At 35.3% G+C, this 72089-nt stretch overlaps 6 protein-coding genes and 1 long non-coding RNA gene across 8 annotated transcripts; all 7 read right to left on the bottom strand.

Annotated features, from left to right (window-relative positions):
- Positions 1-33418: 33418 nt before the first annotated feature.
- On the bottom strand, positions 33419-34271 carry LOC116112388. The gene is made up of 2 exons (XR_004125240.1): positions 33888-34271; positions 33419-33644 (listed from the first exon to the last, which is right to left on the bottom strand). It is a non-coding gene; the product is annotated as an uncharacterized LOC116112388 (long non-coding RNA).
- An 8758-nt stretch (positions 34272-43029) lies between these two features.
- Positions 43030-44415, bottom strand: LOC116112347 (aspartyl protease AED1-like). The gene is made up of 3 exons (XM_031398494.1): positions 44345-44415; positions 43703-43779; positions 43030-43544 (listed from the first exon to the last, which is right to left on the bottom strand). Exons 1-3 carry the CDS (start codon positions 44413-44415, stop codon positions 43030-43032), a joined length of 663 nt encoding a protein of 220 aa, XP_031254354.1.
- Positions 44286-47739, bottom strand: LOC116112374 (vicilin-like seed storage protein At2g18540). The gene is made up of 8 exons (XM_031398512.1): positions 47204-47739; positions 46890-46935; positions 46462-46511; positions 46324-46365; positions 45817-45930; positions 45025-45103; positions 44852-44923; positions 44286-44760 (listed from the first exon to the last, which is right to left on the bottom strand). The coding sequence occupies exons 1-8, from the start codon at positions 47692-47694 to the stop codon at positions 44713-44715; spliced, it is 942 nt and encodes a 313-aa protein (XP_031254372.1). The 5' UTR covers positions 47695-47739; the 3' UTR covers positions 44286-44712.
- A 417-nt stretch (positions 47740-48156) lies between these two features.
- Positions 48157-50741, bottom strand: LOC116112378 (pentatricopeptide repeat-containing protein At4g21705, mitochondrial-like). 2 transcript variants are annotated; one of them, XM_031398521.1, is made up of 2 exons: positions 50406-50741; positions 48157-49536 (listed from the first exon to the last, which is right to left on the bottom strand). In XM_031398521.1, the coding sequence occupies exons 1-2, from the start codon at positions 50652-50654 to the stop codon at positions 48316-48318; spliced, it is 1470 nt and encodes a 489-aa protein (XP_031254381.1). In that variant the 5' UTR covers positions 50655-50741; the 3' UTR covers positions 48157-48315. The 2 variants fall into 2 exon arrangements, with proteins under 2 accessions (XP_031254381.1, XP_031254382.1); XM_031398522.1 differs by lacking the exon at positions 50406-50741 and adding an exon at positions 49899-50080.
- A 538-nt stretch (positions 50742-51279) lies between these two features.
- On the bottom strand, positions 51280-52919 carry LOC116112354 (expansin-A12-like). Its single transcript, XM_031398498.1, has 3 exons — positions 52517-52919; positions 51901-52210; positions 51280-51679 (listed from the first exon to the last, which is right to left on the bottom strand). Exons 1-3 carry the CDS (start codon positions 52662-52664, stop codon positions 51364-51366), a joined length of 774 nt encoding a protein of 257 aa, XP_031254358.1. The 5' UTR covers positions 52665-52919; the 3' UTR covers positions 51280-51363.
- Positions 52920-55584: 2665 nt separating this feature from the next.
- On the bottom strand, positions 55585-57121 carry LOC116112346 (F-box/FBD/LRR-repeat protein At4g26340-like). The gene is made up of 2 exons (XM_031398493.1): positions 56185-57121; positions 55585-56082 (listed from the first exon to the last, which is right to left on the bottom strand). The coding sequence occupies exons 1-2, from the start codon at positions 56959-56961 to the stop codon at positions 55585-55587; spliced, it is 1275 nt and encodes a 424-aa protein (XP_031254353.1). The 5' UTR covers positions 56962-57121.
- A 149-nt stretch (positions 57122-57270) lies between these two features.
- On the bottom strand, positions 57271-59858 carry LOC116112363 (E3 ubiquitin-protein ligase RMA3-like). Its single transcript, XM_031398503.1, has 2 exons — positions 59594-59858; positions 57271-58251 (listed from the first exon to the last, which is right to left on the bottom strand). The coding sequence occupies exon 2, from the start codon at positions 58244-58246 to the stop codon at positions 57458-57460; it is 789 nt and encodes a 262-aa protein (XP_031254363.1). The 5' UTR covers positions 58247-58251; positions 59594-59858; the 3' UTR covers positions 57271-57457.
- Positions 59859-72089: the final 12231 nt, after the last annotated feature.

The raw sequence follows: 72089 nt of genomic DNA, 5'->3' as shown, positions 1-72089 counted from the left end.
CTCTTGAAATTTATGCAGAGCTAGTCCTTAGTTCTAAGGGTGTAAATCCACACTTTTCTGCTAAAGTCATCTACAATGGACATGAAGTAGCTACTGCCCCCCATGAGACCTCACTCTCTCAGGACCCCATAATCAGAGTGTATGTATTCTAAACAACCTTTGGCAGGTGTATACCTTTTGGGAAACTAACTCTATGTGGTTACCTAAAATGCAGTTCTCACAAATTCTAGGGTTGCAGCAGTGTCTTTTCCTAGCATGCCTGGTTACTTAGGATATCTAGCCCTTTGACTCATATGACCCATTCTAAGGTGCCATTTTTGTGTTACAGACATATGGGCTGACAGAAGAAGAACTTAGGCAATCAGAATAATATTCCACATAGGATGTACAACCCATTCCTCTTTTCTCCTTTCAGAATTAGATTTTGGTTCTATACACATTCAGCCACCGTTTTCAGCTCTGTAACAGCATCTTCTTCATCTAAGGTTCCTAAGGATATAAGGTTCCTTTTAAGATCTGGGATATAATAACATGAGTGAGTTTTATTAGTCTCCTACTACAGAGTCTAAGGGTTATACTGCCTTTACCTTTGACTCTACAGGCATTGTTGTTCCCATGAACACAGTCTCCTATCATATTCCTCAAAGTCATGAAACCAGTCCCTATTGGGACTCCTGTGAAAAGAACACCCAGAATCTAACACCCATTCTCTTGTATTGTCAGTAACAGAGACAGTAAGGACCTCGTTTCTTAGCTAAGTGTTGGATGAGGCTAGGTTACTCTCTGTGTTTCCCTGTTTTTGTTTCTTAAGCCATTCAAAACAATTCTTTTTCAGATGACCAGTTTTATTACAAGAAAAAACACTTTCTAGACTCTGTCTTATGCTTATTGTTCATTTACCCGTTTCTTGTTTTTGGATCCCTGGCTAGGTTGATTGCCTTTACTAGATTGAAAGGTATCTGGTTTTCCCTACACAAACAGGTTGCTTCCACTCGTTTTTGGACTTTTAACTCAGTTCTCTAGCTTAAGACCAGCCACAATCAGGTCAACACTAGGAACAGTACGGGTACTGTAGTGCATTCTTAACGATAGATAACCTCAGTAATGGAGTTTAATAGAATCATGGCTAGACTAGTCTCTCCTAGTTCTAGTCTGTGCCCTTTAAAATTAAGGTCATTTTTAGGAATTCATCTAGGTTTCCTCTATTGTCTTGCTACTATCCATTTATAAGAAAACAAGCACCCTTGAGAAAAGCTAAGTTAGGTGCAGATTGAAGTGCATACAAAGTTTCGAGTTACCATAACCCCAGAGGGGTTTCGATTCATCAACTTCTCAGTACGCTGTCTGAGAGGTTCATCACGATCAGATTATAGGCAGCTTCATCAATCTCCTCCTTTCCTTCAATTTCTCCTCAGACCATTTTTGGATCCTTCTCAGTGCCAGGGCGACTTTGTTATGTGAAGCAGAGCCTTCATTTTCTTCTTCCAACTCCCGAAATCGATCTTCCCATCGTATTGGGAGATCTCATACGTGTAGTGCTGATATTATAAGAAAATGTAATACAGTATAAGGAGTAAGTGGCGTTGTTACACCAGAAGGTTGCCAAATAACTGCCAGGCAGTTTTTCAGGCGGTCTGGTTTCCAGCCTTATACCCTTAAACTGGATAGACAATCGAAAAAGAACAGTGTAAACAGACTCACGTCAGACCTAGATTTCTCTCCTTCACCAGTGTTTGTGATCAATCTACCAAAGAACACCCAAGAATCCGTAAGAATCAACGTTCTAAGACTCTAGGAACCTTTAGATCCAGAAACCCCTAAATATGAGAAACCAATTTTTCAGCAAACCCTAATTTATCTGTCAAAATTGAAAAAGTTTCAAACAAGATTTCTCCCTATCACGATGGCTCTATAACACTGTTATGCAATCAACCTATAAAGAAAACCGAACCAAACAAGAAATCAAAGAGAAAACCACAATCAACAACACAGAAACTTTTACCGTGGTTCACTTGCCCGATTAGAGCAAGCTACATCTACGTTGAACTCTGGAAAGAGAGTTCGCTGCACTATGATTAAAGAACACCATATTTACAGTCTCAATTACAAGAGAAAAACACTCCAAGAAAACCCAGATCGAATAACACTTTCTGAACCCGTAATCTGCCCTAGGACTCCTCTAACCTGGAAATCCTATACCAAGAACACAGCAGTTCTTTCCCTTGATTGATTAACCCCAAATCACTCAAGAACCCACAGATTACACAGAAGAATCAGACCCAAAGAAAGAACCCTAGGTTTTTACAGAAAAACAAAGACTGCTCTCTCAAACTCGTTATTCGATCTACTGTTACAATATGAAACCCTAAACCTTTTATAGTGTTGACTTCAGGCAAGATCTCAGCCGTTGGCTCCCCTTCTGAATTTGCGGTCAGGATCACTCATGGGCTGTCTCAAAACGACGCCGTTCCATTTAACACAGTATGACGCCGTTTCAGCATTCACTTCACAACAATTTTCTTTTTCTTTTCTTTTCTTTTCTATTTTGTCCAAACTGTTCTATTACACATTTTTTTTTTTTTAATTACTGTGTATGTGATAGACTTTTATTTTACATTATCCTTATGCTCTTTCTAAGTCCATGGTAATAGAGAATTTGTTTTGTGTTTGTGGCAGAATTAACATTAATTTGTTTTCCTTTTTTGATTGCTTTTAAAAGGAAGCAGCTTCATAACATGATGTTGAGTACAGTGTAGGAGAGCCATATGAGGTTCTTTTTCTTGATAAGCATTATAACCATATAGAAGTCAATATCGAGCTCAGGAAATATCATAACTTAAAAAAATGAGCATTAGGTTATTGTGCTAGAATATGACTTTTCTTTTCTGCCTTGGTGGTGCCAAAATGGTCGGGTTGATGGCTGATAATGGTCATGAGTCATTTGTGATTCTCAAAATGACCTTTATCTGAGAATTATGATGTAAAATTAAGTTGATTTGAAGATTAAAAAACTGGTCTGAAACAGAGTACTGAAACCTGTTCTGATAGTTTGTGGATATGATACTTGGTCCACTTTTTTACATTTAATTTCCTGAAGTTCTGATTAAGGAATAACCAAAAGTAGTAGAGGTGCATACTGGAAAAAAACATTGCCTTTTATGCTGTAGGACATGTTTGAACCTTTTTCTGTTGGATGATTGGAGGAAATATTATGGTGGGATTTGTTTTGCTCCCGTCCTTAAGTACCTGATCTATGTAAAATAACAGATCTATTTGCTTCTGGCCTATGATCATATATCCAGCTAAGTGGAGACTTGAATTATCCAAAATTAATGAAGAAGAAACATTTGTTTCCTCGTTCACAGACTGTACCCCACTCCATCTTTCCATAAACACTAGTTAAACCTGTAGGTTAGTGTGAGAATTGTAAGAGACCTAAATCAACTAGGCTATTGATAAAGAAGAGACTTGGTGATGGAGAATCAGAAATAAGAAATAGAAGAGATAGAGAGAATAAGAAGGATAGATTATGGATAACAGCTTGAAAGAAGATAAATCCAGAAGAACAATCTAATAATCTATATGGAGAAACTAATAATCGTATTTATTCATCAACCATGCATGTCAATGTTAGACGCCTTTTTTCATAGGCGTAAGAAACCAAATCCCACTCACAACATTATGTAATAATTCTTATCCTAACAAAACATGGAAATTAAAGTTGAATTTAATTAAGACAACTCAATTCTAAAATATTGAGAAACAAGGAATAAAGAGCCTTTTGATCCTTCCCATATGTCCTATTTTACTTTATAAGATGATCGTGCTGCCTTGTTGGAGAAATCCTCTCATTGAAGTTTGGAAAAGATGCTCTGTTGCGTTATATACATACTTGGTTGATTAAGTGGTAATCTTATTCAAATTAGACGCATTTATCATTTCTACAGGTTTATTCCTATACTTTAATCAACAGCTTTGGAATGGCCACTTATTTTTCTTCAATTAATCTTTACTTGCTCTTATATACTTTTTTTTTTTCAGCTTATTAGAAGCTTGCTAGTAGTTGTCACCCGGATGTGAACAAGTAAGTTCCCTCCATTTCTCTAATCTGGCTTTTTTTTCTTTTTTTTTTCCTCGTTACAACACTAGTAGTCTCAGCTTTCTCAGTCTGTTTTGGTACTTGCATCGTCTTTATAAATTTTAGACCCATCTAATTAATGTTGCCCTTTTGTAGTTTTTTTAGTTGCTATGCAGAGAACCTGGTGCAGAACAGAAATTCAAGGAAATAAGCAATGCATATGAGGTAAAAAGTTCAATCATGTGGTTATTTTAGTTTGTTAACCGGGGTTAATGATCTGAAGTGTTTTGATTTTTCAAGTGATGAAGTTGTTCTTTACTGTGAAGGTATTGTCAGATGATGAAAAACGATCCCTGTATGAAGGTATGGGGAGGCTGGACTTAAAGGTGCTGGTATGGGCATGCGGGTAAGTTGAATTCTGCATACTCTGAATAAGACCATCTATTTCAAAATACATTATTTATTTGGATACTTGCACTGCCTGCTTCTGATTGTTGGAATTTCCTTGACTGAACCAGGATTTCAGCAGTCCTTTTGATTTGTTTGAGACACTATTCGAGGGCCTGGCTGCTATGGGTGGTATGGAGGGCAGAGCAGTTGATGGACAGGATGAATATTACAGCCTTGTCATAAATTTTAAGGAAACAGTTTTTGGAATTGAAAAAGAGATCGAGGCAACATGCCTCCAAAGTTGTGGGACTTGTGATGGTTCAGTGTGAAACCAGGGACAAAGCCATCTACCTGTGGTGGGCAAGGGCAAGTTGTCTCATCAGCAAGGACTCCTTTAGGTATCTTCCAGCAGGTAATGACCAGCTCTTCATGTAATGGGACTGGGGAAGTGTTTACTCCATGCGACACATGTTCTGGGGATGGACGTGTGAGGAGAACAAAACGGATCAGTCTGAAAAGTTCCAGCTGGTGTGGACACTGGTAACGTATGAGTGTAAAAATGGTAAAAATAATAAAATGAAAGACTTAAAAAGAAGATAACAGGAGATTCCAATTCCAAATATATCTTATTTCTTAATAATCTTCATAGGAAGGTTATGGCGGACGGATAACTTGAGGTGCGTTTGGTTTATTATTTTGGATAGGATTTTAGGGATAGTATTGGATAGTTAGATAGGGTTATGATTACGAGAATAGGATTTACAGAATATGTGTTTGGTAGAGTATTTTGACCTTGATATTTGTGTTGAATATTTGATTAATATAATTTTTTATAAATGATTTATTAATATAATATTTTGTTTAGTTTTGTTAAAATAATGTATTATTATATATAACTTATCTTGGTGGTTCACAGTAGATATTAGTGTGGGACAGATCTTGATGGTAGGTGGTTCACGGTGGCTTTTAGTGTGGGACAGATCTGGTGGTGGGTGGTTCACGGTGAATATTAGTGTCGGATAGATCTGCTGCTGTGGGTGGTTCACGGTGAATATTGTTTGGGTGGTGCAGGTGGAGAAGAAGTTGGATGTGCTTTGTTTGGTATTTGCGGGTGGAGCAGAAGTTGGATGTGTTATGTTTGGTATTTGCAGGTGGAGAAGAAGTTGGGTGGAAGAAGAAGAAGTTTGTAAACGTGGTGAAGCACAGATGCAGTGAAGAAGATGAGAAAATGAAAAAAAAAAAAAAAAAAAAAAAAAAAAGCTGCAAAAAGTCAAACGGTCAAATACATGATGCAGTGAAGAAGATGAGAAAGGTATTTGCAGGTGGAGAAGAAGTTGGGTGGAAGAAGAAGTGGTTTGTAAACGGGGTGAAGCATTGATGCAGTGAAAAAGATGAGAAAATGACAAAAAAAATGAGAAAGAGAAAAAAAAAGCTGCAAAAAGTCAAACGATCAAATACGTGATGCAGTGAGGAAGAGGAAAAAAAAAAAAAAAAAAAAAAAAAAAAAAAAGTGGAGCAAAAGCTGCAAAAATTCTTAAGGGTCAAATATATGTCAGAATCATTTTTTCAGGATTCTGTTGTGAGAATAATAAGCCAAACGTCTATTTACATAATCTGATTCAGAATATGAAAATAAATAATGAACCAAACACGGCCTTGGATTCTAATATTGAAAAGAGTGAGAATTAGAATGATTAAAAAACTATTCAGAGAAGAAGTCTTAATATGACAAGAGAGGTGTAATACTGCAACCATCTTTTCTTTTGAGAAAATATTATTTTGAAGAAGGACAATTCAAACAATTCCAAATATTTCATTTTTTTTTTTTGAAGTTAAAAATATTTTTAAAATTATAAAATCTGATTTAATTAAATAACTAAAAAGTATAAGAATATATTTGTTATGTTTTAATTATTTAATTATCTGATATTTTAATTTTTAAATTTTTTTAAATTTTTAAATAATTTTATAATATTACAATGTATTTGTTGATTTTTAAGTTTATAACAAATTTATATTTTAACTTTTTTGCTGATTTTCTGAAGTTCTTTTTAATTTTCATAATAATACGGAGTTTAATGTTTTTCCTTTCAATATTTGTTAAAGGGCATTTACATTTTTTTTTTTTAATATCATTTTCTGTTGAATTTAATGTCAATTAACATAATTTTGTCATTTTTCCGTGTTATAGAATTTGAGTCCTTTCTTTTAAGTACTAAAAAGGTGTAGGTAAATTGACCCTTGTTACTTTATGTAGTAGTATTATTTGGCATATGTCTTATTGTATTGGTCCAACGATTTGATTTAGGGAATATTCACTAGAGGAACTGATACTTTGTCAAATACAAATATATAATATGGGCTATGGCAGAGATGATGAGGAACCCTAGGGAGATGGAGAAGTCACAAGTTGAGCTCAGAGAAAAGCATAAGGGAAAGAAAAGAATCGGTTAGAAAGATATTCAGGATTTAAGTTACTTAAAGTAAGTAATAAACTTGATATCGATTTCAAGGGACGAACTTTGAATACATTCCAATATTTGGAGGTGGAAGGAGGATATGTACTGGCATTTCAATTGGTTTAGCAACCATCGAGTTGGTGATATTGTGGGAAGAAAAAATGACTTAGTTGCAACTCCGCATATCTCTTCAGATATGTTTGTAGATATATGATATATATTCAAAAATCAATTTAAATAAATGACTTAATAAAAATAATTTGTATGGCAATGAAAAATTTCTCAAGTTAATCTTTCATTACATAAAGAACGCTACAGTTGCATACCTAACTTATGTATATCAAAATTTCCCAATTGTTGGTATTTAAATTTTTATTTGATTAGATGAGCTAGTATTACTGGTTGAAGTGGCTAATCCCGGCTGGAAAGTGCAATGCTGTCAGCGTTCTATTGGTCTTGTGTCTTAGTATAAAAACGTTGTTTGTAACAAAAAAAAAAAAAAAAAAAAAAATTTAAGTGATGGTCCAAAACTAAAAAAATAGAAGAACCCCTAGAAACTCAAACAAATAATCAATCAAGAAGAAATCAGTAGACAAAGCTGAATCTTTATCAAAATGTCTTATCCTTTGCATTGAATCTCACAAGACCCGCTAAATTACTAATACGAGCTTTACTTTCTCGCTCACAAAATATTAATTGATCTTGGGAGCTGAAAAAATCAGCCAAAAAATTTATTATTTGTTCACTAAATCATTGCTTTCACATTGGAAACATTGGCGTGATTGTTTCAGTACACAACTTGCTTGTGAATGTCAGAATTATTTAAGTTCGGGGCCAAAGCTCTTGCTTGTAAATAGTTGCCTCTAAATTGAATGTCCCCTTTTAATTTTTCTTAGTTTACTTTGTGAAGACAATCTTTCATAAAATGACAAAGGAAAAAAAAAATAAACTTTTTTAAAGGAAAGAAAACAGTGGCCAACCACCAAGTGTGGAACACGTTCTGCCTACATTAATGTTTATGGTTGTCTAGAATAATCACTTTTAAAATTTCATTGATCATAATTGTTATTACATTGAATAAAGTTATTAAAATTTTAATATTTATTATTATGTTAAAAAATTTATTTAAATTTAAATGATTGTTAAATTCCAATATTCAACTAACTAAGGTTGTCATGACCAAAAATATGAAAGTTATTGATTTACTTTGTAAATTTTAGGTAAACTAAATAAACACAAATAGTTGGCATTTGAATTAACTCCATCAATTGATTAAGATCATCAAAATGTCTTTCATAGTTGAACAAACTTTTATTGGTATGAAATTTTGAACAGAATGGGGTTTAGGGTCCTATTTCCGAAATTAATGGGTGCTTAGTAATTATATGAAATGCATGGGGGTTAACAAAATTGTCCCTTTTTATTGAAAATTAGAGGAAGAAAAATTGTTGGACAATCAATTTATTCCATTATTTGATTGAAATTGTCATGACAAAAATTATAAAAGTTGATGTGTGATTAGTGTGAAAGTCTTTAGCTGAGCTTTCAAATCTATGGTAAACGAAAAGAACAAAAAAGGTTGGCGCCCATCAATTGATTGAGATTGTTAAGATCAAAATAATAATTGACTTGTGATTTTAAATATCAATTGATATATAAATAAATATAATGGATTAAAAGATTAAGAAAAAAAATTGATTTAAATCAATAAATACTACCATATCATCATCACTTATCCTTTTTATATAAAATTTTTAAAAGCCTAATAATTTCTATTAATAATTTGGCAAATCAATTAAGAAAAAAATAAACTACAATTATTAGTCATCCCATTTATTTCACTGCTTGATTGAGGTTGTCAACTTGTCTTGACTTAAAAAAGAAAAGTATACCCCTTAATAAAAAATAAAAAAACTAAAATTTTGTTCTTTTATATAATTTGATTAAAAATAAAAATAATTAATATTTTTGTTCAATATTGCTTAATAAATCATTGATTTGACCTTCTAAGTTCGAGGTAAACTAAACAAACAAAAACGATTGACCCATTAATTGATTGAGATTGTTATGACTATATTAAATAGTATTATTGGCCGTCAAATTTAGTCCATTAGTTGATTGAGATTATCATGACTAAAAACACAAAAGTTGACTACTAAAGTTAAAAAGTTGTCGGCCACTCAATTTATTCCATTGTTTGATTAAGATTCCATTCAATTTAAATCAAAAATAATAATTGTTAGTGGTGGAGCCAACACTAGCCTAGGGTGGGCCGTATGAAATTATATAATTCAAATATAATATATAATAAAAGAGGGTAGATTTAGATTTAATGAGATTTAAAATGATATTTTTATAATTTTAAAAATTTTAAACATTGTATTTAACAAAGAGGACTATTGAGAGAGAAAGTAAAGTGTTGATATAATCTGTACTACTATCACTCAAAATCATCCACCAATTTCACACACAACACACAAACAAAGAATGTAAAGAAATCAAGAACAAAGGACACACGAATTTTTACCGTGGTTCGCTTATCCTATATGGGATAAACTACATCCACGTTGAGCTCAAGAAACTCAGGAGCTCGATGCAGTAAAGATTAATACAACCTAATACAAACAGATTCTACACCCAAATCCACTCCAAAAACAACGTATCTCACTCTCACAACAACCTAAAATTTGTCTATGAGAACTCTAAATCAAAGCCTCAAGACTCAAGGGAAACACAACCCTTACAAGTGATTCAACCAACCACACAAAAATTCCAGCCAAGAAAAGGGACGATATAGAGCAGATTTTTCTTTACACAGAATAGACAAAACTGAAAAAAATAAAATCCCAGCAGCAGACTAAAACGCAGCAGCAATGTAAAGTCGTTTTTGCATTCTGTTTTGGGTAGAATAAGTCCTGGCCGTTAGATGCTTTTCTCTTCAATGGTCTGGATTCAGTCTCTTTTAAAACAAGGATAAAACGGCTGCGTTGCACTAAAGATACAACGGCACCGTTTTTTTTTGTGTGCTTCATTCTAACATTCTCCACCTTGAAGCTCCAAAAAACACAAACACACCAAACAACTTAGTCTAATTCTCTCTAGTGCAGCTACCTCCCAAGAATCCTTCTCAGCTCTGATATTTGCTGCTTATTTTATAAACAGCAGGTTCAAACAGTGTTTGAACTTTGTGACAGTTACTACCTTTGTGCCCATGTCAGCTGGGTTGTCCTTAGTTGATATCTTCTTCAAGTCTATGATTCCTTTAGCCACTAAATCCCTCACGAAATGATATCTAACATCCATGTGCTTTATCCTTTCATGGTAAACTGGATTTCTACTTAGGTGAAGTGCACTTTGACTGTTCGAAAACACTACTGTCTTCTCATCAATCAGCTCCACCTCCGATAGGATCCCCTTAAGCCATAATCCTTCTTTGAATACATCTGCTACAGCAATGTATTCTGCCTCAGTGGAGGAGAGGGCAACAATGGGTTGAACTGGGACTTCCAGCTTATGCAATTTCCTCCCAATGTGAAGTAGTATGAGGTAGTAGACTTCCTTGTGTCCCTGTCTCCTGCAAAATCAGAGTCTACATATCCCACAAGATCAAGTGAGTTTCCTCTTTTCTTATATTCCAGCCCAACATATATTGTACTATTAAATATTTCAGTAACCATTTCAATGCTAACCAGTGTTCTATACCTGGATTGGACATAAAACGACTAAGAAGTGAAATGGAATAAGATAGGTCAGGTCTGGTGCTAATCATGGCGTACATGATTGATCCTATCACATTGGCATAAGGAATTTTTTCCATCTTAATGAATTCAGATTCAGTCTTGGGACTTTGTGTCTTACTAAGTGTAAAATGACTAGCTAAAGGCATGGATACTGGCTTGGAATCTGCCATTCCAAATCTGGATACCAGTTTCAGTAAGTAGGAGGACTGCTGAAGTTTTAGTTCACAGTCCTCTCTTTTTCTGTCAATAACTATCCCTAGGATCTTTTTAGCACTACCTAAGTTCTTCATGTCAAACTCAGAATTCAGCCTAGACTTCAAGTCATTTATTCTGGTTTTTGATTTACTAATTAGTAACATGTCATCTACATAAAGTAGTAAATACACAGGCATACCAGAATTTAAATCATAGTAAAAACAACTGTCATACTCACTTCTTTTGAATCCTATACTAGTAATGAAGGTGTCAAACCTTTTATACCATTGTCTAGGGGCTTGTTTAAGCCCATACAAGGATTTGTGTAACAGGCAAACATGTTCAGGACAGTTTTTATCAATAAAACCCATAGGCTGTTTCATGAAGATTTTTTCATCTAGATTACCATGCAAGAAAGCAGTTTCAACATCTAACTGTTCTAGTTCTAGGTCTAGATGTGCAACTATAGATAACATGATCCTAATGGTTTTATATTTGACTACAGGGGAGAAGATTTCATTGAAATCAATCCCTTCCCTTTGGGTGTAGCCTTTTGCTACAAGCCTAGCTTTAAATCTAGGAGGATCAGTAGAAATCATACCTTCCTTTACCTTATACAGCCGTCTGTAGTCAATAAGCTTCTGTTTTTTAGGGCAGGGTACTAGGGACCAGGTCCTATTTACCTTCAAGGAGTGCATCTCCTCTTCCATGGCAGCTTGCCATCTCCTGCGTTTTAGTCTGCTGCTGGGATTTTATTTTTTTCAATTTTGTGTATTCTGTGTAAAGAAAAATCTGCTCTGTATCGTCTCTTTTCTTGGCTGGAATTTTTGTGTGGTTGGTTGAATCACTTGTAAGGGTTGTGTTTCCCTTGAGTCTTGAGGCTTTGATTTAGAGTTCTCATAGAAAAATTTCAGGTTGCTGTGAGAGTGAGATACGTTGTTTTTGGAGTGGACTTGGGTGTAGAATCTGTTTGTATCAGGTTGTATTAATCTTTAGTGCAGCGAGCTCCTGAGTTTCTTGAGCTCAACGTGGATGTAGTTTATCCTATATAGGATAAGCGAACCACGGTAAAATTCGTGTGTCCTTTGTTCTTGATTTCTTTACATTCTTTGTTTGTGTGTTGTGTGTGAAATTGGTGGATGATTTTGAGTGATAGTAGTACAGATTATCTCAACATAAAGGAATGAATAAAATTCTCACTCTTTATTTTAGGCTCTACGTTTTCACTCATGCAACCAAAGAAAATCCATGTGACCAGTATGTCTAAATCTTATAATCTACATATCCTAAGTTTGGGATAGGTAATTATAATTAGACTCATCAATTTTTTAAACATACTTATTAAAAGTTCTAAAATTATTTTATTTTTCTAATTCTCAGGTATCATTTAATTTCAAAATTGTGAAGTCAATTCTTATGTTTGTGGCTATAATACTGGAGGTGTTATAAAATAGAAACAAAGAAGATGAAACATAGACCCAATAAATATAAGAAATTATTCTTCTTCAACAATAAACACAGTTCATGTTTTAATCATGTAACAGTTCTCTCTCACATATGTGTGTTCTTCTTTTCATATGTCTATACAATAGGTGGAGCCAGAAATTTTTTTATGGGGTCAAAATGTAATATTCATTGAGTTGTAGGGCCAAAAAAGTTACATTTACTTGGGCTAAAGGGTTATATTCAAAAATTGAGGGTGTCCAGATGGTATATTTATTATTATCTTAAAGAGTTTATTAAAAAATTGTTTTTCTCTTATCTATCATGGCATCCATGCTCGTGTGAGGCCATAAAGATGGCCAGATTTGGTCGGTCATTTGGGCCCTGTCAACGGCTAGATTTGGATGGTCATATGGGTCACATCAACAACCAAATCTTCCTGCTCTAGTGATGGCCATGGCCACCACAGGTCCACGACAACTTCCATTTTTTCTTTTTTTGGTTTTTTGTTCTAATTTTAAATTGTTAAACCTTAGTTGTTTTGTTAAAGCAGCTTCCATTTATGAGTGAAAATATTACATGAAATTGGTTCTTAAAAAAAATTGTTTGTTGAAGATCCATGGTGATGTTGATATATTGTGGGTTTGCAAGTGGCTTTCTCAATGGTATATGGTGGATTTTGCATGTGGTGTGAAAAAAGTTTGTTTAATTGTAAATTCTACGGTGGATGATGAAAGAATATGTGTTGAGTTTACTAATTTACATGGCAGGTTTAGATGGAAGAAGAATGGGAGACGTTGAATTTAATAATTTTAATTTGATTTTAAGATTGTTGGGTAAAAGGGAATATTGTTAAAGTTTTTTTAGGTAAAAGTAAAATTTAATAAATTTTGTGAAACTTTGATAACATTTAAAAGGTTTGGGATAATAGTTAGATTCTTAGTTTTAGTTTAAAGAGTAAAAATGTCTTTCATAGTTGAACAAACTTTTATTGATATCCTATTTGTGAAATTAATGGGTGCTTATTAATTATATGAAATGCATGGGGGTTAGCAAAAATTTTCCTTTTTATTGAAAATTAGCGGAAGAAAAATTTTGGGACAATCAATTTATTCCATTATTTGATTGAAATTGTCATGACAAAAATTATAAAAGTTGATGTGTGAATAATGTGAAAGTCTTTAGCTGAGCTTTCAAATCTATGGTGAACGAAAAGAACAAAAAAGGTTGGCGCCCATCAATTGATTGAGATTGTTAAGACCAAAATAGTAATTGACTTGTGATTTTAAATATCAATTGATATATAAATAAATATACTGAATTAAAAGATTAAGAAAAAAATTGATTTAAATCAATAATTACTGTCATATCATCATCACTAATCCTTTTTCATATAAAATTTTTAAAAGCCTAATAATTTCTATTAATATTTTGGCAAATCAATTAAGAAAAAAATAAACTACAATTATTAGTCATCCGTGAGAATCAAATTAACAACTCTCTATCAAGCATAGTTATGCAATATCTATTAAATTTTTGAAGCGCTCTTTGCAATATGATAACGTATGAATTAAAATTAATTTTTCAATTTAAAATCTGATTGTTTCTCTTGGCACAGGATTAAAAATGTTGAGAAACTTGGAAGAATTGGATTTGAGTGATAATGGAATGAGAGGCTAACTAACATTACTAGGTAACAATAACTACAACCATCAAAATATAAAGTTACAATAATACAGAAGATCTTTCATTTTTTTTTTTTTTTTCCTGAAATCTTGTGTATTTCTATTTTCATTTTACCCCCCTTCTTTCTTAAAACTACGACAATGCCATCCTTGTTGCTCCCAACTTCTACAATCTGCATCACTGTATTCCACTTTTGTCCAAAACAAATTCATTTATTTTAAAAAGAAATTTATTAAATTGAAAGTAAGGATATGAGAATCTTATAGATTATCAGTATTGATATTTTTTATAATTAATCTAGGTGTATATAAAGTTTTCATTGGTCCACCTATAAGAACTGTTTCTTAATGTATATAATTACCATATAAACTTTAATTTAAACTTTTTGATATAAACGAGGTGGGACTTTTTGCACATATAAAAGTACTCGAAATATTCATTTTTCTTATTACAATATTTAGAAATAAATTTTATTGAATTTCAACGAAATTCTTTTTATTAATAGAACAACGAAGACATATGAAGTAAAAAATTAACTTTTGAAATGTAATAATATGGAATTGAAATGTGGATGGAACCCATTGTTAAATGTTCGGACAAAACAACCTTAAATTATTAGATAAAAACTTTAAATTATAAATAAAAATTAATTATCAAAAAATGGAATAACTAAAAAAATAATAAGTTAATAGTTCTCAAATGTATGCAAATGATAATTTTATATTTTTATTAAAATAGACAAACTAGCAGTTGTGTCATGTTCTCAAATGGATGGAATTGTTATAAAGTTGACGACGGATCAACCAAATATAGTTGTTTCCAGTGAGCCAACTAATCTTGATTAGTGTCATGCCTCTAATGTTTTATATATACTTTCTTTTCTTAAAATTTTCCATCAATTTTGCTTTTAATTAACTCTAAATCTCGTTTATTCTTTGGTACAGGTTTAGCAAATTTGACAAACCTAAAAGTATTAAATCTCCATGGGAATCAAATCAACAACTCTCTATCAAGCCTAGGTATGCAATATCTATTAAATTTTTGAAGCACTCTTTGCAATATGATAACGTATGAATTAAAATTAATTTTTCAATTTAAAATCTGATTGTTTCTCTTGCCGCAGGATTAAAAATGTTGAGAAATTTGGAAGAATTGGATTTGAGTCATAATGGAATGAGTGGCTCTCTAACATTGCTAGGTAACAATAACTACAACCATCAAAATATAAAGTTACAATCATCTTCTCAAATTGCTTCAATTTCATATTTAGATATTAATATTTTTCTTTTGTATTTTCTACCTAGTTTTCTATTTCTTCTTTCGTTTCTTGTTTTGTTCTTATTTGTACAGGTTTAGCAAATTTAACAAACTTGAAAAGCTTTGTTCTAAGTGATAATCAAATCAACACTTCTCTAGCAAGTTTAGGTATGCTATAAATATCACACTTGAAAAAAGTATAATTACAAGTACTATTGCATAAAATTAAAATTTAAATAAATGGCATAACAAACATATCAATTAATTTATTTAAAAGATTTTATATAACTAAATGAATTATCTAAATGCCAATACTTTGTCCTATCTAGAGATTTTATAATAAAAGAGAGTAGGATATATTACCAATTAAACAAATCTGTCGCCACCACCATACCTTCTTACAACGCCGCCACCTTCCGGGTGATAATCCCTAGCCACTTGACTACTCTGTTCACAGTTGTAACAAGCCCCTCCGCAGCCGCCCCTTCCTCTTTAGACTCCATACTCACCGTCGCTGCCATAGCCTCCACCACCATCCAATTCACACCAGGCCTGGAATAGCACCAAGCCAGGTGCGATTCCGGCAACCAATGCACCCTTAAACCATTACCACAGCAAACAAAAATGCCCAAACTAGACATTATATTAACCCAACACAAGCAACCAGTGGGCCCCAAACAACCATCAAATTCACCTTGAAAACTAATAAATCCATGAAAACATTAAACAAATTGCGAGAGAGGGAAAACAAGAATGAAGAGAAAGAAGAAAATAAATTAGAGAAGGTGGGCCTGCTAGAGATCGTAGTGGTTTCGAAAGACGATGAAGGTGGGGCACTTGGGTCTTTGGAGGTTGTTAGATTTTGGGGATGAGGGAAGGTGAACAGCAGGTATGAAAGAAAATTGGGGGTGGAGGATTTTGGGGCAGTGGGGTGTGGGAGAAAGATAAAAGGGGCTTGGCAGTTTATTCTTTTTTTTTTTTTTTCCTTAAATTATTAAAAACTGGTTATTTATTAATTTACACATTTTTCATTTGTTTAAAAAACTTAATTTTCTCTTTCATTTAATAAACTGATTTTTTAATAAATAAAATTATAATTGTTGTTCAAGGGTAGCAGATTTCTAATAGAAGTTTTAAGCCACTAATTTCCAAGTTGATGAAGGTTATTACCATCTATTTGTATTGTAGGTGTGCAAGTTATATTACCCTATAATAAAATTTGTGCCGAATTTTTTTTTTTTTTTTAAGATCATGAGTTGGAAAATGTACATTGGCCAAACTTTGGGTTGAGAAAATGTCATTCAGCCTTTTAAAATATTTGAAAAACTTAGAGAAGTTAGAAGTTAGATCAAGTGCATATATAAATTAATGCATACAAAGGAAAATTAAAAATGAGTGAGTTATCAATTATACATAACAAACATATCATTAGGTAGTTTAGTATTTGGCCCAAGGCCCATCAAATAAGTAGTAACAGTTATATTTTACTTTCACTCTTCTTCAGGCAGGTTTAAAATATTTGAAAAACTTAGAAGAGTTGAATATGACATATAATGGAATGAGTGGTTCTCTTAATTCGCTGGGTAACATTAATGACAACCGATATTTTCTACCTGCTTTTCAAATTTTGTTTCTTCTCTCATTTTTTGTTTTGCTTTTGTTTGTGCAGGTTTAGCAAATTTGACAAACTTGAAAAGCTTGGATCTAAGTGCTAATCAAACCAACACTTCTCTAGCAAGTTTAGATATGCTATAAATATCACATTAGAAGAAAAGTAAAATTACAAGTACTCTTGCATAAAATTAAAAATTAAATAGATGGCATTACAAACATATCAATTTATTTATTTAAAATATCTTATATAAGTAGTTTAGTAGTATGGTACTACTATATAAAGATTGAAATATTATCATTTGTATGATTACTTCACTGTCCCATTTTCTCATCCAACTCTCTCTTGATGCAGGTTTACAAAATCTAAAAAACTTGGAAAAATTGAATATGGCATTGAATCGAATGAGCGGTTCTCTTACTTCACTAGGTAACATTAATAACAACCAATATTTGTCAAAGTTTTAGATCAAAATATTTTAATAATCTTATTCACTGTCATAATACTTTAAAGCCTTTAATTTAAATATGTTAATGTTGAAAATTTTTATAATAACTTGACCTTTTAAGTCTAAAGTAGTTTCTGAAAAATTAAATCAAATTACTTGTAGTTTTAACTGTTGGACTCAATTTATCTTTAAGAATACATAATTATCTAATTTTTTCTATAATTTCCTATTTGATTTTTAAATTCTATTTCTCTTTTTCATTGGTGCAGGTTTAGTAAATTTGACCAATTTGAAAAGATTGGACTTAAGTAATAATCAAATCGCAAATGCTAGAGGTATGAAAAATCAAAAAATTGCAAAATTTTCTTTTAATGTTAAAATGAATAATAGCACCATTATAATTGAACCTTTATTCCAAATACCATTTGCATGATATGTGGATGAACAATAATACAAAAATGAATTAACTAAACGAACTTATAAAATAAATAAAGTGACAATTACTTAGCATGTCTATCAAATCAATATACATTGAAGAGTTCGTTTAGACCAATAGTATAGTATTACTAAGCTCACTAAACTATGTTCAATTGTATTTGCTAGTTGACTCAAATAAATTAATTGAATCATATCAACACTGTGAATCCAAAATGTTATCGAAGAGTATTTTTGTATTTTAATATCTAATTCTTTCTATTGGGATAAGATTACTAGATAATAATAATAATTTATATAGATATAAGACAAGGTATGTATAATTGTCTTGTGTACATGCTCTATTAAATAAACATATCAATTTATGTAGAAGAATTTATATACATGGTTTAATAGTATGGAACTACTCTACAAATTAAGATTGGAATATTATTATTTGCATGATTAATTGGTCAAATCACTTCATTGTATATGAGCAATTGGCTCAAGGCCCCCAATACAAAAAACAATGGGAATGTAATGTACAGTTTGATCTTTCTCTCGTCATCCAGTTATCTCTTGACGCAGGTTTAAAAAATTTGGAAAACTTGGAAGAGTTGTATATGGGAGAAAATGTAATGGGTGGCGACTCTCTTACTTTAGGTAAAATATTCGTTGTTTCAGCTGTTGGCCTCAATTATTTTTTGAGAACAATTCTATAATTTCCTATGTGATTTTCAAATTATATTTCTTCTTTTCATTGGTTCAGGTTCAGCAAATTTGACAAATTTGAAAATACTGGATCTACAACATAATCAAATCAACAACTCTTTGGCAAGCCTAGGTATGCAAAATCTGACATTTTGCCAAAAAAAAAATCTTTAATTTTATGTTAAAATAAATAATGGCATCCTTATAATTCAACTTTCATTCCAAGTACTCATTGCATAATACATGGATAAATGACAATAAAACAATCAATTAGGAAGACAATGTAAAATAAATAGCATGACAATTACTTAACTACATCTCATGTATATCAACTAGTTGGCTCAAGTAAATTAATTGAACCTTCGTCTGAAAGAGTAATTAGTGGGGTGATCTTTTTATTTTAAACTCAAGTAAACTATGGATAGAAGTCAACCAGATTTCAAATATAAGCATGGCTTATTGTTATAATTAATAATCTGATCTTTAAAAGAAAATTGAGAATAGTTCAATGATGAAGTTACTAATTAAAATTTAAGCTAAATATGTCATATAGAAAACTCACGCAGAATTCAGACCAAAAAGGGGAAAAGATAAAATAATAATAATAACAGAAATTAAACTAGTTATGAATATCTAAAATTAAAGAAGAAGCATGTAACTATCTGCTATGAATCAGAAAACAAATGCAAAATCAAGGATATAAAAATCATATAAATAATCTAAACATGCTATGGTCCAAGTATACACAATTCTCCATTAATTTCTCCAAATCCTTAACTAAATTAATGATATACAAAATTTCTTATTCCTCAAAACAACAAATATATAAATTAACAAAATCAAACTTCATAATAATATATATCGCACACCTATCTATGTATGAGTGTTTAACCTTTTATTCTTTTCTATTTGATCCCCATTTTAGGAATATGTGAATTGAAGAAATTGGCTGAATTGGGTCTCAGTTTCAATAGTTTCGATGGTCACCACTTAAAATGCCTAAGCAACTTGACTTATCTCAAGCTTCTTGATCTTTCATCCAATCAATTAAGTGGGAAGTACTTATCATCTATTATTGCTGACCTCACATCTCTTGAATATTTGTCGCTTTCCGATAACAATTTAGAAGGTTCCTTGACTTATGATATGTTTCAACCTACAAGTGAAAATCGGTTTCAAACATATCCATTGAAGGTACTCAACATAAAGAATTGCAACTTGGATGCCATACCTGGTTTTCTTTTATACCACTACAATCTACGATCTGTTGACCTCTCTGATAACAAATTGATTGGAACTTTTCCCACTTGGTTGTTACAAAATAACACCAAATTACAAGTTCTACGTTTGAGGAACAATAACTCATTCTCAGGAATCCTTCAAGTGCCCAACTCTAAGTGCAATTTACTTCATCTAGATATTGCTAACAACAATTTCTCAAGTCAGTTGCCCGAGAATATAGGTACAATTTTGCCTAAATTGTTATATATAGACATGTCAAAGAATTGTTTAGAAGGTAATATTCCTTCTTCAATGGGTGAAATGAAAAGACTTAGTTTTCTAGATTTGTCTGGCAATAATTTTTCAGGAGAGTTACCTAATCATTTTGTTAATGGTTGCTTCTCATTAGAATTGCTAAGACTATCGGATAACAAATTTCATGGGCAGATTTTTCCTGGACAGATGAACCTAACTCAATTGTTGTGGTTATACTTGGATAACAACAACTTTAGTGGGAAGATTGGAGATGGGCTCTTGAACGCAACTTCATTACTTGTCTTAGATATCTGTAACAACAAGGTATCTGGTCAAATTCCTCATTGGATTGGAAAATTTTCAAATCTTGCTTATCTTTTAATGTCAAAGAATCTTTTAGAAAGTACTGTTCCTGTTCAACTAAACAATCTCAAAAGCCTTAATATGCTAGACATCTCTGAAAATAGGTTGTTTGGATCCATAGCAAGTGACTTTAATCTTTCATCAGTGAGTTATCTTTACATGCAAGAGAATGCTTTTAGTGGATGAATTCCAAATTCATTGTTCGAAAGCTCTGAATTGATTACACTTGATTTGAGAGATAACAAATTTTCTGGGAATATTGATCCGCGTTGGTTTAATGATCGTTCAGCTCTTCATTTTCTTCTTTTGTCAAGCATGTTAGTAAACAGTCCCGTATACGCAGCGGAAACAAAAAATTATAATATAACAGGATCGTTTACATGAGCCAAGATCAAGGGTATGATTTTATAATTTATATTAAATAAAATCTGCAGAAATATTTAACATGAGTTAAGAGAAACAAACGCACGTTTGGAGGCTCCACCACGATTGTCTTTGAACGTTTTGCTATCGATCCAAGTGTAGGATCGAACCCACGTAGTCCACACGAAGACAATCTCAAAAGAACTAAGAGGGATTTGCTAGATCCTCTTTGGCTTCAAGATTCAGAAGAAAAGAAATCAATTGAAATTGATTTAGGCTGGAAAAAATGTTACTGCCATGGGAGTGTCAATATATGGGGCTGTGTGTGTTTCTTTTTTCAAAGAAAAATCTATCTCATTAAATTAACACACTTTTCTTTTTATAGTACAAACAATTTGCCCTAATCCCATACGGAATAGGCTTGGGCTTCAACCCAAACGCCCCATGTTGCCAAACACTCCCAATTTGATTTATTTTAATTTCCATCATTATCTCAATTAAAATCAATTAATATATATATTTAAATATATATTAACATTTAACAATAATGATAATATATTTAAATATGTGCGAACACACATTTAAACGTAATTTCACTTATTTAATTTTTCTAACAAATTAAATAAAGGCTACGACCTCAGCAAATTTAATTGCACTGTGAAATTACCAAAATACCCTTTCGCCTTAAAAGACGAAAACGCCCTTCTTTCTTCTTGCATCTTAAATTGTCTTCTATGTGTGTGACCCTTAGGCTCCTCATCATATCGGCAGTGTATAGTATTGCGATTAACACCAATTAATCGTCTCACTAATACACAGACCAAGATTGGCCCCTAGCAAGGCATCATGGCCACCCGATAGATTCGGATTCAGCAAAGTAGCTACCTGTCAACGATATGGTTACCGTGCAATTCGATCCTTTCATCATACGTTATCTCGACGAGACGAAGGCATAGAAATAGTGTCAACCTTCGGTTACTCTCGATATTATTTATTCAGTTTCTGGACCAATGACCCGTATTATAAACTGGATAGAGCAACAACTCAATCCCACTGTGGCCACAGTTTTAGTGTCATTGCCATATACTGAATTGCGCCGTGAGATAACTTTCTCCCGTACCCGGGAGTGATGAATCCTCTGTCAATCCACCATAGTCTTGATACACTCCTTGATGCAGCCAATCACCACCGTATTGACAGCTCTGAAAAGAACTGCGTTAGGCTAGTGTCAAACTACACCAATCGGTGCACAAGGCGCTCCGGTGATCTCAAGTCTAAGGATCACATGCACCACCATTCGTTAGAGGATTTGTTCCATAGACACTAGGGTTACCATCCATATGGAATCCTCTGGTGGGTCAGTCTAGTGAACTTGCTGCGGTGTAATCGCCTACAGCAAGCACCCATGTGTTGCACCAGGTTGTCACCAAACAACTTTGACAAGTGAGATCAATCACTATCTTTCGATAGGGTCGTTCAACACTATGATAGCCTTACCGTATTATCTGTGCCCTTACTTCAGAATAATACTGGGGCTACGGACGTTTCTAGAATGGCCACCATATGTGCTCATAGGGTTCTCAGTATCAAGATTTGAAACACTTGATACCCTCGTCACGGTTCTACCATTCTAATGACATATATCAATACATATTGCAATAATAATGATTTACGCGATATAGAATAAAATGTCTTTTATTGATCAATGAACATTATTACAAAGAGTTAATTCTACAATAATTGATTGGCTCTAGGGCATCTGCTCTAACAAAGCAATCACCTACAAGGCCATATTCCTAACCAATTGTGTCGACTAAGAAACCTGGGTCTCTTAGATCTTTCACATAACAAACTCAATGGATCAATACCTTCATGCTTTACTAATTTGACACTTTGGAGAAAGGTAGAGATTGATTGGAAAGATTTCATTTCAGGGTATTTTTGGCTTGTTCCTAGTGATGGTTTTTACAACTATGATTCATCTATTACTATGGAGGAAGAATCTAGTGTATTGGCAAGTCCAAAAGTAACCGTTGAAGTAGAATTTACGATGAAAAATAGATTTGAGTCTTAAAAGGGTTCTCCTCTTGAAAAGGTTGCTGGATTGGATTTGTCAAACAATGAATTAACTGGTGAAATCCCATCAAAAATTGGAGACCTCCAAGGAATCATTGCATTGAATTTGTCTTACAATTTGTTATCAGGACTTATTCCAAAGAGCTTTTCCAATATGAAAGAGATAGGAGCCTAGACCTTTCCCACAATAAATTAAGTGGCCAAATTCCTCCACAATTAACTCAATTAAACTTTTTGGAGGTCTTCAATGTGGCACACAACAACTTATCTGGATCCATCCCTGATCAATCTCAGTTTGGGAGTTTTAATGAAAGCGATTATGAAGGCAATCCTTATCTTTGTGGCCAATTAATTAAGAAAAGTTGCACTAATGCGCCAATACCAACACCTCTAGCATCAATTGAAGAAGATGATGATAATGAATCTGCTATTGACACGGTAGCATTCCGTTGGAGTTTTGTTGGATCATATTCCACAACTATAATGTAACACCTACTGAAAACTAGTACAATGCATGCAATTAACAATGGAAAATTGGACCCAAAACGTTTCTTTTCATTACAATTCACATGTCTTTTATACACAAAGGTTACTGTTTACAAAAGTGCATTTTAAAAAACAAAATAGGGGAACAGTGTAGCTATTGCTCCTCGCGCGCCGACGCCCCTCCAACCGCATCAACACCTAGAACCTGCATCCACAAAGGAAAATAACGGGGTGAGCACAAATAATGCTCAGTAAGTAAAACTCTCTAACTGTCTGTCCCCGTGTGTGACTCTTAATTCTTTCCTTTTCTAATTCTGTTTCTATTCTGGTTCTATAACACACTGGCCTCATCTTACCGGGGGTACGGCCGGATGGCGTTCACACAGCACCATCCCACTCTCTATGGCTATCGGGTGGAATTCACACAGTACCAACCCCTTTCTTAGTGACTACCGAGTGAGGATCACAAAGCACCAACTCGTTCCTCCTAACATATCGGTAGAGATCACCTAGCACCTACCCGTTCCTCATGAATTTTGGTAATGATCATCAGCATTTACCCATCTCTAGTCACTATCGGTGCTGATCACAAGCATCAACCCACTTCTATTAGCCGTTGGATGATCACAAAGCATCAACCTACATATCTCTTAACTAATCGGGTAGTGGTCACAAAGCATCTACCCATTCCTAGTACTCTTGGTGACGATCACTAAGCATCAACCATCTCTCCAAGGCTATTCGGATTGATCACAAAGCATCAATCTGATTCCCATAACGGTCGGTGATGATCACAAAGCATCATCCCAACTATACTACTCCTCTAACTCATTCTATTGTAGCTTTTTCAATGCTCTCTACCCTTAGAGTATTTTTACCCACTAAGCCTCTACTCTAGGGTATTTCTATACACAAAGTTCCCTACTTTTTCTTAGTCACTTGTCATGCATATAACAATGCACATGATGATTCACTCTACTAATGCACTTGTGAAATGCCAACATGCAATGTTGCAAAAATTAAGGTTCATTACTCACACTCAATTCTCTATTAGGCATTTCATCAACAACTCATTGCACTATAAACTCTATCTAGAAGCCATGAATCAAAACTTTTCCTAACCATCCAAAATGGGGAAAACCCCTTCACAAAGTCATAATAACCTGTCAAACAACACACTTCCAAAAGGGTTTCATAACACCCCTTCATTTCCATCTCAACTACCTTGTCAATCCACAAACCCATTTCTCATATTTACAAGTATTAACCTTCACAACATAGAAATCTCTATTCATACATCCATACATGGCATATCACATGTATTTCACATACATACATCATTACTATTAAAACCCTAATCAAGAAATTTCATAACTCAACTTGGGTTGGGTTTTACTTACCTTGTTATGGAGAGACTTCACAAATTCTCCTTTCCTTGCTAAGCTTGACTTTCCCTCTAATCTTAACCAAAAAATGAAAACCCTCAAAAACCAAAATGAACTAAAATCAATCACTCAACTTAAGGGAAATCCTTACCTTAGGAAGCCTTAGGTTGTTTTCTATACCCCAAATCACTTCAAAATCCCTTGGAAATCCTTGATCAAAAGAAAAGAGAAGTTGAGAGAGAAAGAATGAAGGGTTGCGTTTTTGAGAGAATGAAGGGTTTCTTTGATTCTAATTCCTTTTAAAGATATATAACACACTCATTCCCATTTTGCCCTTACTTCTTTGGGAATTCCATCTATATCCTTGATTCATTACAAACTCACCCCCATATCAACACATTCTCCATGAAAAATCCTTACATTTAACTCCCACATTTTTCCTGCTAATTAGGTAGAAAGGTCAAATTAACCTTAGGGAAAAAATGTCTAAAACTCAACAACATGAAAATCGGCCCGTCGCCGTGGCAAAGAAACTTATGTCGCCGCGGCGAAACCGTCCAGAGAGTTTCACCCTTGGTTCAACCCATCTTCGCCGCGGCGAAGATTCTTCTTCGCCCCGGCGAAGCTTGGTTCACTAAGATTCTTCTATTTTCAACCAATTTCGGGCAACATTCATATAACACTCAACACAACAATAATACAAAAACCAACTCGATAAGGGCGAAAGAGAACATAACAACGTACCTCAAGCGGGGCGTTACAATTCTTCCCCCCTTAAAGAATTTCGTCCCCGAAATTCATGCAAATAACTCTGGGAAACGATTCTGCATGTCTCGTTCTACTTCCCAAGTGGCCTCTTCCACTTTGTGATTCCTCCAAAGGATCTTCACTAGCGGAACACTCTTGTTCCGAATTTTTTTAACCCTTCGGTCTAAAATTTGAACTGGACGTTCTTCATATACTAGATTCTCTGCTACTTCAACGCTTTCTACGCTCAGGATGTGGAGGGGATCACTTACATATTTCCGTACATCGAGACATGGAAGACATCGTGCACCCTGTCCATGCTAGTGTAGTGCCAATCTATAACCCTTTTCCTACTCGTTGCAAGATCTCAAAAGGACCTACATCCTCGGTGCTACACTTCCCTTTGGTTCCAAAGCGCATTACTCGCTTGTAGGGGAAACTTTTAGAACCACTTTGTCACCCACTTGGAATTCTACCTCTTTCCTCTTCAAGTCGGCATAACTCTTCTGTCGATCTTGGGCTTGTTTCATTCTATTTCGGACTAACCTCACATCTTCTACTAGTTTCTGAGTCATCTCTGGCCCAAGAGCGGTATCAACTCATCTCTCTCTCTCTCTACTTCATCCCAATGAAGCAGACCTACACCGTCTACCATACAAAGCCTCATAAGGCGCCATTCTAATTGTAGACTGATAACTATTGTTGTAGGCAAATTCCACTAAGGGTAACATCTCATGCCAGGATACTCTATAATCCATGCAACAGCTCTTAACATATCCTCGAGCACCTGATTCGTTCTCTCGTTTGGCCATCTGTCTGAGGATGATAGGCAGTACTGAATGCTAAACGGTACCCAAACCTCCTCTGTAAACTTTCCAGAAGGCTGACACAAATCTGGAATCTCTATCTGATACCATAGTCTTGGGCAACCATGCAATCTGACTATCTCCTTGAGTAAATCTGAGCCAACTGATCTGTAGTGGTACTTTCCTTTACTGGGAGAAAATGGGCTGACTTGGTTAACCTATCCACAATCACCCATATGCATTATATCCTTTCTATACTCTGGGAAGACCCGTGATAAAATCCATTGAAATGCTCTCCCATTTCCATTCTGGAACACTCAATGGCTGAAGCAACCCTGACGGCCGTTGATGTTCTGCTTTCACCTGCTGACAAGTTAGACATTTAGCCACAAACTCGGCGATGTCTTTCTTCATACTACCTGACCACCATAGCCCTTCTTTACATCCTGATACATCTTGGTTGCTCCCGATGAGCGGTGTACGGTGTGTCATGAGCCTCTTAGGATTTTCTGTTTCAACTCCTCTTTGGAGGGATGCACAACCGATTTCTGAAATAAAGGACACCATCTCTCACAAAGAACTCTGATGTCTTGCCCTCTGCACTTGCTGAACTATTTTCTGACACCACTCATTAGCCATTTGCTTTTCTCTAATTTCCTCCGTAAGGAAGACTGTACCTCTAGGCTGGCAATTCTTCCCGGAACCACCTCAATCTGTTCCTTACAATTCTTCTATTACTCTTTCCGTCTGGTGAGCCGGAAAACTGGGACTTTCTACTCAAAGCATCGGCTACTACATTGGCTTTCCCTGGTTGGTACTTGATCTCACAATCATAATCCTGACCAGCTCTAACCACCTTCTCTGCCTCATATTCAACTCCTTTTGAGTGAAGAAGTACTTCAAACTCTTATGATCGGTGTAGATATTACTCTTCACACCATAAAGGTAATGCCTCCATATCTTTAAAGCAAAGACCACAGCTGCTAACTCTAGGTCATGTGTAGGGTATCTGGTCTCGTACTCTTTCAATGACGAGAAGCATAAGCTATAACCCTACCAACTGCATTAACACGCACCAAGTCCCTGTAAAGAGGCATCTGTATAAATGTCATAATCTACACCCTCCTGCGGTAACACTAGCACAGAGCATGGTTAACCTCTTCTTCAACTCGTGAAAGCTTTCTTCACATGCTGCTGACCAGATAAAAGGAGTCTTCTGTTTAGTAAGAGCTGTCAACGGTTTAGCCAACTGGGCGAATCCTGCCACAAATCGCCGGTAGTAACCTGCTAAGCCTGAAACTCCTGATTTCTTTCACTGTTCTCGGCTTCTGCCATTCCAGATGGCCTGCACTTTACTCGGATCTATCGAAATCCCTTCCTTCGACACGGTATGACCCAGGATATCACTTGATTCAGCCAAAACTCACACTTGGAAAATTTAGCACACAACTTCTTTTTCTCAGCCGCTGCAATACTAACCCCAAGTGCTTCTCATGCTCTTTCCTGGACTTCGAGTAAATCAGAATGTCATCGATAAGACAACAATAAACTGATCCAAATACTCTGGAATACTCTGTTCATCAGTCCTAAAAACTCTGCTGGGCATTAGTCAAGCAAAAGGCATTACTACAAATTCATAATGCCAGTACCTGGTACGAAAGGCAGTTTTAGCCACATCTTGCTCAACCACTCTTACCTGATGGTACCCGACCTCAAATCAATTTTGGAGAACACTGCTGCACCTTTCAACTGATCAAAGAGGTCATCTATCCGGGGTAGCGGGTACTTATTCTTCACTGTAACTTTATTCAACTCCCTATAGTCGATACACATCCTTATTCTCCTCCTTCTTTTTCACAAACAGGATTGGAGCTCCCCAAGGAGAATGACTCGGTCGGATAAACCTTTATCTAAAAGCTCTTGGAGTTGCTTCTTTAATTCTTGGAGCTCAGCTGGGCCATTCGATACGGGGCTTTAGATATTGGTGCTATCCCTGGTGCTAGTTCGATGCTAAATTCTACCTCTCTCTCTGGAGGCAAACCCGGTAACTCTTCCGAAACACATCTAGGAAGTCTCGAACTACTGGCACCCTCTGAATCTCTAACTGTGGAACATCACCACTCTGCACTACATGGGCAATATAACCCGAACACCCCTTTCTCAACATCTTCCTGCTGCTTTCACATTACTAATCAGCATGCTCAACTGATGGTCTTCTCCCAAAACTAAACTTATCTCCACAATCGAGGTTAAACCTCGCCTTCTTTTTCCGACAGTCAATCTCTACTCCATACCTCCCTAGGAAGTCCATACCCAGAATCACATCAAAATCGGGCATATCAAAAACTATTAAGTCAACTGTTAACTCTCTACCCTGGATCACTAAGGACTCTCAACAAAATCTCTTGAGTCACAACACTAACCCCATCGGGTAGTTCTATCTTAATGGGCTGAGTCGCTCTAGTAGGTTTCAAACCTAATCTCTCAAGCATCCCATAAGATATAAACGAATGGGTAGCACCCGAATCAATTAAAGCATAAAAGGGACTGCATGAAATAATAACTGACCAGTAACAGCTGATGGACTGGCCTCTGCTTCTCCTTGTGCCACAGTAAAACTCTCGGCATTCGCAGTGCCCCCTGAACCCTGAGTAGTTGGTAAGAGGAGCTTTACAATCTCTCATCATGTGCCCTGGCTGTCGGCACCTTAGCAACCTCTGATCCCTCAGACATTCTCCGGGTGATTCTTCCCGCATTTGGGCAAAGAGGAAACCCCTCCGTCCGGAGTCGTTTATTCTTCCACTCTTTCTATTCTGTTTATACGAAACTTCTTCTTCTGATTCTTCATTTCTTTGCCTTTTACACCCTCATGCTTTTCTCTCTCTGGGGAGTAAGGGTAGCTCCTTTGGTCTCCCCTCGAGGATCCTACGGGAAGATTTTATTCTCAAAAATCTCCGCCTTCATTGCCCCGCCTCAAAGCCTTACTATAATTCCGAGGGGGTTGGAGCTTGTCATAATATCCCGGGCTATCTCCGGTTTCAATGCATGCACAACCTTATCCCTTCTCAAGGCCGGAGTGCTTACTATTCCCAGTGCAAACCTTGCAAGGGCGTTGAACTTCACTGAGTACTCTTTCACAGCGCTAGTCCCTTGCTGTAAACTGATAAATTCTTGGACCTTCTCATGAACTTGTCCTCTGATCTATACTCAGCCTCAAACTCTTGCCTAAACTCTCCCCACGTCATCACTGTCGCGTCATGAGTTTTCTTCCATTAATTCCCACCAAATTCGGGCATCACCCCGAACAAGAAACTCGCATACCGGATCTTCTCCCGTCTGACATGGGAAATAAACCCGTGGCTCGCTCTACTGACCCAAGCCACTCTTCTGCTATCACTGGATCTGTAGTACCCTTAAACCTCTGAGGGCTGATGCTGACTGGAAAGACCGTAAATCGGTTCCACTCTGTTCGGTACTGGGGAGTACCGGTTGCCCTCTCTCTACAGGCGTGACTGACGGTACTTGTACGGGGGGTACTACTCTCCCCTGAGTTTCAGCCATAACTTGCTGTACAATTCCCCGATTCTAGCTTCATCCAAGAGAGGGGGCGTAGACTCTGGTGGTTTAAAGGTTCTCCTTCATTCACCACACCTTTACCGCGATTTCGATAACTACGCCTCATCTACAAAATGATCACACTAATGAACCAAGAAACAATTACTGTAAGGAAAATTACTCACACGGTCGTTTAGAGGACGTCGTGGCGATGAGAATAGTACACTGTTCAATCCAAAATCTTTGCTCTGATACCAAAAATGTAACACCTATGAAAACTAGTACAATGCATGCAATTAACAATGGAAAATTGGGCCCAAAACGTTTCTTTTCATTACAATTCACATGTCTTTTATCACAAAGGTTACTGTTTACAAAAGTGCATTTTAAAAACAAAATAGGGGAACAGTGTAGCTATTGCTCCTCTCGCGCCCGACGCCCCTCCAACCGCATCAACACCTAGAACCTTGCATCCACAAAGGAAAATAACGGGGTGAGCACAATAATGCTCAGTAAGTAAAACTCTCTAACTGTCTGTCCCCGTGTGTGACTCTTAATTCTTTCCTTTTCGAATTCTGTTTCTATTTCTGTTTCTAATAACATCATGGCCTCATCTACCGGAGGTGACGCCGGATGGCGTTCACACAGCACCATCCCACTCTCTATGGCTATCGGGTGGAATTCACACAGTACCAACCCCTTCTTAGTGACTACCGAGTGAGGATCACAAAGCACCAACTCGTTCCTCCTAACTATCGGGTAGAGATCATCTAGCACCTACCCGTTCCTCATGAATTTTGGGTAATGATCACCAAGCATTTACCCATCTCTAGTCACTATCGGTGATGATCACAAAGCATCACCCCACTTCTTTAGCCATTGGATGATGATCACAAAGCATCAACCTACATATCTCTTAACAATCGGGTAGTGGTCACAAAGCATCTACCCATTCCTATACTCATTGGTGACGATCACTAAGCATCAACCCATCTCTCCAAGGCTATTCGGATGATGATCACAAAGCATCAATCCGATTCCCATAACGTCGGGTGATGATCACAAAGCTCATCCCCACTATACTACTCCTCTAACTCATTCTATTGTACATTTTTCAATGCTCTCTACCCTTAGAGTAATTTTACCCACTAAGCTCTCTACTCATGGGTATTTCATACACAAAGTTCCCTACTTTTTCTTAGTTCACTTGTCAATGCATATAACAATGCCCATGGATGATTCATCTCTACTAATGCCACTTGTGAAATGCCAACATGCAATGTTGCAAAAATTAAGGTTCATTACTCACACTCAATTCTCTATTAGGCATTTCATCAAACAACTCATGTGCACTATAAAACTCTATCATAGCCATGAATCTAAACTTTCCTAACCATCCAAATGGGAAAAACCCCTTCACAAAGTCATAATAACCTGTCAACAACACACTTCCAAAAAGGGTTTCACACCCCCTTCAATTCCATCTCAACTACCTTGTCAATCCAACAACCCATTTCTCATTTTACAAGGTATAACCTTCACAAAGCATAGAAATCTCTATTCATACATCCATACATGGCATATCACATGTATTTCATACATACATCATTACTATTAAAACCTTAATCAAGAAATTTCATAATCTCAACTTGGGTTGGGTTTTACTTACCTTGTTATGGAGAGACTTCACAAATTCTTCCTTTCACTTGCTAACTTGACTTTCCCTCTAATCTTAACCAAAAGAAAAAACCCTCAAAACCAAAATAACTAAAATCTACAAATCACTCAACTTAAGGAGAAATCCTTACCTTAGAACCTTAGGTTGTTTTCTATACCCCAAATCACCTTCAAAATCCCTTGGAAATCCTTGATCAAAAGAAAAGAGAAGTTGAGAGGAAGAATGAAGGGTTGCGTTTTTGGAGAAGAAGAATAGGGTTTCTTTGATTCTAATTCCTTTTAAAGAGATATAAACACACTCATTCCCATTTTGCCCTTATTCTTCTTTGGGAATTCCATCTATATCCTTTGATTCATTACAAACTCACCCCCATATCAACACATTCTCCATGAAAAATCCTTACAGTTAACTCCCCACTTTTCCTGCTAATTAGGGGTAGAAAGGTCAATTAACCTTAGGAAGAAAATGCTAAAACTCAACCAACATGAAAATCGCCCCCCGTCGCCGCGGCAAAGAAACTTATGTCGCCGCGGCGAACCGTCCAGAGAGTTTCACCCTTGGTTCAACCCATCTTCGCCGCAGCGAAGATTCTTCTTCTTCGCCCCGGCGAAGCTTGGTTCACTAAGATTCTTCTATTTTCAACCAATTTCAGGGCAACATTCAATATAACACTCAAACAAACAATAATAACAAAAACCAACTCGATTAAGGGCGAAAGAGGAAACAATAACAACGTACCTCAAGCGGGGCGTTACATATAATGGCCTTAATAATGATCCTTTGGATCAACTCATGTTGGCGCAGGTTATGGTTTTATTTCATTGATATATGTATTGATTTTTGTTTTTAGTGGTTTTTTTAAGTATGTTTAGCATTGATTTTGATATAAGTCATACTACGATAATATTGTAATTTTCATGTATAAGCAGTGAAGAAGCTATTAGTGGTTGAATACATTTCATTTCAATTATTTTTATATTTATTTTGATGGAAGCAATTATTTTTATATCGTTAACTTAGTTTGCACAGTTTGAGTCCAAAAGGGAATTATGAGAATTTTAATCACTTGCATTTATGACTGAGTTTAAGTTTATACTTTATATGTCGAAGGTCTATGTGCCTTGTTTACACATTTCAAGGGTATTTTTTTTTTCTATTTACTTTAGAAACTTTAGTAAATATTTTTGCTTTCAAGTTTATAGCAAATTAATCTCAAGAAATATGAAATTAAATCAATAGTAAATTTACAGTTATTACTGATATTGCACCCTCTGTTTTAAAAACCAGACTGGACCGGCCGGTCGAACCGGTTGGACCGAGAACCGGTAGCTTCTCCGGTCCGGTTTAGGTCTCAGGGTGGTTTTTGAAATATTTTAAAATTATGAGGTTTACTTTGTAATTTTATAGAGGCATTTTGAAGATATATCAAAAGTTTAGAGATTAATTGCTAATTTTATTGGGGCATTTTTGGAATAAATAAAAATTTTAGGGACCACTTTGAACTTTTTTAGGAGAATTTTTGTAATATATTGAGATTTAAAGGGTTAATATGTAATTTTTTAAAAATAAAATATTGCTGACGTCATCGGTCCAACCGGTTGGACCGATTGAACCGTGACCCGGATAGCAAAACGGCTTGCCCTCCAATCCGGGTTTTAAAACAATGATTGCACCATCCTCCATTGCTACTTGGTTTGCTCCAATTGGGCAGACAAAAGTGTATAGCTGTGACAAGGAGAGACGGATTCCCCGGCTTGCACCATTCGAGGGTCATTGATACATTTAATCTTACAATCTAGAATTTGTGAAATATAACTTATATAAATTAATAAAAGATTATTTTATTAAAGACCAAACTCCATTAAAGAAATATTGTGATTTGAAAATAAACTTCAAAACGTATTGACTCAAATCAAATAACACCTGATTACTTAAGTACAATTGACATAGCATGAAACCTCCTATTAATATGGATATATTAGTAATATAAATGCTCGAATTTTAAGTAAATTGGTATGTGACACTCTAAGAAAGCCCCTCTCTTCAAATATGAAAATAGAAAAAGTAAACTCCAAGCAATCACCATTAATTACTTCTATACACAGTTTGAACATACATATTATATCTATTACATATATTTACTAATTAGCTTTATCAAACTGGCAAGTATTAGAATCAGATACTAAAGTGGCATACTTCTTCCACCAAATCCTCCAGAATTTCCAATGAAAGTGCTATCCCATTCTATCCATCCGAAGTTTCTGAGGCTTGGCTTTCTGCACATGAGAGATCAACATTAACATTCTCTTTATCATTATTGTGATTATATCAAAGAACAAAATATCACATACTGCATGCATAAAATCGAACACGCCATATATTTTCTTAATCTTTTTTGACAAAAATTACATTAGCAAAAGACATTTCTTTAACAATCTTATTTAGTACATCAAATGCAAGCAATGACAGCAGTGTGGGGCCCTTTAAGATAATAAATTTCATCCAACTTAAATACACACCTCTCTTACAATGAGGTTTGTGATAAGTATTATAAGCTTCAAGGTAAGTCTTCTGGTGATTTCAAGAATATCTATGATGATCTTGGTATCATTCAGGAATGGACAAAATACTCTGGTTGAAGAATCATCATCATGCAACAGAGGTTAGAAGATGAAGTCATAAAATTCTATACACAAATCCACGCCGGTAGGCATGGACCTTCTGTAAATGTCCACAATAAAGCATGCAGTGTCTACATTTGATGTTATATAGATAGTGATATCAAATGCATGTAATCCTGGTGATATCATAGAAACAGCAACGTATCAATGATTGTCAACAACAGAATCCATTAACTACTGCAGTGAATTTTAGATTGAAATCTTCATAACAGAATGTATGATAGAAGTGTGTCGACTATGGAAGTTGAACAGAAAATAAAAAACCANAAAAAATGTTTTTTAAATTAAAAACCTTCTTTTAGAAAAATATTTATTGCATGTCTAAAAAAATATTTATTGCATGTCTAAAAATATCATTTTTAGAATCCATCAATTACCAAAATACTCTCACATCTCTTTACATTCCATCATGGTTTTAAAACCCGAACTAACTCAACTGGTTGAACCTGGGCCCGGGACCTTCTCCGGGTCAGGTTACCTTTTCAATTGTTTCAAGTTTAAAATCTATCAAACACACCTCTTATTAATACGCATTGGTCTCTGAAGGTTTGAAATCAAGCAAACACACCTTCTGGCCAAATGCAAATCGGCGATGACCTCCCCTTTTCCAGTGACCTTCCACCTTCTGACTTTCTTTGGGGCTATGATGCTTCATCTCCTGCCGTCGCGCGATATTTTGTCATCCAACAATTTTTCTTCCATTTCCCAACGTCGATCGCGCCTTCTCTGACATCGATAAGCCTCCTCAGCCACCGATCTACCTTCTCCCAAGTTCCCTTGTTGTCGTTCACGAAGATCCATAGTCATCTCGCCAAAAAAAGCCACTACAACCGTTTGACTTCCACCACCAATCTGCCACTTTCCGGCGATGCCTCAATTTGCCAACTGCTAATTAGTCCTCCCCATCACCCAATCTACCCTCCCTGGTGTGTCGTTGCTGCTCTCCCAGTCGATCGCCGATTTGATTTGGCCAGGGGTTGTGTTTGCTAGATTTTAAACCTATAGGGTCTGATGGTATTTATTAGGGGTGTGTTTGCTAGATTTTAAATTTGTCAAACCATTGGTTAAACTGTCGGTTAAACCGTGACCTGGTCGCCTGAACGGGTCACCCCCCGGGTTGGGTTTTAAAACCTTGCATTCCATAAAATAGTTTGTCTTTTATGACCGACCTAATTTAAATATATTTTCTTATAAGATAATATCATAGACTACCCTTAGAGGGCGTTTGGTTTAGAGAATGTTGGATTACTAGAAAGTTAGATTACTGAGAATCTTTAGGAAAACATATTTGGTTAATTGATGGGTATGTTATATTAATATGTTTGGTTGAAAGGAATAAATTGGTGGGTATACTATTTAAATTACTGAATTGTCCTCTAATTAAATATTATTATTATATTATTTTTTAATATTGGTTATTATTTGGATTATTGTAACCCCCTTGTATTTAAAAACTTAGCAAAAACAACCCCATAATAAAAGTTTAGAAAATCAACAAAGCACCCCCACCAACCCAGCCACTGCCGGCCGTCGGCAACTACCGCAGACCGTCAGCAACAGGCAACCTAATAGTGCATGGAAGGCAGGAAATGGCTTCTGTGCCCCATATGACCATTTCTGGTCACATCCATATTGGCCCACAGCCGCCATTTTCGGCCTTCTGTGCGTCATTCCAGTGACGGTAGCAGCTAGCCACGGCAAGTGGGTGGGGGTGGTGGCTTGGGTGGGTTGCAATTTGTTTTGAATTCAAGGGTAATTTTGTCCAAAAAGTTAATTAATTGGGGTGAAATGGTAAAAGCTATATTCATATAAATAAATTTAAAAATAATGGCATTATTGTTCTGAAATTTTATTAATAAGGGATAGAATTGTAAAAAAAAAAAAAAATTACCCTAGTAATTTAGAATACCTAAGAAAATGGAGGTAATCAGATTACCTCTATTATTATCAACAATAACTACTATTGGTATTTGAAAATTACCGGAATCTTATATTACTTAATTGACAATTAAACGTGGTAATCAAGTAATATAAGATAACATAACTCCAGTAATCCCACATGACCCCCAACCAAACACCCTCTTAAGGTTTTCAAATTTATCATTCAGATATCAATTCACATTTTTTATCATATACCACCCTCAAAATTTGAAACCTTACATGGATACCCTTTTACCCTAACTTCATTATGTTTTCGTTTGTGGTAAATGAGTAAAATGGTAACTTTGAGTTTATAAGAAAGTGTTTTGCAAACCTTACACAGTGTTCGCACAAAGGGGTATATGTGATAAAAAAAATTGATTTAAGTGTCCATTTGATAATGCAAACAGGTATCCATGATCTAGTTTCAAACTATAGCTGGGCAAGGACAGGTCCCAAGCAGACCCAGTCTTGGGCCCGTTTGGGATTGGTCCAAAATGGGACCAGTCGCTCATGGGCCTAGGACTGGTCCCAGGCCCATGAGAAACTCTAGGACCCAGACCGGTCATTAGGACTGGTCCTATGGGCCTAGGACCAGTCCTAGGATCGGTCCTATGGGCCTGAAAAAATTTATTTTCCCCCCCTCAAATTTTTTTTTATATTTCGGGGGCAAAACAAAATTTTGTAAGGGGTTTTTAGTATTTTTTTAGGGGTAAAATTTATAAATTTTATAAATTTTTTAGGCCTGGAAGATTTTTTCTTTAATAAATTTTATAAAATTTCCTTTTAACCCTCATAATTTATGTTTATTTTAAAATTTATAAGGGGTTTTATGCAATTATACAAGGGACTAAAACGTGTAAAAAATTTTGGGCCCAGGCCCGGGCCCTCCTCCTTAGGCCTGGTCCCAAAAGGACCGGGTTTTGGGCCCAGTCCCAAATGCCCACCTCTATTTCAAACTATGATAAAAAGTGCCAAAAATATAATTCTAATAATAAATTTAGAAATATGGGTTGTAAAAACAAATCAACCTTTATCTTCAACAAAATTTTCTGGAACAAACCAAAGAGAATTGATGCAAAGATCATGGACAAATCGTGTGTTACATTGTTGCCATAGTCCCAACACAGTTGTCGCATTATCTGGAGCAATGGGTAGAACGGAAAACCTTTCTTGATGGTTCATAATTGTAGAGTTAATCTGCACTTCTAACACTCAAAAACATCCACCAATTTCACACTCAACACACACAAGCGAAAAATGTAAAGAAATCAAGAACAAAGACACATATTTTTACCGTGGTTCACTTATCCTATATAGGATAAACTACATCCACGTTGAGCTCAAGAAACTCAGGAGCTCGTTGCACTAAAAATCAATACAACTTGATACAAAAAGATTCTACACCCCAAACTCACTCTTAAACAATTTATCTCTCTCTCACAATAACCTGGAATCTTTCCTATGAGAACTCTAAATAGATCCTCAAGACTCAAAGGGAAACGCAGCCCTTACAAGTGATTACAACCAACCACACAAAGATTATAGTCAAGCAAGAAACAATACAGAGCAGAACCTATTTTACACAGAATACACGAACTGAAAAATAAACTCCAGCGAGCAGACTAAAACGCAGCAGCAAGGTGAGGTCGTTTTTTCATTCTGTTTTGGGGAAAGTAGATCCTGGCTGTCAGATGTTAATGTCCTTCAATGGTTTGGATTTTGTCTTTGTGATGACTAGAATAAAACGATAGCGTTGCACTAAAGGTACAATGGCAACATTTTTGTGTACTTCACTCTAACATTCTCCACCTTGAAGCTCCAAAAACACAAACACAACCAAACTGCTCAATCTAATTCTCTCTAGTGCAGCTTCCTCCCAAGAATCCTTCTCAGCTTTATTATTTTGCTGCTTATTTTATAAACAGCAGGTTCAAACAGTGTTTGAACTTTGTGACAGTTACTACCTTTGTGCCCATGTCAGCTGGATTGTCCTTAGTTGATATCTTCTTCAGGTCTATGATTCCTTTAGCCACTAAATCCCTCACAAAATGATATCTAACATCCATGTGCTTCATCCTTTCGTGGTAGACTGGATTTCTACTCAGGTGAATTACACTCTGACTGTCCGAAAACATTACTGTCTTCTCATCAATCAGCTCCACCTCAGATAGAACCCCCTTAAGCCATAATCCTTCTTTGAATACATCTGCTACAACAATGTATTTTGCTTCAGTGGAGGAGTGTGCAACATTGGGTTGAAGCTAGGACTTCCAGCTTATGCAATTTCCTCCCAATGTGAAGTAGTATGAGGTGGTAGACTTCATTGTGTCCCTGTCTCCTGCAAAATCAAAGTCTACATACCCCACAAGATCAAGTGAGTTTCCTCTTTTCTTATATTCCAACCTAACATATATTGTACTATTAATATATTTCATTAACCATTTCAATGCTAACCAGTGTTCTATACCTGGATTGGACATAAAACGACTAAGAAGTGAAATGGAATAAGATAGGTCAGGTCTAGTGCTAATCATGGCGTACATGATTGATCCTATCACATTGGTATAAGGTATTTTTTCCATCTTAATGAATTTAGATTCAGTCTTGGGACTTTGTGTCTTACTCAGTGTAAAATGGCTAGCTAAAGGCATGGATACTGGCTTGGAATCTAACACTCCAAATCTGGATATCAGTTTCAGTAAGTATGAGGACTGCTGAAGTTTTAGTTCACAGTCCTCTCTTTTCCTGTCAATGACTATCCCTAGGATATTTTTAGCACTACCTAAGTTCTTCATGTCAAACTCATAATTTAGCCTAGACTTCAAGTCATTTATTCTGGTTTTTTATTTACTAATTAGCAATATGTCATCTACATAAAGCAGTAAATACACAGGCATACCAGAATTTAAATCATAGTAAAAGCAACTATCATACTCACTTCTTTTGAATCCTATACTGGTAATGAAGGTGTCAAACCTTTTATACCATTGTCTAGGGGCTTGTTTAAGCCCATACAAAGAATTGTGTAACAGGCAAACGTGTTTAGGATAGTTTTTGTCAATAAAACCCATAGGCTGTTTCATGAAGATTTTTTCATCTAGATTACCATGCAGGAAAGCAGTTTTTACATCTAATTGTTCTAGTTCTAGGTCTAGATGTGCAACTATAGATAGCATGATCCTAATAGTTTTATATTTGACTACAGGGGAGAAGATTTCATTGAAATCAATCCCTTCCCTTTGGGTGCAACCTTTTGCTACAAGCCTAGCTTTAAATCTAGGAGGATCAGTAGAAGTCATACCTTCCTTTACCTTATATAACCATCGGAAGTCAATAAGCTTTTGATTTTTAGGAAAGGGTACAAGGGACCAAGTCCCATTTGTCTTCGAGGAGTGCATCTCCTCTTCCATGGTAGCTTACCATTTCTCCCTATCTTTGGACCTTATTGCTTCATCATAGCTGTCTGGTTCAGTTCTCTGAATTTCAGCACCTGCAACCAACACTGTAAACACTAAGTCAGCATACGAGTATCTTGCAGGAGGTTTGATCTCTCTCCTGGTTCTGTCACTGGTGAGTTGGTATTGTGCCAGTGACTCCTGTTGGGGCTGATCTGAAATTTCAGTTTGATCATCCTCTGATTCATGTTCCAGATCTGAAGTTGTAGGTGTTTGCTCTTGGTTTTCCAGTTCAGTTTGAACTTTGACCTGCTCCACCTCAATTTGTTTCCCATTATACTGATCTTGACTAATTTCCTCAGTGGTAGAGGTACCTGCAGGATTATTAGAGATTCTACAAGGAAAAAAATTTTCGTTAAAAATAACAGCTCTACTTATAATAATTTTTACCCCTGGTGCCTCTTTTTCCCACAACCTGTACCCTTTAGTCCCCTCTTGGTAACCTAAGAATACGCATATCAAAGACCTAGGTTCTAATTTTCCCTCACTGGTGTGTGCATAAGCAGCACATTCAAAAGCTCTAAGGTGACCTAGGTTGGGCTTCCTATTAATCCATTTTTCTTCTGGGCATGTGAAATTAATGGCACTAGAGGGACTCCTATTAACCAAATAAGCTGCAGTATTAAGGGCCTCACCCCAGAAGGATTTTGGTAAACCTGATGTGAACAGTAGACATCTAATCTTTTCTAACAGAGTCCTGTTCATTCTCTCAGCGACTCCATTCTGTTGTGGAGTCTTCCTCACAGTCCTATGTCTAAGTATCCCTTGATCACTATAGAATTGGTCAAACTCACTATTTCAAAATTCTAGACCGTTGTCAGTTCTGAGAGCTTTAACTCTCTTATCAGTTTGGTTTTACTACTAATGCTTTCCAACTCTTAAACCTAGCAAGAGCCTCATCTTTGGTCTTAAGCAGATAAACCCAAACTTTTCTGCTATAGTCATCAACTATAGACAGAAAGTAACTGCTTCCCCCATGTGTTTTGGTTTTTTCAGGCCCCCACAAATCAACATGAAGATATTCTAGGTTATTGGTGGCCAGGTGATTCCTTTCTGGAAGCTCACCCTATGTTGTTTACCTAATATGCATGTCTCACAAAAATTTAAAGAGTCAATAGAATCCTTACCAAACATACCTTGCTGGCTTAGAATGTTGAGTCCTTTTTGACTCATGTGACCTATTTTGAGATGCCATTTTTCTGTGACAGTGAGGTTAGTAGTGAACAAAGCAGAATTAACATAATTTGAACAGTAATTACCACACAAGATGTAGAGGCCATTTCGTTAGACACCTTTTAGAAATAAGTTCTTATTTTTATACACATTTAGGCAACCATCTTCAGCCTTATAACAACAACCTAATTCATCTAATGTGCCTTAGGAAATCAAGTTTCTTTTCAGTTCTGGTATATATCTCACCCTAGTTAATTTGACAGATTTACCATTATCAAGACTTAGGACTATACTCACAATCCCTTGAACCTTGCAGGCATTATTATTTCCCATGTAAACTGTCTCTAACTCACCAGTTTCAAACTCCTGAAACCACTCTCTATTGGGGCTCATATGAAATGAGCACCCAGAGTCTAATACCCATTCTTCTACTTTTTCAGACCTAGATACAGTCAAGACTTCAGATTCTTGGATATCAGTCTTACTAAAGTCCAAATTGCTCTCTGTACTATTCTGTTTTTGTTTCCTGATCCACTCATAACAGTTTTTCTTCAGGTGACCAGTCTTGTTATAGAAGAAACATTTCCTTGTTTCTCCTTTTCCCTTATGAGTATTCTTGTTTTTCTTTTTATTTCTAGCACTATTATTAAACTAAGAATTACCCCTAGACTGCCTAGAATCTCCCTTTCCTTTCACAAATAGACAGCTGTTATTTTTCTTCTGGACCCTAAACTCTAGTTCTCTAGCCTTCAAACATGATGTAATTAGGTCTATACTAGGGACAGTTCCAGTGTACAACAGGGCATTCTTGACAACCTGATATTCTTCAGTAATAGAATTTAAAAGAATCATGGCTAAGCTAGACTCACTGAGTTCTTGATCAGTGCCCTTAAGTACAAGGGTTATTTTCAAGAACTCATCTAGGTTCTCTTCTATGGTCCTAGCATGATCCATCTTAAATGAAAACAGTATACCTTTCAAATAAGCAAGATTAGGGGCAGATTGAACTGCATAGAGTGATTCTAGCTTACCCTAGAAAGTTAACGGTGTCTCAGCACCATCTACTTTTCGAAGCATGTTGTCAGCCAGATTCATGACGATGAGATTGTACACCTCCTCGTCAATTTTGACTTTCTTTTTCGGTTTTCTTTTTCAGCTTTTCCTTGGGCCATTTGGTCTGGTCCTTCTCCAATGCGACTGCCACTTTGTTATGTGACAAGAGTGCCTTCATTTTCTTCTTCCATGTGTTGAAATCAACTTTGCCATCATAGTGTGTGATTTCAACCCGTGTGGTACTCATTATGTGTAACTGATGGTAATGGTGTTTGGTAATTTTGACAGACAGATTTGAAGAACAAGGGTTTCACTCGAATTTGTAGTTATCATAAGAAATTAAGGACTAAGTTTCGAAGATTTCCTAACTCTAGACCTCACTGAATCTTGAAATCAAGAAACCCCCAAAATTTTTCAAACCCTAATTTCAACAATAAACCCTAAAATTGACGAACCCTAAATTGATGGCTCTGATACCACTATAGAGTTAATCTGCACTTCTAACACTCAAAAACATCCACAAATTTCACACTAAACACACACAAACGAAAAATGTAAAGAAATTAAGAACAAAGACACAAATTTTTACCGTGGTTCGCTTATCCTATATAAGATAAACTACATCCACGTTGAGCTCAAGAAACTCAGGAGCTCGCTGCACTAAATATCAATACAACCTGATACAAACAAATTCTACACCCCAAACTCACTCTTAAACAGTGTATCTCTCTCTCACAATAAACTAGAATCTTTCCTATGAGAACTCTAAATAGATCCTCAAGACTCAAAGGGAAACGCAATCCTTACAAGTGATTACAACCAACCACACAAAGATTACAGTCAAGCAAGAAACGATACAGAGCAGAACCTATTTAACACAGAATACACGAACTGAAAAATAAACTCCAGCGAGCAGACTAAAACGCAGCAGCAAGGTGAAGTCGTTTTTTCATTCTGTTTTGGGGAGAGTAGATCCTGGCCGTCAGATGTTAATGTCCTTCAATGGTCTGGATTTTGTTGGTGTGATGACAAGAATAAAACGACAGCGTTGCACTAAAGGTACAATGGCAGCGTTTTTGTGTGCTTCACTCTAACAATAATCAATACATTCTTAGGTTGACAGTTAGATCAGCATCCTGAAAATGGAATGTCATTGAAGGAAACTATTTAAAATCTGTTGGAAACCTATAACAAAGTTGCAAATGGAGGAAGGCATGTGGTTCGTTCAAGCTAATCAAATCGATCAAAATAGTATTTAAACTCCATATGCAACTTCCAGTAATCATCTTGATGGATATAGGTGAGAACAGTTCCGAAATCAATCAAGCAACCGCCATCTCCATTGGGGTCAAAATCAAAGGTGTGAGGAGGATCATTCAAACGTTTGTTATTGATGCTAGTAAATTTAAGTAGTAATTATCGCTCGTAGAGTGATTTATAGAAGGGGTTGTCTGAACTTGGCCTCCGCGATAGCCCATGTCAGTGCCAAACTTCAGAAACCCCACAAGCATGTATCCTCCTTCAGGTTGAGGATCAAAAAAGCAATAGGAGAAGCGAGATTCAATAAAACTACCGATTTGTTGTATCAGAGAACTTTGGCCATGACCGAATCCCAATATCCCGGAAACACGATCGAATTGGCTTCCAGGGAAGCCTTTGCTGGCAAATGAACAACCGAATGACACATCATGAATGGTTGTAACAAGTGCATATTGTGACACAAATGTGAAACTCTCCCAAGAGGCAACACCATAAGTTGAGGATCCGTCCTTGCAATTGACGTTATAGAAACATTGGTTATTGACGCAGTTAAAGAGATGACAAAGAGGATTATCACAGGCGATCAAAAATGGTGAAGCTTTGGTGGAAACAGGATTGGCATTTGTTGGCACTGTGTCCAAGCAAGGTCAGGGCCAATGCCTAGTTGCACCAGCTAGAAGAAATGGTCAAAGAAAACATCAGGGTGCATCAATTCAGAGCGCGGAGTTTTTCCATTTTTTGGTAAGGGAAGAAAGATATTGAACCCTGGATTGCGACATGTTGGAGTACCTTGAACTCTTTCATGGAAAGTGAGGTTTCCAGGATATAAAGGGGATTCTATGGAGTCTCTGGGAATGAGTTTTATACTGAAACTTGAGGAAGTTCAGGAAGAGTAGTGATGGTAAGCAAAAAAAAGGGGCAGAAAAACTACAAAAGCTTGGAATGGATCCGTGCTTACAAATGAACAGCTGAGATAGCTACGCAGATTATGCTTATATTAACATTGGCATAACATTTAGTCAACAGAAGATTGGAGTTCAATCGAGATCAGTTTTTTACCACATTTAATGTTACCAAACTAAAGCCAGAGCAACTGCATAGTCTGATCCATACATTAGTTAGTCATTCACTCCTGCTCAGCACCTGAAGAAAGTCCACCCTTTCCAGGATAATTTCAACTTCCAAAGAATTACTAGATGGTATGGAGTTACTGTGACATAGAACCAATCATCGCAATTTTGTCGAATAAACGAGAGTGCATTGTGCTGTGCTTTTTACACATTCCATAAAACAAATCCTAAACAGAGAACTTGTAACCTGTGAAAAATTGTTTATACTCTGTTATGAAATACTATCGGAGTATAATAATTATGCTAAAGCAGCTCATATATAGAAGAGAACACAAGAGTAATTGATTTAATAACTACCTACAGTATTAGTACATTAACCGCCAAAACAATACACCAAGGAAAATTTGAGACATCTCTGATATCTTCCGCCATCTCGTCTCACCATTGCTCACTACTTAACTCTCTTGTTTAATCATAAAAAATAACTTGATACTAATAATTTAGTATATGAATAGCAGTAGAAATGTCTATGCCTATGAATCTGCAAACATGCTATAGAGGAGAAACCAAAGTCACAAGATGGTTCAAACCTAGAACACAGCATCAATCTGCTGGTCTCTTAAATGGAGGATATGAGCACAAAAAGATTTCATGGATCTTGGTAGTGTAGAACTCTGTATTTAAACACAACCTGTAAGCAGTAAACTCCCGACAATATAGCTAACCATCTTACATGGCAACATCTGGGTCCAATCTTCTCTGAATAGCAGCTGCAGCCTGCATAAACATATTGGCAATACATCAACGATTTGCAAGAGATTGATTGATACAATGAGTGTTGAAGAGAAATCAAACATCACTTCCTCACCTCAAAGTTGCCAAGTTTGTATTGATAAGCCATCTCTTCCCTGAGCTGAGCTTGCTCTTTCATTGCTTGTGCCTTAAAATTCAAACATTGAATAGATAAGAAGGCAAAATTTTCATAGATTTTAAAGGTTTAAAAAATGAAAATGAAATTAGATTGAGATAAAAAATGCTAACCATTCCACTCTGCATAGAGCGCTTTAAAGCTTCCACCTCTTCTTCCTTTTGCTTTTCACGAGCTTGCTGCAATTCCAATCTGAAAGAGAAGAAAATTATTACCAAATGAGATGATGCAACAGTTTTAATGAGTGTGAATTGTCCTCTCTTTGCAATTTTGGCATGTTAAAACCATGTGGGTTAAGAGCCCAAAACCAGAAAATTGTAGCTAGTTAAGGAAACACAACCTCGGATTCGTAAGTTGAATTTAACCTTTTATGTCACAGCATGCATGATTATGATTAAATGGAACAATTTTCTGCTCAATCCTGACCAGATAAGTAATTTGCCCATTGAGACAAACAGTAGGAAAACAAAAAATGCTCAAAAAAGCATCAGAACAAAGTTTCAGAATCAGATCACATACTTGTTAGCACAATGCAAAACCTGAAAACATATTTTGAGAATTGTCCCAATTTAGAGACACACTGCGGCAGAATTAAAACAGATAACCAAAATGGCATTTCAAAGATATTAAGTGGATTCACCATAATGATTACTTCAGTATAGTATCAACGATTCACAATTGCTTCCAAAATGTATACATATGGAATGTTCAATGCAAGAGTTCAGTTCAGATGAGAGATATATTCAAGAAAATACTGCATTAAGTTGAAGCTACCGATTCATACAGTTAAAACTGCTTTTTAATTAAAAAGACATACTAATAGTCCATGGATTAATGACAAAACTGATTAGGAAGATGATTTCAACTTCAGAAAAAATCAAATGTTAGCAAGCACCATAACATACCGACGCTGTTCTTCATCATTGAATATAGTACGTTCCTTTTGTGAGACCTTTTTAAAACCCTTCATGAATTCTTTTTCCATTTGGCGTTTGTGATAAGCATCAAGGTTATAATACCTGCCACCATGCAAACACAACCAAACATGACAAGATTAATTCAAAATTACCAAACTGATTTTTATTCATCTTCTTGATAGCATATTATGAGAAAACAATTTATGTAAACAAAATAACAGACCCCAAATCCCCAAAAAGAGAATGTGTATCTTCTAACTTCAATCTTACAATAAATCAAAACCAACAAGGTAACGGATTTATCACATGGAGAAACTTTTTTAATCAAATTTTCCATCTGTGTTGAGAACCTACATAATACAAACACCAAAAAACACCCCTAAAAGCAAATAAAAAAGTTTAAAAATTTTAATTTACATTGAAAATATTTAATGTTTCTAATACAGCACAATGAAATGAATGAAGAAAAAGAAACAGATCAGCAAAGAGCCTTACTTTTTGGAAGGAAAGGTAGCTGTGTTGTGATCCTCCATGAATCTGTAAAATTAATTAATTGAGAACTGCTGAACATAATTTCGATATCATTTTTGAGAATTAAACTGAAAACAATCAACAAATAGTTTTCATACTTACTGTTTGAACATTTGCTTCTCTTCCCAGTTCGGCAAACTTTCCAGGTTCACCTGCAACAGAAAATTATCCAAACAATTACAATACATTCGAGCTCTTTTAAACTATTAGCTGAACTTGAAAATTGACTGATGGAGACAACAGATTAAACTTAGTTTTTCTACCTATTTCAGGAACAAGAAGAAAAGCAAATAAAAAAAAAAAATGAAAATGAAAATTACAATTACAATTACAATAGCTATAAAACAAAAAGGGACTTGAAGATCTCCATTATGCAGTAACCATGCAATAATATTTTTTCTTTTTAAACTTTCTATAAATAACATCTCCCCTCTGCAATTGTTTGCCTAACCCCTGATGATAAACAAAACAAGAATTGATAATGTATTCAGAAAGTTTGCATGGGTATTAAAAGAGTAAAGTTGAAATACCTGTCTCACTTCTGCCAGCCATGCTGTGAACTCAGGCCTCTTATTCCTACAAAACACATATTTTTTTTCCCACAGAACCTCATTAAGATATAAAAACAGAAACTTTTACATGAAATTAACAATAAAAAACTACAGTCTACACGTGAAACAGATAATGATTTCAAAGCTATTTCCATTAGAAAACACAAAACATAAACTCATTCAAGCTGAAGCCAACATAAAAACACTTCCGTTTCAACTTCCTATGCAAAAAAACAGAGCCAAAAAAGAACCAAATTTTCAAAGATACAGTATTGGAGAGTTAAAAGCATTACCACATATCTGTTTCTCTGATAATTCCATATTTGCCCCAAGAATTCGTTACAGCTCCTCTCTTACCTCTCTCCAGCTTCTCCTTCTTTTTCTTCTTTCTCTTCTCTTTCTTTTCTTTCTCTCTCTTCCTCTTTTCTTTCTCTCTCTTCCTTCGTTTCCTTTCTCTCTCCTCTTCCTTTTCTCTTCTTCTCTTCCTCTCCTTTCTCTTCCTTCTCCTCTTCTCCTCTTCGCTCTCCGACTCCGGCTGAGATTCCGACTCCGACTCCGAGTACTCGGACGAGGAAGAAGAATATTCTGACTCTGAATCTGAATCTTCGTCGCTTCTGCTACGGCGTCGTTTTCCTGATTTCCGCTTTCGTTTATCGCTTTTTACTTGTTTTCTGTCATCTTCGGATTCTGAATCGGAACTTTCTCGCGACTTGTATTTCGATTTCATCTTCGATGGTGGAACTTCGTCGTCTCCTTCGTGAGTGTCGTTTCGATCTCTGGCCATTTTGGTTCAGAGAGACTAAAGAGAGGGAAGGAAAGGGAAAGACGATTATAGTTTATGGTGAGACTTTGTCACTTATTTGGTTGCAGGCCCAACTTAAGCCCAAGACGAAACCCACTAAGAAATTTTCTCACATTTATGAAAATAAACAAGCATTCAAAATATATTTTTAATTCGCATTTTTCCTCTTTCCCCTGCTAATTAGTTTTGATATTATTTTAGCAAAACTGGAAGATAAAAGGAGGATTTTTTTTTTTTTTTTTTTTAATGACAGGAAGTGTCCAAACCACTGTACGTACACCTCAATTAATCTCCTGAAACCTGGTAAGAGTTTTAATGACGACCCTATTAGCAAAATGAGGAATTAATTATTATTACAATGAGTCCAAACAGTCAAATGAAAAGGAGGGAAAATAACAATATACTTAAAACAATAGTTACATGCTGTGAAGCAATTAACTTATACCAGGGCCAAGACTCATTTTGGAATACTTTCTCTGACTCTACAAACATTCATATTATCAGAATTGCTAGCATTGAGTTTATGATTTACTTCAGCTTAAAAACATCAACATGCCGAAATTAGGGAGAAAAACCTATTGAAACATTAGCCTATTGCTATCTTCAACTAAGGAGCGACTTAGTTTCCTCATCTTCAGTTATGTTTTCAGCTTTCATACTCTCCAAAAGCCCATCCACTTCTTTCCCACTTCTGGTATACGCCTTAATCAATACGTGGAACATTTCCCTGCTTTTCGGAACCTTATTTTTCAATGAGCTAATGAAAGCTTCAACATCGTCAGCATCACCGATATCACCAAGCCAGCTCAATATGCTAGAAATCAACAAAGGTTTGGGTCTCCACCGTATATTTTCTTCTTGTACAGCCAGGGCTTCTTTTATGCACTCAAAAGCCTTTTCCATATTCTGCTTATCAAGATATCCGGCCGCAACAATAGACCAACTATTTGGAGTTGGAGTCTTCCCTTTTTTGACTATGTCTCTTAGCATTGCTTCAGCATTCTCGATCAATCCCCTCTGAGAATACCCAAAAAGGAGAACATTTGGCACTCGGAAATCATAGGTTTCACAAGATGATTCCCACTCCTCGAACAATTTTTTAGATTCTTCGAGTTCACCAATCCTCACTAGAGAACCCAACATGGTTATATAATCCCTATTGATCTGCTTCTTAGAATTTCTTTTCTGGAGACCCCAAAACCTCATCATCTCATCTTTATTTCCAAGAGTTGCGTACATTGAGATAAGATTATTATAGCCTACAGCATCTTTAGATACCTTCTCTTCACATTTTTTAAGATAGATTAATGCTTTCTCTTTAAGACCCGCTTTGATATAGACACTGGCCACCGTGGAATATGTAAGCCAGTCCATGGTGATATGAGGTTGGTTCTCCATCTCTTCTAAAATATGCTCCATGCTGCCAATATCAGACCTTGCTCCATAAGCATGCATGCAAATTCTATAGCTGAAGTTGTCGGGGGAGACACCGTTTTGTTTCATATCTGACAGCACATCAGGGATCTTCTCAAATTGGCCAGTATGGTTGTACAGGCACATGAGACTGTTATAACTGAGAGCAGAGGAAGCAAAACCCAGATCCTTCATCTTCTGCAGATGGGCGAGAGACTTGTCAACAAGGCCTTCTCGGACATAACAATTTAAAAGAGCACCATAAACTTTGTCTATTTTATCTTCATCATTTAAACTATTGAAGTAACTTTCTGCCGCCTCTAGCCCTTGAACTCTACCAATCAAATCCAACTGCACAGCACGCTCACCAACTGAAAATGGTAGGCCCTTGCTGCTCATCCACTCAGAAACCTGCATCAATGAAGACAAAGGCTATATGAACAAATGTGTCCCTTAAACCTTCACATAACAAATCAGTATTTGGGATCCCAGCACAAAAAACACAGTCAGTATCTGAGTACTGTATAGATAACAACAAAATCTATATATCCAAACACATTTAACAAATTGTTATTCCATCAACACAAAAGTACTTCTTTAAATTTTCAGACAGGTATTTCTGATTTTACTTGCGGCTAGAGAATCAGCAGCTTCTTTGCCTAAATTATAACCTACTCAAAAAAATTAATACTGAATTCATATATTAAATCTGTTTAATAAGTGTATCTACCAAAACGAAGTTGTGATTGCAATGTAACCAATCTCTTATTTACCTTAACATCCAACAAAATTCAAGCCTCCAAGTCCTTTCTTTTGAAACTCAATATTCAGCCTTTGCATACAAGAGTTCATCCTCAATCCTACCTGAATTACTAAGGTTGAATAAAATCTATCTCAGTGAATGTCGAAAGTTATAAATAATAAATTGCAATTCATCTAACCTCATGGCTAGCGCTCTGTCAAAAACAGAGTTTAATAACAATGGTGAGAGATAAAAAAAAATTAAAACTGGGAACTGCCACAATATCGCATGAAAATATAAGGATTAAAATCATGAATAAGCAAACAGAATGCAATGAAAAAATTAACACCTCAAGCTATAAAAGGCCTAATTACTAATCCATTCTATCAATTTTCTACCATGAACCAATAAGTATTTAATCAAACAAATACCAATACATGTTCATTTACATAAAAAAGCATCCCTTAACCATAAAAAAATTATCAGTTTTACTGAAGAAACACATAGAGCAACTAATAATGAATTTTTGGAAGGTAACCTGAAGAGCGTGCTGGATCCTTTGGCGGGCGCGTAAATTACGGACGATATGCTGGAGTTCGGCCCCCTTGACCTTCTTGCCTTCTTGAACCCACTGGTCAAGAACTGGGACTAAACTTAAATTTGGGTCACCAAGAGGACTAATTCTTGAATAAAGATTGTTTCTTTTGGCTGTGCTGTATGCTCTTATAAAGATGGGTGGGTTTATTGCCGAGAAGTTGAGAGCTTTCTTCAAGATTGTTGATGCCATTGGAGTTGAGAGGGAAATGTTTGAGAAAATTTCAGTTGAATTTTTGGTTTCAAGGGTTTTGAGTCTTTTGACTAGGGTTTTAGGTTAGCTATATTTTGAGGTTAAAGTAAAATTTTGTAAAAGAGACAATATGATATTTGCCTCCAAATTATTGATTATTTTAATTTTATTCTATAAATCTATTTTCTATTGTCTGAAAATATAATAACGTTTTTATTATATTTATCTAAAAATAATATTTTGAAACTGAGAAAATGAAAAATATATTTTGTCCTTTTAAGCTTTTGTAAGGGCCTTTCATTAAGCAGGCCAGTTGATTCCTGGTCTGGCCCAAATCAAGGCCCACATATCTAAGTTTTTATTCTATTCAAAAAAATCAGCAAATTAATTAAAACTTTTTCTTTATCTCTTTCACACACACACACACACACACATATATATATATATATTGGTTAATAAAACAACCATATATTAAAAAAAGAATTGTAAGGACTTCAATCATTATTCTCACTATATATTAAATTTTTTATTCATCATCTTGAATTGAATAACAGATATAGAATTTTCTCCCAGTTTTAGGAGTCATCTATTTATGAATTACAAAACAACATAGAACTGTTAAATAATTATGTCCAGAACTATAAATAAAAAAACAGCCAGTTCATGGACATGCTGATTAAACTAATTAATTACTCTATCTATAAAAATGTTAATTGGAGAACTGATTTTTGGAAGAATATGTCTGGCCAAATCTCCAAGACGAAGGCACGACATTGAAGAACTGAAGTGTTCTTCGATCGACCAAAGTGATTTTAAAAGAGAGTTTTTGGTTTCGAAGATCGACGCTTGTTGACCAGTTTGCTCCCCAGTTTCTCTGCATGGCCACCCACGTTCTTGACCTTGACCCTCGAACCCATGCAGCCTTCACGTCGCCGCTACCACCCACGTTTGAAACCATCACCAAGTTGAAGTTTGATTGCCCTCTCAATGTGAAGTGGACTCCCCCTCTCCTCCTGCATGCCACCCTTCAATTTCCAAACAAATTATCAATAACTTTCTTTCCAACCAAACAGTATAAACAGTTTAAATGATGCAAGAACCTTCTTATAGCCTATTAATTGCAACTGAAACAATCAATACCAAACACTGGTGTTTGGAGTCAACTCAGCCCACTTGTCCTAGAAAATTATTCTATTATTAACCATGTCCCTTCCATTTGTTTAATAAGGCTGATGGGAAACTGTACCTTCGATAGAGGACAGGGACGATGCCTTCATTGCCTTGTCGAGCAATGCGCAAGAAAGCAGGCATGGACATGTCAAAGTGTTGGCGAGGGGGATCGCACCATCCGCCGTTGTTATTCGGAGGGCAGAAGTTGGTGGTTGTTATGGTCACCGTCGCACGGCGCAGGCACCACTTTGGATCGGCCTTGAAGTCGCACATTAGATGGTAGCAAGCACCGCACGCCTCCCCGCCTCTGTAAAGTGCACCACTCACGGCTGCTGTGTTGATTCCGAAGCCGGCGTGGATGGTATTATCATAACCACAAGCTCCCCCTAATAAATATAGGCATAATGTAAACATAAAACATGTTCAATACGTCTACAATCAAGAATTAGTGAATAAAATTCAGGAAAATGAGTTTTGTAATTCTGTATTGTAAAGTGAGTTAAAAAAATGTGCCCATTTTAGACATCAACTATTCAAATCATAACCATATACTATTATTAATACATATGAGTCATGAGATTTTTAAAAGTTCAGAAGAACTCAAATCAAAAGAGAATCCTAATTCTGAGCAAGGCCAGAATCTTGTTCTATGTCGTTTCACAAAACCCTAAATAAGATCTAAAATAGTCTACCAAGAGTGGAGGGGCTCTGGTTGGCTCCATAGAAAGTTGCATGAGCATTAAGCCAACGACTGGCTTGACAATTAATGCCCTCAAACATAACACTCACGAAGAAGAAAAGGTGCCAAAGCAACACAGAAGGAACAACTACGGGACCCATTTCAACAGGCTTAATTTTTCTCTCTAAACAAACACCAAAAGTTGGAATATTTTTGCTGAATAAATTCCTCGATGACAAACAAAAGATAGCTAGATAACTAGATATTGAAATTCTTGAAGAGGAAGCTTGTGTTTTATAGAGTTATGGACGCGGTTGTCGGTGATTATATTCCGAATGAAGATTCATTAACGTTATCTTATAAAGAGAATATTGAAAAATTTAAAAATAAAAGCGCGTTTTTTCACGTCCTGTAAAGTACAGAAACTGAGTACGGTGAGGAGTGACAGCGGTGTTGTTGAGACAGTGATCATAGAGAGCAAGGGCATGTGATGGCGACTGTTGACGATGCTTCTAATAAGTCTTTAATTTGTCGGTGACTGATCATGTTTCTGTCCGATTATAGATAAACTTTTTACATGTCCATTGATACTGTATAATTTATTAACTAACGAAAAATGTTATGGGTTACTAAAATATATCATGTAAAAGAAAAACAACAGAAAATCAGAAAAGAGAATGAGAGGAGAAACTTGTCCTTATGTATGTCCTATTATATGTGTCTTTGTAAAAACAGCATTGCTTTTATAATATTCAAAAGGTTCTTAAGTTTGTATGTGACAAAGAACAATAGGATAAACAATAGGGATTTCGCAATTTTATATGCTAGTATAGTTTTGTGAAGATGACTCTTTCAAACGTATTATATATTGTGCCCGAAATCTATTATTTTAACCCACGCACCTATTGTTAAATACAAATGAACTCTAGGATTGGCCAGCAATCAGAAATTTATGTTTCTTATTGCTTCCTTTGTTAATCAGACTTGAACTCTAAGGATGACCTAGCAATCAAGAAGATGTATTTTCTTATTGGCTCTTTCAGTTAGAACTATTTGAGACCACCTACTATTATTTAATAGCTTACTTTAAAACATTTGAGTTTATTGAGTATGTACAGCCCAAGGAGTGGCTTGTTGGGTAATTCAATGGGTGTCGATGATAATTGAGGTATAATGCAAGCTGATCTGAACACTCTGGTCATAAAAAATAAATAAAAAAGAACTTATCTTAATATTGGTTTGTTGGGTGTTTAATGGACCTGGAGGGATTAGCCACAAAGTTGTTCGAATCTGCCCGTGCACATAAAAAAAAAAAAAACAAAAAAAATCTTGCTTTAAAGAGAACACAAGATGTTATATATTAGGTTATTTTTTATTATATAAATAATGATGGGTGATTTTTAAAATGGATAAATATATGTGAATCGTATTGATAATTTATGTTTAATAGGATATTTTTTAACATAATTTAACCACTGAAATCTAGACATTAAGGCAAAGCACATGAATATCCGGGAATCAAGTTGTTAAAATAATTTGAAGGTCCTTCCATTTAAAGATGCATGCCAATGCATGAAAAGAAAGAAGCCAGGAAGATACTGTTGAAACATATTGCATAGCAGTTTGCAGTGAAATTTTTAATTTAAATTATTTTCGAAATGATGAAGCTTCTTAATATGTGTGAAGGGTCATTTTTGTTCGTTGTAGACATTTATTGTGTGTAAGGTAAAGAAACTTAAGTTCATACCTAGTTTAGGCACGTTTGCCGATCTGAAAACTCTAATCAAACACATGTTTTAATATATATATATCGATCTTATATATTATATATATATTATAGTATATATATATATATAGATTATGGGCTCTAATACGACATTGTTTTCTTCCTCATTTTACTATATCCGGACTAGCTCTCAGCCATTGCCTTTATCACAGTTGAGAGTACAAAATCAAACAATATATACTAATAAAATTAAACAGATCTTATATCCACTGTCATCGCCACATATTCTCATGTCTCTCTTTCTACTTCATCTACTTCATACAGTGGTATGTCAATCTTATTTAATTATAATTTTATCCCTACCTAAATATTTTTTTTTAAACATTATTACCCTTTTCTGAAAAACATTTATCTAAAACACCCAATAACCTTCTAGCCATTATTGACCATCGTTACAGCCGCCACCATCGTCGTCCATCACCAAAACACGTTAGATCTTCTCAATGTAAACTGTTAAACTTTTATTATTGTTGGGATTTCTAACAAAATCTCAATGTAAAAGGTTAAAAACAATCCAAATAATATAATATATATAAGAAAGAAAGGCAATTAAGTAACCTATAAGCACCCTCATAATAAAATTTGAAAATTTAACAAAAGACCCTAGCCACCCAAGCTATTGTCGGCCGCCAGCCACACCCGCTAGTCGTCGGCACGCAACAGCTAGAAGTAGCACTGGCGGCCAAAAGTTGACAGCTAGCCGTCTGTCAATGATCCCAAATCCGACCACTAGTCTTGGTTATTTTTTTAAGTTGAGGATATTTATTTCCTAACATTTTGAAATAACCTAATATTTTTTGTAAATTGTTTACAAAAACATGACATTTTGTCACAAATTTTTAATAGTTAAAGGTAAAATTGTAAACAAAATTAAGATTACTAATAATCTACAAGTACCTAAAAAAAAATGTAGTAGAGTTACCACCTATATACGACAATAATTACTATTAGTTTTAATATTATCGAATTTTTAATTACTCATCACCAACATGAAATGTAAGTAAGTAAGATGACATTACATAATAATGGGGATAACCTTAACCAAATAACCCTAATTTATTTATTATATAATAATTTTTTTATGAATCTAAAAATAATTTTAATTTAAATTTTCAATTTCTTTTGTCCGAAGACTTGTCTGGGGCTAGTCCTCTCAGACAATGAGTAAATCTACCTTATACCCTTTTTTTACATAATTTTGTTACATCATGATGTGGTATAGCTATAACCACTAAATTCTATTATAATATTAAATTCAAAATAATTAAAATTTATATAGTTTGAACATTGTCACATCATGAGTAATGAAAATTGTGTAAAGAGTTATGTAAGTGTAGCATTGCTCCTCGTGAATATGCCCCTCGAGCATAAAGTCTAATAATCCAACAGGTTTCACAACTTGTTGACAGTCTTGGAAACTCAAATAAGTCCAGCGACAATGGAAATTCTCTATCCGAATAAAGACTCATCTTCTTCAACACTTGAGCATTTGCTAAGAAGAATCTCACCAGCTCAACCTGGTTCTTGCTTCCACGAAAATGTTCCATTCTAATGCATTCCAAATGTCGAGCATACTCTCCTCGCTTCAGTTCTCTGTTACATCTTGAAACTAAACTTCTGAATTTGTAATTGAAAAATCTTATCCCAAGGGATTCGAGAATAGGAGAGCGATCCAGCAGACAACTCAACACCCCTATATCACCATCCTTAATACTAACAGTAAGCTGCAAACGCTTGAGATTGCAAAAAGTTGGCAAATAATCCAGTAAATTTCCTCCGCAATATTGCAAAAGCTGCAAGAGAAAAATTACTGTAAGAGTAAGTTTATGCTAGAAATTGTAACAAGAGTTCGCAGAATTATCCCGCAAAGATGATTTCAGAATATGAAAACATACCTGAATACATGCGTTTGATAGGTACAGAACATTGGCATTAGAAAGCGTTTTGATGAATTTACTAGCGCAGAAACCAGTTTCCTCCTCTTTGCCGGGATGTTTTCCTAACACGATAGTTGCTTTATTTAAATTGGGAAAAGTCCCTGAACAATGAGAATCATCTGCAACTACATCTTCTCGAACAGTAAGTGAACTTGGAGAAGAAGAATTATCAATGTCGATTCTACAATGCATGAAGTATATTTCTTCAAGATTTTTGCTGTTGAGCAGTTGATCACTGAAGTTCTTGCCAAAGTGCACATCACAGAAATCAATGATCTTCATATTTGGGAAACAAAAGTTATCAGGAAAGCGAACGACATATCCGATGTTCAGTCTGAGTGTTACCAAAGACTTGCAATTGAATAAAGAAGAGGGTAAGCCATCACCGATGGCTTTGTATTTAGAGCAGAGTTGAAGCTCATGAACTCTTGCCGTAAATGCAGCACTAATCCAGGTCTCCAAATCACAACTTCTGCACGCAAATCCGCATAGAAGTCGAAGTCTAATTATACTGATTGAATTGCCACGGTGGAGCAGAAATTTATCCACGAAGTTGGTAAAGCTTTTCTCATTAGTAAAATCGGATTCATCAAAGTCAAGATGAGGAAGTGGTTTCCATAAGTCTTGCAAACTCTTTGAGAGAAGGGTTGTTTGAAGAACATCTTTTGCGGGAAGAAAAGAGAAGATTTTGTATAAAATTGAGTCGTGGAGACAACTTATTCTATCGATTTCCATGCTCTTCAGAGAGTAAAAATCAAGATAAAAAGAAGACTTGGGTCAACCGCTATTTAAAGTTTCGTATTTTTTGAGTAATAAGAGATCTCCTTATGTAATTTGGAATTCTATTAGTATTCCAGTTAACTTTGGGCTCCTTTTTATATTTGGAATTTTGGATTAACTTGGGTTTACCCGCTATATAAAGTTCTCCCTTTCAGATCAGGATCACCCATTTTCGAAAATTTTATGTAATGAAGCATGTTTCGATAATCAACCCTTCCAGTTCAGAGAGTAATGTCAAGAATGCTAAACGGAGAGAAGCAAAAATTAGAGAAACAATAATTTACAATGAAGAATATGACATTATCTACACGTGAAATATAGCAGAGTTTTCTCACAAAAGTTTCGGACTCGACTTTGGAACTTCTAGCAACATTTGTATCCCTGTACAGTAGTTAATCACGCAATCTCATAGTTTTAGTATGAAAAGCATTAAAGCTAAGAGATTATATGATTAGAACAAAAGAAGACACAGAATTAAGCAACAAAAAAGAAAGATTGATACTCTGTTAAGGGACTTGTCAATCTCCACTTCCTGCCTCCTGATTCTACGGTTGCTACTTGTCATTAGAGGATGTGAAGATGGATACGCGGACAAACTCGTGACTGAACTCCCAAAAATCCTCTCTAATACCATCCCTCCAAACATTCCCATCAGTGGGTTAACAAAGCTAATTGTTGCCATACCACTGAGACTAGACGTTGCAATGGCTGCATAACCACCGTAGTGGTGAGGAAAGTACTGTGGGTTATGTAATGACTGCGTTCGCGACTGAAAGAGATCTGAATGTAGTTGTGGAGTTCGATGTGTGGTGGATGTTGTAGTGGAAGTAATTGAAGTGTTCAACATAGGAGGCGGTCTACTGGGCACAGCCACACCCAAACTATGCTTCTTGGATTCGGATTCAGAAGAGGATGTTCCATGGCAATAGAGAGGAACCAATGAAGTAAGAGAAATGTTAGCCTTACAGACGGGGCAATTCTGCTGCGGTTTGTCAGCATCTTGAGAGGATGTTTGGACATGAAGCCACTCGTAAATGCAAGCCCAACAATATAGATGACCACAGAGGGTAACTACAGGATCACGTGCAGAGTCTATGCAAATATTGCATTCAAAACAGCTGCTTTTGTTTTCAGAGACCCCTGTAGATGCGGAGATGGAACTCAATTTCTGCTTGAGCAAATGATCTCGATCAGTTTCATAGTGAGCCTCCAGCTCAAATAAGTTCTGTTCCCTAGCCATGTAATCTGTGACAAAAATGAAATTTTCTTAGAAAGTACACACGGAAATAGACATAAGGACTAATAATATGAAAATGCATGCAGTAGACATAAACCTAAAAAGTCGAAGGCATGTGCATTGTGATACATATTCTACTGATCAATAAACAACAGGAGCAAATCATTCACTATCTACACAAATAGACAACACATGCATAATGGCCCATTAAGAAAATAAGAAATGCCTTTTTTATGTTCAAGGTCGACCACCAAATAGTCATCCTCCTGAACAAAGTACTAATCATTTGATTCCCTAAGCATCTTGACAAGCAAAAGAGAATGGAAACAAAGATGGTAAGGTTCAAAATTATATTAAATGGAAGTGATCATATTAAAGTACTGAAGACTCCACATTAGCTAAAGCAAAAATCGTTCAACTACACAATTACATAAAAGAGCAAAGAACTAGGCCTATCATCTTCATCCACACCAAAAATAAAAAAGTGAAAAAGATGATGACTGAAAAGCCAGCAGCATGATTCAAGATGGGCCCTTAAAGCCATCTGCATTTAGCTTTATCCAGCACCTGTAATATCAGAGGACCACTTGGGCACAAAGAAAGAAATATAATAGCTAACTGGGAATCCATTCTCGTGCCCTCTTCAAGTAGAAACTTTCACACAAAACATCTTAGAGCTAAAAAAGAAATTATCAAAATTGCAAACAGCATTCTTTCCTTAGTATTTTTCTCAAACACAAGGAAAATAAAATTAAACAAAATTTAAAAAAAATAATAAATAAATAGGATATTTCATTCACATAGAACATAAACTCAATCTCAATGAGTAGGGAGATTGAAGAATTTATAATCAAAACAAACTCTACTAAATTGCATAAACTTGTATATGTTGGTCAAAAAAGAGGGGCTAAAACAGTTCAATCCTCCAACAATCTGATGAGAAAGCAATTATCTTTTTTCTTCCCTAATGATAAAAAAGAAATTATACATAACCAAGAAGACACTGATATTGAGATCTAAAATTTCTAATTCCTTCTATGTTTTCTCAGAAACCAAACAAAGGGCATCAAAATCACCCAAAAAAGTCTTTCAATTTAAAATCGATCATATCATTCAATCAGCTTCCATCAGAAAACACACATCCAACTTCACTGAAGCTTCTAATCAAAACAATTTCATCCGCAAAATCATAATTTCTAGGAAAAAGAAACAAAAAAAAAAAAAAACTCACCCACTCTTCAACAAACCAACACAGAAACCCAACAAGAAACAACTAAACCCAAAACTTTACAACACAAAACTAAAAACAAAGCAATACCCAGAATCGTAAACACAGAAACGAGAACATACCAATACAGAAAAGGCCGAAACAAGTCGAAGCTACAAAGGAATGATACAAAGATAGAAAGTGAAGCTTCAAATTAGAAAGCGAAACAAAGATAGATAAAAAGGGGCGTTCAAAGAAACGGCCGAGAGGGAATTGAGGAGATAATGAAACGAAACAATGTGTTAATACAAGTGGTTGTGTAATGAAAACTGAAAAGTGAAGATAAACTGTGGGCTTGCAGAGGAGAGTCGTCGCAGAATATATAACAGCAGCTACAAGATGCGGTATTGGTTGGTATAAAAAAATAAAAAATAAAATAATAAAGTGGTAAGACTAAGGCCGCGTTTGGCGTGTATATATTTTATTGGGGATATTTTTGTTTTATTTTATTTTTTTTACTTTTAATGTGATTTGTGCTTTACACGTGTGAATGATATTATTTTTTTCATCAGAACTTTCCATTTAAGAAGTTTCTAGTCGAATGGGATTAGTGTTTTATTTGATGGGTTTAATTTAATTAATTGATAATATTCAAAATTTCAAATAATTTATAATCTTTAATATTTATCAGTTAACTGTTCAAGAACAGTGTACATTAGTTGAGTTTAGATATTAATTTAAATTTATCAAAAAAATACCTTAAATAAGTTTATATTAATTTAACTGGATTAGGCTTTATCTAAATAAATTTTTACTTAAAATGATGAGATAAATTTGGAACCTTTTTATTATTTTGAATGGGTGGTTACCATAGTTATTTATGTGTTATCTCCTCACTTTTGATTTTTTTTTGGTAACTGGGATGTCCGAGTCAGTTTATGTACACCTCAACTAATCTTCAGAATCTATTAAACACCTGACAATCCCTAAGAACCAGATAAGTCATGATGTTATTATAATAAATAATCCCAAGGTTTGAGCCCAAAAACTCAAGAAAGATGAGCAAATCTCCTTAACCGTCAGACCAACCTCTTTTGATTAAAAACCATAAACTAATCAAGTTGCACATCTAGGGAATCGAATCCCGATCAGTAACACCAGATGTCTTGACTACTTTTGAAGGTTTCATTATGATTTAAGAACGGTTATTAATTAATATTTCAAATTAAATAAAAAAATTGGAATTACTATAATTCAACAATCTAGCCTGATTTAACTATCAGTTATTTTAAAAACAGTTTTCAAAAAATCAATCATTGGAATTACATAGTTATAAAAATTGTTGAATTAGATAATATTTATTCATTGTTAATATTTAATAAACTATGATAAGGATTTATTTTAAATTTTAGATTTTTTGAAAATATAGTTTTAATTTTTTTTATTAATTATTAGAAAAATTGAGAGAATATTTGAAAATGAAATTGATACTTGAGGAAACTACTAGAGCATTTCGTGTTACTTAATATTATTTTCAATGTTTTTTATGTGAGTGATGCTATGGGTACTAACGGATGGGTACTAATCTGTGTACTAACTAAAGCATAATACACGTACCATGCGTATAGTATCTGTACTATGTTTTAGTTAGTGCACAGATTAATACCCATCCGTTAGTAACCAAAGTATTATTCTTTTTATGTTCCACGCTAGTCAGTTACGTTGACTCATAATTAATTAATTGATTAAAACAAATCCTCTAGAAATTAAAGTATTTTAAATATGAATTAACTAAACATAAATCAAATATTGATCGCGATTTGTGACCATCCAATGTATGTGGCACGCCTCAACCTTTCTAATTCTTTCACCATCCATCTATGCCACCAGTACAATGAGTAAGATCACCTTATACCCAAATTTTTTTACATAATTTTGTATACATCATGATGTGGTATAGCTATAACCACTAAATTCTATTATAATATTAAATTCAAAATAATTAAAATTTATATAGTTTGAACATTGTCACATCATGAGTAATGAAAATTGTGTAAAGAGTTATGTAAGTGTAGCATTCTCCTCGTGAATATGCCCCTCGACATAAAGTCTAATAATCACAGTCACAACTGTTGACAGTCTTGGAAACTCAAATAAGTCCAGCGACAATGGAAATTCTCTATCCGAATAAAGACTCATCTTCTTCAACCTTGACGCAGTTTGCTAGAAGAATCTCCCAGCTCAACCTGGTTCTTTGCTTCCACGAAGGTTCCATTCTAATGCATTCCAAATGTCGAGCATTCTCTCCCGCTTCAGTTCTCTTTTACCTCTCGAAACTAAACTTCTGAATTTGTAATTGAAAAATCTATCCCAGGGATTCGAGAATAGGATAGCGATCCAGCAGACAACTCAACACCCTATTCACCATCCTTAATACTACATACGCTGCAAAACGCTTGAGATTGCAAAGTTGGCAAATAATCCAGTAAATTCCTCGCTCAATTGCAAAAGCTGCAAGAGAAAATACTGTAAGAGTAGTTTATGCTAGAAATTGTAACAAGAGTTCGCCAGAATTACCCGCAAAGTGATTTTCAGAATATGAAAACATACTCTCATACATGCGTTTTATAGGTACAGTAACATGGGACATTAGAAGCGTTTGATGAATTTACTAGCGCAGAAACCGTTTCCTCCTCTTGCCGGGATGTTTTCCTAACACATAGTTGCGTTATTTAAATTGGAAAAGTCCCTGACAATGAGATCATCTGGCAACTACATCTTCTCGAACAGTAAGTGACTTGGAGAAGAAGAATTATCAATGTCGATTCTACAATGCATGAAGTTATTTCTTCAAGATTTTGGCTGTAAGCAGTTAGTCACTGAATTCTTGCAAAGTGCACATCACAGAATCAATGATCTTCATATTTGGGAACACAACGTTATCAGGAAAGCGAACGACATAGCGATGTTCAGTCTGAGTGTTACCAAAGACTTGCAATTGAATAAGAGAGAGGGTAGCCATCACCGATCTTTGTATTTAAGCAGAGTTGAAGCTCTTGAACTCTTGCCGTAACTGCAGCACTAATCCAGGTCTCCAATTCACACTTCTGCTCGCCAAATCCGCAATAGAGGTCGAAGTCTAATTATACTGATTGATTTGCCACGGTGGAGCAGAATTTATCCACGAAGTTTGTAAGCTTTTCTCATTGGTAAAATCGGATTCATCAAGTCAAGATGAGGAAGTGATTCCATGTCTTAGCCAACTCTTTGAGAGAGGTTTTTGAAGAACATCTTTTGCGGGAAGAAGAGAAGATTTTGTATAAAATTGAGGTCGTGGAGACAACTATTCTATCGATTTCCATGCTCTCGGAGAGTAAAACTCAAGATAAAAAGAGACTTGGTCACACCGCATTTAAAGTTTCGTATTTTTTGAGTAATAAGAGATCTCCTTATGTATTTGGAATTCTATTAGTATTCCAGTAACTTTGGCTCCTTTTTATATTTGGAATTTTGATTAACTTGGGTTACCCGCTAATAAAGTTCTCCCTTTCAGATCAGATCACCCTTTTAGAAAATTTTATGAAGAAGCATGTTTCGTAATCACCCTTCCAGTTCGAGAGTAATGGTCAAGAATTCTAAACGGAGAGAAGCAAAAATTAGAGAAACAATAATTTACAATGAAGAATTGACATTATCTACACGTGAACTATAGCAGAGTTTCCTCACAAAAGTTTCGGACTCGACTTTGGAACCTACAAATTTTACCGTACCATAGCATTAATCACGCATCCATCTTTTTTAGTATGAAAAGCTTAAAGCTAAGAGATTATATGATTAGAACAAAAGAAGACACGAATAAGCACAAAAAAGAAAGTTGATACTCTGTTAAGGGACTTGTCAATCTCCACTTCCTCCTCCTGATTCTACGGTTGCTACTTGTCATTAAGGATTGTGGAGATGGATACGCTGACAACTCGTGACTGAACTCCCAAAAATCCTCTCTAATACATCCCTCCAAACATTCCCATCAGTGGGTAACAAGCTAATTGTTGCTCTACACTGAGACTAGACTTGCAAAATGGCTGCATAACCACCGTAGTGGTGAGAGAAGTACTGTGGGTTATGTAATGACTGGCTTCGCGACTGAAAGAGATCTGAATGTAGTGTGGATTCGATGGTGTGGTGGTTTTGTAGTGGAAGTAATTGAAGTGTGTCACATAGGAGGTGCGGTCTACTGGGCACCCCACACCAAAACTATGCTTCTTGGATTCGGATTCAGAAGAGGATGTTCCATGACAATAGAGAGAAACCAATGAAGTAAGAGAATTGTTAGCCTTACAGACGGGGCAATTCTGCTGCGTTTGTCACATCTTGAGAGATGTTGGGACAGAAAGCCACTCATAATGCAGCCCAACAATATAGATACCACGAGGGTACTACAGGATCACGTGCAGAGTCTATGCAAATATTGCATTCAAACAGCTGCTTTTGTTTTCAGAGACCCCTGTAATGCGGAAGGAACTCAATTTCTGCTTGAGCAATGATCTCGATCAGTTTCATAGTGAGCCTCCAGCTCAAATATTTTCTGTTCCTAGCCATGTATCTGTGACAAAAAGGAATTTCTTAGAACATTATACACGGAAATACATGGACAATATATGAAAATGCATCAGTAGACATACACCTAAAAAGTCGAATGCATGTGCTTGTGATATATTATTCTACGATCAATAAACACCAGGAGCAAATCATCACTATCTACACCAATAGACAACACATGCATAATGGCCCTTAAGGAAAATAAGAAATCCGTTTTTTTAGTGTCAAGGCGACCACAATATTCATCCTCCTAAACAAAGTACTAATCATTTGATTCCCTAGACTCTTGACAAGCAAAAGAGTGGAAACAAAGTGCATAATGTCAAAATTCTATTAATGGAAGTGGATCATATTAAAGTACTAAGACTCACATTAGCTAAAGCAAATCGTTCAACTACACTATTACATATAAGAAACAAAGAATTAGGCCTATCATCTAATCCCCACCAAAATAAAAAGTGAAAAAGATGATGACGAAAAGCCAGCAGCATGATCAAGATGGCGCCCCCCCCCCCTTAAAGCCCTCTGCATTAGCTTATTCCGCACCTGTAATATCAGAGGACCACTTGGACACAAAGCATTTTACTATAATCCGGACTAGCTCTCAGCCATTGGATTTATCCAACGGTTGAGAGTACATAAATCAAACAATATATATAATAAAATTAAACAGATCTTATATCACTGTCCATCGCCCATAATTCTCATGTCTCTCTTTCTACTTCATCTACTTCATACATTTGGTATGTCAATCTTAATTTAATTATAATTTTATCCCTAACTAATAATTTTTTTTAACATTATTACCCTTGTTCTGAAAAAACAATTTATCTAAAACACCCCAATAACCTTCTAGCCATTATTGACCATCGTTACAGCCGCCACCATCGTCGTCACTATCACCAGAAAACAGTTAGATCTATCTCAAATGTAAACTGTTAAACTTTTATTATGGTTGGGATTTTCTAACAAAATCTCAAATGTAAAAGGTTAAAAAACAATCCAAATAATAATAATAATAATAATAAAGAAAGAAAGGCAATTAAGTAACCTATATAGCATATCCTCATAATAAAAGTTTAAAAATTTAACAAAAGACCCTAGCCACCCAAGCTATTGTCGGCCGCCAGCCACCACCGCTAGTCGTCGGCACGCAACAGCTAGATTAGCACATGGCCGGCCAAAAGTTGACAGCTAGCCGCTGTCAATGATAGCCAAATCCGACCACTAGTCTTGGTTAATTTTTTTTAAGTTTAAGGATATTTATTTCCTAACAATTTTGTAAAATAATCCATTAATATTTTTGTAAATTGTTTACAAAACAATGACATTATTGTCCAAAAATTTTAATAGTTAAAGGTAAAATTGTAACAAAATTAAGATTACTAAATAATCTTACAATACCTAAAAAAAAATGTAGTATTTAGATTACCACCTATATAACCGACAATAATTACTATTAGTTTTAAAATATTATCGAAATTTTTAATTACTCATCAACCAAACATGATAATGTAAGTAATATAAGATGACATTACATAAGTAATGAGGGATAACCTTAAACCAAATAAACCCTAAATGTTATTTATATATAATAATTTTTTTATGAATCTATAAAATAATTTTATTTAAATTTTCAATTTCTTTTTGTCCGAAGACTTGTCTGGGCTAGTCCTTCATAAATGATTAATGCTACCTTATACCAATTGTTTTACATAATTTTGTTAACATCATGATGTGGTATAGCTATAACCATAAATTCTATTATACATATTAAATTCAAATAATTAAAATTTATATAGTTTAACATATGCACACATGGTAATGAAAATTGTGTAAAGAGTTATGTAAGTGTAGCATTACTCCTCGTGAATTATGCCCCTCGCATAAAGTCTAATAATCAACAGTTTCACAACTGTTGACAGTCTTGGAACTCATAAGTCCAGCGACAATGGAAATTCTCTATCCGAATAAGACTCATCTTCTTCAACACTTGACATGTTTGCTAAGAAGAATCTCACCAGCTCAACCTGTTCTGCTTCCACGAAAGTTCCATTCTAAGGCATCCAAATGTCCGAGCATCTCCTCCTCGCTTCAGTTCTCTGTTACCTCGAAACTAAACTTCTGAATTTGTAATTTAAAAATCTTATCCCAGGGATTCGAGAATAGATAGCGATCCAGCAGACAACTCAACACCCTATATACCATCCTTAATCTACTAACAGTAACGCTGCAAAACGCTTGAGATTGCAAAAAGTTGGCAAAATATCCAGTAAATTTCCTCCGCCATATTGCAAAAGCTGCAAGAAGAAAATGACTGTAAGAGTAGTTTATGCTAGAAATTGTCACAAGATTTCCAGAATTATCCCGCAAAGATGATTTTCAGAATATAAAAAAACTACTGACATCCATGCGTTTTGAATAGGTACAAACATGGGACATTAGAAGCGTTTGATGAATTTACTAGCGCAGAAACCGTTTCCTCCTCTTTTGCCGGGATGTTTTCCTAACACGATGATTGCTGTTATTTAAATTGGAAAAGTCCTGAACAATGAGATCAGCGGCAACTACATCTTCTCGAACAGTAAGTAACTTGGAGAAGAAGAATTATCAATGTCGATCTACAATCATGAAGTCATTTCTTCAAGATTTTGCTGGTTAAGCAGTTGATCACTGAAGTTCTTGCCAAAAGTGCACATCCAGAATCAATGATCTTCATATTTTGGGAAACAAAAGTTATCAGGAACGCGAACGACATACGATGTTCAGTCTAGTGTTACCAAAGACTTGCAATTGAATAAAGAGAGGGTACCATCACCGATGGCTTTGATTTAAGCAGAGTTGAAGCTCTTGACTCTTGCCGTAACTGCAGCACTAATCCAGGTCTCCAATTCACACCTTCCTCTCGCCAAATCCGCTAGAAGTCGAGTCTAATTATACTGATTGAATTGCCACGGTGGGCGAAGGGTGATCCACGAAGTGTAAGGTTTTCTCATTGGTAAATCGGATTCATCAAGTCAAGATGAGGAAGTGATTTCCATAAGTTTAGCCAACTCTTTGAGAGAGGTTGTTTGAAGAACATCTTTTGCGGGAAAGAAGAGATTTTTGTATAAAATTGAGGTCGTGGAGACAACTATTCTATCGATTTCCATGCTCTCGGAGAGTCAAATCAAGAAAGAAGAGACTGGTCCACCGCTATTTAAAGTTTCGTATTTTTGAGTAAGAGAGATCTCCTTATGTAATTTGGAATTCTATTAGTATTCCAGTTACTTTGGGCTCCTTTTTATTTTGGAATTGGATTAACTTGGGTTTACCCGCTAATAAAGTTCTCCCTTTCAATCAGACACCCATTTTAGAAAATTTTATGTAAGAAGCATGTTTCGATAATCAACCTTCCGTTCAGAGAGTAATGTCAAGAATGTGCTAAACGGAGAGAAGCAAAAATTAAGAGAAACAATAATTTACAATGAAGAATTGACATTATCTCACGTGACTATAGCAATTTTCTCACAAAGTTTCGGACTCGACTTTGGAACTTCTAACAGATTTTATCCTGTACCATAGTATTAATCACCAATCTCATAGTTTTAGTATGAAAAGCATTAAGCTAAGATTATATATTAGAACAAAAGAGACACCGAATAGCACAAAAAAGAAAGATTGACTCTGTTAAGGGACTTGTCATCTCCACTTCCTGCCTCCTGATTTCTACGGTTGCTACTTGTCATTAGAGGATTTGGAGATGGATACGCGGACAACTCGTGATGAACTCCCAAAAATCCTCTCTAATACATCCCTCCAAACATCCCATCAGTGGGTTAACACAAGCTAATTGTTGCATACCACTGATACAGACGTTGCAATGGTGCATAAACCACCGAGTGGTGAGGAAAGTACTGTGGTTTTGTAACTGACTGCTTTCGCGACTGAACAGAGATCTGATGTAGTGTGGAGTTCGATGTGTGGTGGTTTTGTAGTGGAAGTAATTGAATGTCCATAGGAGGGGGTCTATGGGCACGCCACACCAAAACCTATGCTTCTTGGATTCGGATTCGAAGAGGATGTTCCATGACCTAGAGAGGAAACCAATGAAGTAAGGAAATGTTAGCCTTACAGACGGGCAATTCTGCTGCGGTTGTCCATCTCTTGAGAGGATGTTGGACATAAGCCACTCATATGCAGCCCAACATATAGAGTACCACGAGGGTAATACAGGATCACGTGCAGGTCTATGCAAATATTGCATTCAAAACAGCTGCTTGTTTTCAGAGAACCCCTGTAGATGCGGAGAGGAACTCAATTTCTGCTTGAGCAATGATCTCATCAGTTTCTAGTGAGCCTCCAGCTCAAATAGTTCGTCTGTTCCCTAGCCATGTAATCTGTGACAAAAAGGAATTTTTCTTAGAAATTTACACGGAAAAGACATAAGGACTAATATATGAAAATGCATTCAGTAGAGCATACACCTAAACAAGTCGATGCATGTGCTTGTGATATATATTCTACTGATCAATAACAACAGGAGCAAATCATTCACTATCTACACAAATAGACAACACATGCATAATGGCCATTAAAAAATAAGAAATGCCTTTTTATGTTCAGGGCGACCACCAAATAGTCATCCTCCTAACAAAGTACTAATCATTTGATTCCCTAAGCATCTGACAAGCAAAGAAATGGAAACAAAGTGCATAAGGTTCAAAATTCTATAATAATAAGTGATCATATTAAAGTACTGAGATCACATTAGCTAAAGCAAATCGTTCAACTACACAATTACATATAAGAACAAAGAATTAGGCCTATCATCTTAATCCCCACCAAAATAAAAATGTGAAAAGATATGACTGAAAAGCCAGCAGCATGATCAAGATGGCCCCCTTAAAGCCTCTGCATTAGCTTTATCCAGCACCTGTAATATCAGAGGACCACTTGGACACAAAGAACGAAATATAATAGCTAACTGGGAATCCATTCTCGTGCCCTCTCAAGTGAAACTTCACAACAAACATCTAGAGCAAAAGAAATTATCAAAATTGCAAACAGCATTCTTCCTTAATTTTTTTCTCAACACAGAAATAAAATAACAAAATTAAAAAAAATAAAAATAAATAGGATATTTCATTCACATAGACATAAACTCAATCTCAATGAGTAGGAGATTGAAGAATTTATATCAAACAAACTCTACTAATTGCATAAACTTGTATATGTTGTCAAAAAGAGGGCTAAACAGTTCAATCCTCCAACAATCTGATGAGAAAGCAATTATCTTTTTTCTTCCCTAATGTAAAAAAGAAATTAACATAACCAAGACGACCCTGATATTGAGATCTAAATTTCTAATTCCTTCTATGTTTTCTCAGAAACCAACACAAGGGCATCAAATCACCCAAAAAGTCTTTCATTAAAATCGATCATATCATTCAATCAGCTTCCATCAGAAAAACACACATCCAACTTCACGAAAGAAGCTTCTAACCAAAACAATTTCATCCGCAAAATCATAATTTCTAGGAAAAAGAAACAAAAAAAAAAAAAAACTCACCCACTCTTCAACAAACCAACACAGAAACCCAACAAGAAACAACTAAACCCAAAACTTTACAACACAAAACTAAAAACAAAGCAATACCCAGAATCGTAAACACAGAAACGAGAACATACCGATACAGAAAAGGCTGAAACAAGTCAAAGCTACAAAGGAATGATACAAAGATAGAAAGTGAAGCTTCAAATTAGAAAGCGAAACAAAGATAGATAAAAAGGGGCGTTAAAAGAAACGGCCGAGAGGGAATTGAGGAGATAATGAAACGAAACAATGTGTTAATACAAGTGGTTGTGTAATGAAAACTGAAAAGTGAAGATAAACTGTGGGCTTGCAGAGGAGAGTCGTCGCAGAATATATAACAGCAGCTACAAGATGCGGTATTGGTTGGTATAAAAAAATAAAAAATAAAATAATAAAGTGGTAAGACTAAGGCCGCGTTTGGCGTGTATATATTTTATTGGGGATATTTTTGTTTTATTTTATTTTTTTTACTTTTAATGTGATTTGTGCTTTACACGTGTGAATGATATTATTTTTTTCATCAGAACTTTCCATTTAAGAAGTTTCTAGTCGAATGGGATTAGTGTTTTATTTGATGGGTTTAATTTAATTAATTGATAATATTCAAAATTTCAAATAATTTATAATCTTTAATATTTATCAGTTAACTGTTCAAGAACAGTGTACATTAGTTGAGTTTAGATATTAATTTAAATTTATCAAAAAAATACCTTAAATAAGTTTATATTAATTTAACTGGATTAGGCTTTATCTAAATAAATTTTTACTTAAAATGATGAGATAAATTTGGAACCTTTTTATTATTTTGAATGGGTGGTTACCATAGTTATTTATGTGTTATCTCCTCACTTTTGATTTTTTTTTGGTAACTGGGATGTCCGAGTCAGTTTATGTACACCTCAACTAATCTTCAGAATCTATTAAACACCTGACAATCCCTAAGAACCAGATAAGTCATGATGTTATTATAATAAATAATCCCAAGGTTTGAGCCCAAAAACTCAAGAAAGATGAGCAAATCTCCTTAACCGTCAGACCAACCTCTTTTGATTAAAAACCATAAACTAATCAAGTTGCACATCTAGGGAATCGAATCCCGATCAGTAACACCAGATGTCTTGACTACTTTTGAAGGTTTCATTATGATTTAAGAACGGTTATTAATTAATATTTCAAATTAAATAAAAAAATTGGAATTACTATAATTCAACAATCTAGCCTGATTTAACTATCAGTTATTTTAAAAACAGTTTTCAAAAAATCAATCATTGGAATTACATAGTTATAAAAATTGTTGAATTAGATAATATTTATTCATTGTTAATATTTAATAAACTATGATAAGGATTTATTTTAAATTTTAGATTTTTTGAAAATATAGTTTTAATTTTTTTTATTAATTATTAGAAAAATTGAGAGAATATTTGAAAATGAAATTGATACTTGAGGAAACTACTAGAGCATTTCGTGTTACTTAATATTATTTTCAATGTTTTTTATGTGAGTGATGCTATGGGTACTAACGGATGGGTACTAATCTGTGTACTAACTAAAGCATAATACACGTACCATGCGTATAGTATCTGTACTATGTTTTAGTTAGTGCACAGATTAATACCCATCCGTTAGTAACCAAAGTATTATTCTTTTTATGTTCCACGCTAGTCAGTTACGTTGACTCATAATTAATTAATTGATTAAAACAAATCCTCTAGAAATTAAAGTATTTTAAATATGAATTAACTAAACATAAATCAAATATTGATCGCGATTTGTGACCATCCAATGTATGTGGCACGCCTCAACCTTTCTAATTCTTTCACCATCCATCTATGCCACCACTAGTGACATATCTTTTTTTTTTTTTTCTTTTTTTTTTTACTAAAAGTATTCGAACTAGTTTATACGCACTTTAATTAATCCTCCGAGACCCTAAAACTATTGGTCGGATAAGAATTTCAATATTATTTAGTTTTATAATTAATATAGTTTTTAATTTTAACAGTTTATCTTCCTTAAATTTACAATTTTGCTAAGTAAAATTTGTATACTTTCTTTACCCTCGTTTATTTGTTAAATATTACACTTTGACCCTCAACACGGTTTAATTTAATTAATGGATTATTTGACCATCCATCTATGCCACCACTAGTGACATTTTTTTTTTTTTTTTTTTTTTTTTTATTGACTAGAGATGTTCGAACCAATTTATATGTACTTTAACTAATCTTTTAAGACCTTAAAATTATCTGTCGGATAAGAATTCTAGTATTATTTAGTTTTATGATTAATATAGTTTTCAATTTTAACAGTTTATCTTCCTTAAATTTACAATTTTACTAAGTAAAATTTATATTCCTTTAGGCTCATTTATTTGTTAAATATTACACTTTGACCCTGAACACAGTTTCCGGGTTCCGCCGTGCCATACTGCCATTGGTGTTTGTAAGCAAGAAAAACATGTT

This window comes from Pistacia vera, unplaced genomic scaffold (genome assembly GCF_008641045.1).
Source record: "Pistacia vera cultivar Batoury unplaced genomic scaffold, PisVer_v2 Contig660, whole genome shotgun sequence".
Classification (NCBI taxonomy): Eukaryota; Viridiplantae; Streptophyta; class Magnoliopsida; order Sapindales; family Anacardiaceae; genus Pistacia; species Pistacia vera.
The sequence above is the reverse complement of the archived record's forward strand: the minus strand, read 5'-3'. Positions and strand labels throughout refer to the sequence as shown.

What these genes read in the sequence shown, in the direction of transcription:
- LOC116112374 (XM_031398512.1), bottom strand. Translation starts at nt 47,694, where the DNA reads ATGGCCAGAGATCGAAACGACACTCACGAAGGAGACGACGAAGTTCCA. An exon ending in AATGATGAAGAACAGCGTCG is followed by an intron (nt 45,104 to 45,816) that starts GTATGTTATGGT and finishes CTTCTCTTTCAG; the next exon opens with ATTGGAATTGCAGCAAGCTC. An exon ending in ACAAACTTGGCAACTTTGAG is followed by an intron (nt 44,761 to 44,851) that starts GTGAGGAAGTGA and finishes ATGTTTATGCAG; the next exon opens with GCTGCAGCTGCTATTCAGAG.
- LOC116112347 (XM_031398494.1), bottom strand. Translation starts at nt 44,415, where the DNA reads ATGGCGGAAGATATCAGAGATGTCTCAAATTTTCCTTGGTGTATTGTT. An exon ending in GCGGTTAATGTACTAATACT is followed by an intron (nt 43,780 to 44,344) that starts GTAGGTAGTTAT and finishes CTCAAGTTTCAG; the next exon opens with TATAAAACTCATTCCCAGAG. An exon ending in TTTCCATGAAAGAGTTCAAG is followed by an intron (nt 43,545 to 43,702) that starts GTACTCCAACAT and finishes GCTTGGACACAG; the next exon opens with TGCCAACAAATGCCAATCCT.
- LOC116112354 (XM_031398498.1), bottom strand. Translation starts at nt 52,664, where the DNA reads ATGGGTCCCGTAGTTGTTCCTTCTGTGTTGCTTTGGCACCTTTTCTTC. An exon ending in CCAGAGCCCCTCCACTCTTG is followed by an intron (nt 52,211 to 52,516) that starts GTAGACTATTTT and finishes TATATTTATTAG; the next exon opens with GGGGAGCTTGTGGTTATGAT. An exon ending in GTCCCTGTCCTCTATCGAAG is followed by an intron (nt 51,680 to 51,900) that starts GTACAGTTTCCC and finishes TGGAAATTGAAG; the next exon opens with GGTGGCATGCAGGAGGAGAG.
- LOC116112346 (XM_031398493.1), bottom strand. Translation starts at nt 56,961, where the DNA reads ATGGAAATCGATAGAATAAGTTGTCTCCACGACTCAATTTTATACAAA. An exon ending in TATCAAACGCATGTATTCAG is followed by an intron (nt 56,083 to 56,184) that starts GTATGTTTTCAT and finishes TTTCTCTTGCAG; the next exon opens with CTTTTGCAATATTGCGGAGG.
- LOC116112363 (XM_031398503.1), bottom strand. Translation starts at nt 58,246, where the DNA reads ATGGCTAGGGAACAGAACTTATTTGAGCTGGAGGCTCACTATGAAACT.
- LOC116112378 (XM_031398521.1), bottom strand. Translation starts at nt 50,654, where the DNA reads ATGGCATCAACAATCTTGAAGAAAGCTCTCAACTTCTCGGCAATAAAC. An exon ending in GGATCCAGCACGCTCTTCAG is followed by an intron (nt 49,537 to 50,405) that starts GTTACCTTCCAA and finishes TCATTGATGCAG; the next exon opens with GTTTCTGAGTGGATGAGCAG.